Source organism: Branchiostoma belcheri, unplaced genomic scaffold, assembly GCF_001625305.1.
Source record: "Branchiostoma belcheri isolate BF01 breed outbred unplaced genomic scaffold, Haploidv18h27 scaffold37, whole genome shotgun sequence".
NCBI lineage: Eukaryota > Metazoa > Chordata > Leptocardii > Amphioxiformes > Branchiostomatidae > Branchiostoma > Branchiostoma belcheri.
In genome coordinates, this window is record NW_017803987.1 from 1,619,510 (window position 1) to 1,686,069 (window position 66,560).

The 66,560-nt window shown below is 41.4% G+C and overlaps 2 protein-coding genes across 2 annotated transcripts in view; one reads left to right on the forward strand and one right to left on the reverse strand.

Annotated features, from left to right (window-relative positions):
* LOC109476390 (lysine-specific histone demethylase 1B-like) overlaps window positions 1-8,843 on the reverse strand; it is a 9,472-nt gene extending 629 nt beyond the window's left edge. The window contains exons 1-17 of the mRNA XM_019777325.1: window positions 8,626-8,843; window positions 8,148-8,237; window positions 7,576-7,801; window positions 6,680-6,715; window positions 6,334-6,514; window positions 5,954-5,992; window positions 5,560-5,744; window positions 4,879-5,055; window positions 4,258-4,467; window positions 3,659-3,830; window positions 3,273-3,331; window positions 2,937-3,005; window positions 2,690-2,821; window positions 2,089-2,277; window positions 1,547-1,672; window positions 1,101-1,223; window positions 186-338 (exon numbers count right to left, since the gene is read on the reverse strand). Coding sequence (XP_019632884.1) covers window positions 186-338; window positions 1,101-1,223; window positions 1,547-1,672; window positions 2,089-2,277; window positions 2,690-2,821; window positions 2,937-3,005; window positions 3,273-3,331; window positions 3,659-3,830; window positions 4,258-4,467; window positions 4,879-5,055; window positions 5,560-5,744; window positions 5,954-5,992; window positions 6,334-6,514; window positions 6,680-6,715; window positions 7,576-7,801; window positions 8,148-8,237; window positions 8,626-8,825 — 2,367 coding nt within the window. The 5' untranslated portion in view covers window positions 8,826-8,843. The remainder of the gene's footprint in view (window positions 1-185; window positions 339-1,100; window positions 1,224-1,546; window positions 1,673-2,088; window positions 2,278-2,689; window positions 2,822-2,936; window positions 3,006-3,272; window positions 3,332-3,658; window positions 3,831-4,257; window positions 4,468-4,878; window positions 5,056-5,559; window positions 5,745-5,953; window positions 5,993-6,333; window positions 6,515-6,679; window positions 6,716-7,575; window positions 7,802-8,147; window positions 8,238-8,625) is intronic.
* A 1,626-nt stretch (window positions 8,844-10,469) lies between these two features.
* Window positions 10,470-60,693, forward strand: LOC109476378 (vacuolar protein sorting-associated protein 13B-like). Its single transcript, XM_019777312.1, has 52 exons — window positions 10,470-11,566; window positions 12,099-12,307; window positions 12,871-13,065; window positions 13,458-13,558; window positions 14,186-14,313; window positions 15,095-15,286; window positions 15,738-15,925; window positions 16,477-16,677; window positions 17,216-17,340; window positions 17,706-17,875; window positions 18,432-18,566; window positions 19,682-19,852; window positions 20,440-20,631; window positions 21,477-21,661; window positions 22,289-22,430; window positions 22,794-23,005; window positions 23,451-23,646; window positions 24,070-24,225; window positions 24,678-24,792; window positions 24,982-25,821; window positions 26,206-26,329; window positions 26,781-27,009; window positions 27,551-27,988; window positions 28,481-28,618; window positions 29,019-29,396; window positions 29,842-30,131; window positions 30,711-30,858; window positions 31,340-31,527; window positions 32,105-32,298; window positions 32,716-32,906; window positions 33,410-33,546; window positions 34,358-34,471; window positions 34,844-34,942; window positions 35,441-35,611; window positions 36,287-36,442; window positions 36,951-37,211; window positions 37,683-37,790; window positions 38,590-38,765; window positions 39,057-39,224; window positions 39,729-39,948; window positions 40,784-40,984; window positions 41,674-41,811; window positions 42,146-42,350; window positions 42,461-42,709; window positions 42,898-44,163; window positions 44,667-44,843; window positions 45,574-45,744; window positions 46,277-46,456; window positions 46,979-47,081; window positions 58,677-58,785; window positions 59,609-59,749; window positions 60,359-60,693. The coding sequence occupies exons 1-52, from the start codon at window positions 10,630-10,632 to the stop codon at window positions 60,587-60,589; spliced, it is 11,889 nt and encodes a 3,962-aa protein (XP_019632871.1). The 5' UTR covers window positions 10,470-10,629; the 3' UTR covers window positions 60,590-60,693.
* Window positions 60,694-66,560: the final 5,867 nt, after the last annotated feature.

Sequence of the window (66,560 nt, forward strand, 5' to 3'; positions counted from 1 at the left end):
ATTCATGCCCTGTAGTGAAAAAATGTAAATTTTGGATAAAAAATATTGTTTTTTTTAACTTTGTGAGATCTCTAGTGCAGCATCCCCCAAAAGTACATTTTACTGGGGAACGTTGCATCGGAAATCTCTTTAGTTTTTTTTCAATAATATTTGAGAACGTTTTTCAACGATATGTTAGAACTTACCTCGCCTGCGAAAAACACTTTCTGGTCGATATCCTCCGCGATAGTGTCGTACGCCTCGCCGGTTGAACCGACTTTCACGAAACTGTACGCCATCTGGGCGTGGGGGTGGGTCTTCCAATGACTGACAAAGTAACCAACGGGGTCTGGAACCTTCTGTTGGAAGAAAGAAAAATATCTCTGATTATCATGAAAGTTCATCTGTGTTGGTAGTCATGTATCAGTAAAGTCTCGTGTGAATAAGGTGACGTGTTTGTAAACCGTAACTCTCGCAAGATCACGTTGTGAAGTGATTGGTCATTAATTATCCCGATGAAGGTGACAGTGGTTGTTGAAAATTTGATCTCTCTGTAAACTGTGTGTTGACTTTTTACTAAAAATATCTCTTCTTAACCACTACAGCTGTGTACCTACATGTATTGTTGTATTTATTCAGGTACATGTACAGACTTGGACATCATTTTTAGCACTGAAGATTGGTAAATTGCATCTCAAAGATGACAAATTTGATAATTAAGCACTTGAAAAATCAGGAAATACATGTACTCTTAGAAAGTTCACCTGTGTTGGTAGTTGTTTTAAGTTCAAACTTTTGTTCCAACTCAAAGAATGGTTCACACCCAGAGCTTTTGACCAGTCACTCTGGTCTTCCTCTGTCAGTAGACTGACCCAGTGAGACTTGTCACTTGGCTTTTCTGAAGTGTGACGTCAACACTGGGTCAAAGGTATCTGGTATGCTTTGTGTTGGATCGAAAGTTTTAACTTAAAACAGGAAAAACTCCTTGTGCACCCCGCTATGAATTTTACAGCATTGAGCCTTCCTACTTTGGGCTCCTTAACTATAGAATTCCCCATAGGGGAAACTGTGTCCTGCCACCACTAATAGATAGATGTGAGTGTTGCAGCGGCACCCCCTACCTGTCCTGGGAACATGCCCCTGAGGGCCTTCATACACAGATCAATGACCTCTGTGTCCTTGAGGCTGGAGATCTGGTGTGCTGAGTCTCCACTAACCACCGTCATTAACACAGCTTCTTTGGACTGTAGGGGGAGGGGGAAGAAAAAAGGGGTTACAATGTAATTCTTGCATTGTCTTGTTCACCTTCGCAGAAGGGAAACATACAACTGTTTTTGCTCAGTTTCTTCTTCTTCCTCTTCTTCTCCAAACAAAGTCAATAACAGAACCACATGTCTGTCACCATGGTAACTGGTGCTGTAGCAGACACCCTGTGGTGTTACATTATGTAGCAAGGCAGAGCCCTTATAAGTGCCTTTCTAATTAACTGATGAATGTGTTTAAAGAAGTATAAACAGAGGAATACATGTAGTTTGTTAGGCAAATCAGATAAGAATGTGAAGTTTACCGAGGGAGTCATGTCGTAGAACACTCCAAACTGTCCCCGCTTGTCTTCTGTTGGTGGGATGTGTCCAAAGAAGTCTGCACCCTGAACACGGGCGTCCCAAAATCTACTCGGGAACTTCAGACCAACCTAGTCAAGAAAAGCAAGGACTAGCTTCAGTATTAGCAAAAAAGAATTCATATCTTGGAAGTTCATCTGCTCATGGAGTCACGTGTATTATCTGCATGACGTCACACTAGCAGTGGATTGCTCATTCCTTGACAAAGACTGGAGTTGAACTTGTACAGTCGAAAATTTGGGTGAGTCCAATTTCCTGTGTTGGGAATTGCAGTTCAAACTTGTTACATAAAAAAGAATTCAGAGATTCCAAACTTAACTCAGTCACCCAAAAGAATACTTCCATAAAACTAAAATAGATCAAATATCTGCATTTCTTTGTAGCTGTTATCAATGTTTTTCCTTCTATACTTTGATCAGTAAGTCTTAATGCTACTAAAAATAAAAAAAAAAAAACTTTGGCTTAAAAGTCTGTGGTTCTAGCTTACCTTCTCAATTAGTCCGGCTCCCAGGCTCTGGATAGCCTTAAGCTTTTTCTCAGGCAGTGGAGGCTTGAAGTCTACCACGTTCTTCTGTAAGACGGCTAGTGGCAAAGTTACCAGGACCTTACTGCCCTTAAACTCTCCTGACTTGGTTTTGACAACAACTTCCTCACCTGTGTAGTCTATATGTGTTACCTGTGAGGAAAGCAAGAACACTTTATTATTTTTGATTATCATTCACATAATACTGAGTCAGACAACAAGCTGCTAGGGGAACCAAACCCACACCACTTATTACTGACAGGAAGAGCTATCCACCACTCAAAAATCAAGACCATAGCATGCCCAGGACAAAAGATACAAAAACTGAAAGTTCTGCTGCAGTACCAAGGGCAGCCACCAGGAGGCCCAAAATCGACCTTGACCTTTGGCTACCCAACACCTACCCACATACCAAATATCAGTACAATCCATCCAAAGGTTCAAAAGTTATGCTGGCCGCAAATATCCGGAAAAACAAACACACACACACGCAGACAGACACGCCAAAAACAATACCTCCATTTTTCATGGAGGTAACAAACTTGAAAGATAGCGGCAACCACACCTCCTGGTTCAGCCTGATGTCTAGTCCTTCTGACAGTTTTTGTAGGATGATCCCGTAGCCATCTGCGAGCAGTGTGTGATCGCCCGCGAATTGGGCAAACATCTCATTCTGGTCCCAGTTTACCGACGACACCTGGAAAGGTCAAGGTCACGGTCACTTCACAGGGCTCGAAATTCATTTCAAATCAGAAAAATATGATCCGTGGCAACAAACTAAATTGGTGTGGCCTTACTGAAAAACTTCCTACCTGTTTTAGATCTGAGCCACAGGCATACTCCAAGTTTCCAATATGGAACTGCATCAGTCTGTTTTCAGCCTAAAGAAATGAAAACACAAAGTTTTATGTTTGATGTAAAAATGACCAGAATATCACTACAATATAAACAGAACTGCACCAAGAGTAACATATTATACTCAGTCACTTTTTGGCCATGTAGCGTTACACATGTGCATTGCATAGTTTTACACGTACACAGTTAATAAATAATATCTCATTTTTTCAAGTCAAAAGGATAGGAGTTCATAATTTACCTTGTACATGTATAAAGAAGACAAGAAAATACTAGATGTTTTATACACTTACCTCTGTGAATGTCAGGCAAGTTTCTTTCACAAAAGACTTGTGCATTTCAGCAAGCTTTGCTAAAGGAAAAAAAAACAACTTTTAAGTAAACAGGCATGAAAAAAAATACACACATCTCATAATCAGCACAATCATATATAATAAACTTAATGACCCATAATCATATGTGCTTGAGTAAGCTAGTGACATACCTATGATTTGAATTGTTTTCTTGGAAGTCAAAATGAAAACAGAGGAATGAAAGGAAAACTTATTTCTGACTAATATTCTTTTCATTTCCTGACCTCAGATCTTCCAAATTTAGCATTATTTATAAACTCTAATTCATTGCAGCTACGCCCCCTATCTGTGAGTGTCCATCATGACAATCTACTACAGATACTAACTTCCTAATGGCACATCCTGAGAGCTGTCCTGGTCTTTCCTCCACTCTGCAACTGCGTCCAACATGGCGTTGAAATGGAAGTCCGTCCGTTTGTCTACAGAAGATTCCGCCGCCTCCCCGCTTTCTTCAAACAGTTCACAGCGATCTGTCATCTTCCTCATTTTTAACCCAGCCTAGGGATGGTACAGGTACAAAATAGTTGGAGATATGATACATTACATAGCCTGTGTTGAAGTGTGTTCTATAGAATAAGGTGCGAGATGAATTTCTGACCAGTTTCTGACAAATTTCTGATGACTTTCTGACCAGTTTCTGACAAATTTCTGATGAATTTCTGACAAATTTCTGATGAATTTCTGACCAGTTTCTAACAAACTTCTGATGAATTTCTAACCAGTTTCAAACAAATTTCTGATGAATTTCTGACGAATTTTTAACAAATTTCTAACCAATTGCTGATTTCTAACCAATCTGACCGTTACCAGATGAAACTCTGACCAGGTTAATTCAATAAAATATACAAAGGATGGTACAGTACATGTACCTGTTCACACATGAGTGCTACAGGGTTGTTACATACTTGTTCTTGTACAGACTTACCTGTTCACACATGAGTGCTACAGGATTGTTGACACATCCATTGACGATCTGTGCACCTCTGCCGACACAGGAGCCCAGACTGTGGTCATCCCACACCCGACCTCCGACTCTGTCCTGGGCCTCCAGGACTACCACCTTGGTGCCAAAGTTGTGGAGTTGTCGAGCTGCAGCAAGGCCTGATGGTCCAGCTCCTATAACCACTACTGTGCCCTGGAGATACGAGTGAAGAAAGATAAACAAAAACTTCTTTGTGCCACAATGAACCAATCAATAGAAAGTCGGCAAGTACAAAACGTAACCGAAAGAGAAGGCAAAACTTTTGAAATCCTATCTACAAAGACTAATCCTAGAACATGAAAAAACAGGAAAAAAAATGCAAATATTTCATGGACATGGTGCCACTCTCAAACCACTAAATGCCATGCTCTCATTGGTTAAACTGCTAATTGTGATTGACAGCCAGGTTCAGTCTATTAATGATACCTACAGCATCAAAGTCTTGGTAGCAGAGCACCCCCTGGCAGATCCTTCACATTCTTATTTCTCATTGGTCAAACAAAAATTGATTCATTGTTCTCATTGGTTGACCTGCTAATTGTGATTGACAGCCAGGATACCTACAGCATCAAAGTCCTTAGGTAGCAGGGCGCCGCCCGGCGGGTCCTTCAGAAGTCCAGTGTTGATGAGACCTTTCCTGGTCAGGAAGCACACGATCCTCTCTAGTTCCTGTACGCAGCGTATCCTCACCAGACCGCGTACGATCACGTGGCCAGCACACTTCTTCGGGGTCAGAAATTCCTGCGGACAAAGACAACGTTTTATCACATTTTCATGCATAAATATCTTCACCACCCTAAATTTCATAATGGAATCTTCCACCAATGTTAGGTGCTAGTGCTAAGAGACAGAATAGGCTGGACCAAACCATTTGTTTAGGGGTTGCTAACCTTTAAGTTCATACATAAAATCTTACTGTTACTACCCCCTCTTCTTATACTGGACTCTTCCACAAATGATAGGAAAACTGAACACACTGGACCGTGCCATTTGGTTTAGGGGTTGCTGAAATTGACTTTCCATACAATTCTTATTTCTACTACCCCTATTTTTACAATGGAATCTTCCACAAGTGCTAGGTAGTGAAAAGACTGGACTGAACCATTTAGTTTTGGGGTTGCTAACCTTTATTAACTTTCCATACTTTCTCATTACTATCAGCCCTAAATATGAAATGGAATCTTCCACAAATGACAGGTAGACTGAAAAGATTAGACCGAACCATTTGGTTTAAGGGTTGCCAACCTTGCAGTTGAGAGTCCACAGTGCTATAGTTAGGTTCCTGAGTGCCAGATACAGAGTCTGTTCTCTCCCAAACTCTGGGAATTCCTGGACCTCGTCGTATTCCATCACATCAGGCCGGATACACAGGGCCTTCCCATTCTCATTGGGCTGGTAGAAGGGCTGGAAATACGGGCACAGACCTGGGACTGCACGGGACAACTACATGTCAGGATTCTGCTTCACGAGAAGATAGGCACAGACGCGGAAGTACAAAGGACACCAATGTGTTGAAATTTTGCTTCAATGTGAGGAATTAAGTCATCATGCACAAGAAAACAAAATATTAAATTATTATTATTTTATCCAAGATCAACATTGTACATTTACAAAAATTAAATGTATGGTGTGATCTTACTATTTGGGACATGATCTTCATCATCACTGTCTTCTGCACCTAGAAAAAACAAAATCAAAGGTTGTTGTGAATTTCTTGTTTTATTCATTATTTTGCGTTTTTCACTGATTCTGTCCATATTCCACTGTCACAGCCAACCATTTTGACTTTCAATTCAACCTCTCAGCCTTCTATGAAGCCATTTTGACCTCTAAAAAAAACTAATGTCCTCTTGTCTGTGGTTATATAATTTCCCCACTCACTTCCTGTGACTGACTACAAACACCCTGCAAACATAGAAAGGTAAAAAAAAAAGAAACTGATTCTCTTCAGCCAAAATTTTACAAACTTTGCATAAAGCAAAGGACTACAACAATATGAATTTTCAGAATGTGAGGTACCTTTAGCTCCGTTGACCTTGGACTTACCCCCCCTCTGTGTAGGAGGGGGGGCACTGGTGGGGCTGAGTCCGACCCCGTCTGGGTAGTACTCTGTGAGGAAGGGGGCTGCAGGACTCCTCTTCAGTAGGGGGGGTAGAATCAGGGTTTCCAGCCAGCGATACTCACGGGTTAACTCTACTCTCTGTTCATATAAGAATGACTGTTAGTAGTCAATAACAGATTTATATACAAACATATACCCAAGCATATGCTTTTTAAATTCATTCTATTGATAAAGTATCTTGTCAATTAATCAGTAAATCTTATCAGATCAGGTTTATAAATGATTTACTTTTCAAAAACTCACCGAATCCTCTGGTGTGCTGCATAAATCTTTTTCTGTCTGTGAAAAATAGACAACATTAATTTTATTAAATGCACAAGTGTATAAATTTAAAGACTGGCTATATATGGTTTGATTCCGGGATATCTTTTTGAGGCTGCCTAAAAAGGTCTATAAATGTAATATATTTGTACTTTGTTATGAGTCTAAAAAAGAATCTAATCACAAATTTTAAGTTTATCATTGTTTATCGCAGGAAAACATATTGTTTTTGCTCTGTTTCTTCTTCCTCTAATCCTCCAAACAAATAAGGTCAGTGACCTGAACCAGCCCGTCTGTCACCATGGTAACTGGTGTTGGATTACATCATGTTGCAATTTTATAGCAGGAGGGATTTAGACTCCTGTCACCAATTATGTATGAATGCATAGTTCTCACTAGGCTGTTTGAGCGTAGGTGCCCCCTACGCTGTGATTTTGACCCCCTACGCTGTGATTTAGCCCCCTACACTGTGTTTCAACCAGCGTAGGGGTGGTTTTGGGGGGCAGAAGCTTCATTAATCTTTAACAAAATGAAAATATAACTTAAGAATGAAGCTATAACAGAGGGAAAACAAAATCTGTCCCCCAATAAACAATAAATAGTGTCTTAAGTGGTTAATATGAGTTACAAAATTTTTTGGGGAGAATATCAGGCCCATGTTTTGGGCACTCGGTGCGTGACTCGCGGAACAGAAAGTTGCCCTTCTATACCTGACCCCTACGCTGTGAAAAAATCCTGGTGAGAACCCTGGAATGTGTTGGAGTAAGAACTAAAAGAGCAGACTATATTCCAAGGTAAACACTATGCATTTGCTTTGCACATGTTACCTTTCTAGATAGATTTTGGTTGTGCAGTTCAAACCCTGAAATAGTTTATACCTTCATCCCTGCAGCTGTCATCCCACACACATATTTCTGCTGCAGTTCTAAGGTGATATCCATGTCCTTGGACAGCTGTCTCCACTTGCCGCAGTTCGACCGCGTACACTGGACCCAGTACGGGATCTTCTGGTCCGCAATGAACGCCTTGATGCTGGCCTCGCTTTTCCCGTTGGACGTCCACTGTCGTTTCCAGTTGGTGTAGATGTCGTAACCATCTTTGTAACTGGAAATGGTGGTAAGAAAAACTTTAAGGCATCTATGTGATCCTATTCAATAACTAACATTTCCTTATAATATAATATAATAGACTGATCCTAACTGTCTCACAGTTAGTGAGTTAGCTTTTCAACCAATGAGAAAATGGCAATTAATTATTAGTTCAACCAATGAGATGATGGCAATTAGCGGTTCTACCAATGACAGAGTGGCTGTTATGTTCCACCAATGACAGTGGTTGTTGACATCCGATTGCAATAATCTAGCTCCAAATATTGTAAAATTATGTCACTACATAACACATATAGCCTTATAGGACTTAATATGTATTTTTCATATCACATAATGGGTACCTTCGGTAAAAATATTCAAAGCACTCGTTGCAGAAGTGCTCCCCCGCGGATAAGTGGTACCACCTGGATGTGTAGCCATTTCCTGCACACCTGCAAAGACACAAAACAACCAAACTCTTTTTAAATGTAGACAATTGATAATACAGTCAAACCTGTCCAAGGCGATCATCCAGGGGATCAGTCGTAGCCCAGTGTGGTACCTGAATTTTAAGAATGCCCCCCACCCACCCCCCAAATCATGCCCACTTGGCTTGCACCACTGTATCCGACAGATGCTTTTCAATTTTAGGTATTAATGGCTATTACTAGTATCAGTTAACTACAGGCTGTTAGAAATATGGTCAAAGGCTTATGTATGTAACATTACTTAATTTGAGGAAAGTAGTAACTTACAGGTGGGGCAACCTAAAATTCTGAAGGTTCCCACTGGGCAACCTGGTTCAAAAAGTATTTTGTACACTTTTAGCTCTAATCTCACCTGTCTGTAGCTGAAGCGAAACAGATGGGGTACGTCGCGGAGCATCCCGCCTTCTCGCACTTCCGGTATCGCTTCCCGTCCGGAGCGTCGCCGTCGTCCTGCGCCTTACGCTTGACCTGGCGTCCCGTGCGAGACGACGTGCCGACCTGCGGCGAGGAATCTCCCGCCGCATTCGACTTCCGACGCCCTCTACCCGACATCGCACCTGCAGCCAATCAGCACGCAGAATACAGAATGTCAAATTTGATATTAGAATAACAAATGAGATATTGATAAGTTCAATAAGGGGAACTAGTAGTAGAGCTATTTCAACACAAAAAAGAAGAAAGAGGGCCTGCTCTAAGCTAAATTTTGATAAGCAGCTACGTATAATACGGTGAATTCAAGAGGCCACCCCCTTACGTTTTACGATAAATTTCGGGTAGCACATTACGTAGGTTCAAAATGGCGAATTACGCTATAATAACGTTACGCAAAATGCACACTCTACGTTGAATTAGACTCGGTCGGTCTAAGCTCTACGTAGAATCAAAACGGCCAATTGCGCTCTACGGAAAGGGCATGTGGGCCCCATGAAAATCTAGCTCCATACTATTAAGTCTACTTACAGTATATTTGGAAACAAATTTCAATAAAATGCTCTTATAAAATTATGCAACTTTTCTGCCTAGTTTTTGTGATGCAATCTGCGTTTGCGATTTTATTAATATTGAACATTAGGAAATATCTTTTACCATAGTCATGCAATCATAAACTAAAACAATGTTGCATAAATGGCTGAGTTTATATTTCACATAATTTCATGTTGGCCCCCTACACGTGACGTCATACATTTTCACATGCATGAAAAACTCCTGGCATGAAAAAAATTCAACAAAAGACTCTTTCTTTGTCTTTTAAACTACTCTTTAATCTTTTCCTGAGCTACCACTACACCAACAGCCAATATTTTCTGGGTCAAAGAGCTCCTAACAGTCAACCTTGTACTAGAAAATTGACAGGTAAGTAGGAAAAGGTGTTTTTGAAGGTATTTTTTGGAGATAAATATTGGCTTTCTTTCATCTGCCGAAAGCATGGCCTCTACCACAAACATAAAACACAGCAAGCATGACCACGTTCTCAACACTTTTCTCCAACAAAAACAACTTCAATACACTTGACTTCTACTCACCCTAGTCGAAGACAACTTATTCTTGCTCTTTGCAAAGTTTCAAAACCGCTAGTTTTGTAGTTTTGGCGAATTTGAAAGATTTTTGTGGAAAAGTCGGAGCCTGATTTACCCCATTCACTGTAAATGAGTAGCCTCGCTTTCGGTACGATATCCCATCATGCACTTCGTTTCCAAGATGGCGGCCAAGGTGAGTAAAAAAAAATCGACTTCTGCTAAAAACTTGTGAATTTCTTAAATTTTTACTTCTTTTAACGCCTGAGGACTATAAAAAAACAATACGACAAAGTCAAAATAAACTTGAGATAATTTTTTAACTGAGATATGGGACACAAAAGGTTGGAAATGATCGTGGGAATGTCGGAAATTGAGCAGACGATGATGTCATAAGTACCTGGCCACGTTGGCTCAATGTTTGTAAACAAACCTTATTTATAAATATTTATTTATCGCCTCTCGAGGCTCTTCAATGATGTATATGACCTATTTGTTTGGAAAACAACACAGCTTGATAAAGCAAATTTATAGTAGTTACAAAACTGTTTTGGGGATCCAGGGAAGAGTTGAGGGGAGGGGCGGTGCCGATCTACGTAGCATTAAAGCGATAGTATGTAAGATTTTTGCGCCAAAACTGGAAATATAAACAATCAAAATGTTTCTTCTTTATAATAGGAGGGTCTCCCTAGTCTTGGACATCTCTGGAGTATTGACCCAAGATGATATTCACAGATCCTTAAAGGTGCAAAAATAAGACAATGGTGGCAAGACTGTAGCACAATGGAGTGAGATTCCACTGATTTATTTCTTCATCAAGAAATACCACAACACCAGCAGCCATGTTGGAGTCCTATATCGCGCCCATGTTGATGAGTTACGTCAACAAGTACATCAAGAACCTCAAGCCATCGGACCTCCAGCTTTCGTTGTGGGGAGGCGACGTTGTTCTTAATAACCTTGACCTTCGTTTAGACGTGCTAGAGCAGGAGTTGAAGCTACCGATAACGTTTTTAAGCGGACACATCCACGAGCTTCGCGTACACGTCCCGTGGGCCAGACTTGGCTACGAACCCGTCGTCATCACCATAAACACGATAGAATGCGTGCTGAAGCTCCGCGATGCCAGCCCGGCAGAGACCGAGAGCGCCAGCTCGAAGACTAGTAACGCCAGCTCGAGGGCAAGCAGCGTGGACAGGTCAAAGGTCAAACGCCAACTAACAGGCAGCGACGCGGACCTCCCGCCAGGCTACGTTCAAACGCTGATAAACAGAGTCGTAAACAATGTCTCTATCGTAGTCAACAACCTGATACTCAAGTACGTCGAAGACGACATTGTTCTATCGCTAAACATCAAGTCTGCGGAGTGCTACAGCGTGAACGAGTTTTGGGACAGTGCCTTCATCGACCTATCCGTCGAAGATCTCGTGCTTCGGAAACTGATCAAATTCTCGGACATGACGGTCTGCTTGGACAAGCGGACCGCCGCGGGCAAGATCGAGATGTACCAGGAGCCAATGATCTTCCGCTGTTCTTTTGAGACGCGGATTTTCATGATCTACGAGAGCCTGAACGCGAAGCTCCCCTATGCGACCAAGATTAACACGTTCTGTGAAGAAGTGAACATTTCCATCAGTGATATCCAGCTGCCCATGTACCTAAGACTCATACAGCTCTGTACAGCGCTGTACTATGGTGACATTGACCTTCCAGAGGGACAGCCACAACAAGACGAACATGAACCTGGATCTCAGCAGGAGTTAGCAGCAGGAAATACAGGTATTTATTTATACATGAAAATGATTTTTTCAAAGAGCTGGTTCCTAAGCCAGCATTTTGGTGACCAGGGCTCGAAATTCATTTTTGGGAATAGGTGCACCAATGCACCCAACCTAAAAAATTAGGTGCACAAAAAATTTTTGGGGTGCACCATATGAAACAATACCTAATAACAGATCTAACTGCTCCTCTTCTAAGCTTAAATCTGAAACGAGAGCTAACTTCAAAATCTTAAACAAGTACTACAACAAAGATTTTTTTATATTTTTTGGATGCTCAAATGCCAAGAATGTCCTGCATACTACTATATAATATGTACAAAAATACTTGGGAGAAAAATATTTGGGAGAAAAAAATTGGGTGCACAGCTCCAATTTTGGGTGCACTGACTAAGTCTAAGGTGCACATGTCCCCAGTATTTTGAGCCCTGTACGTATACATCATATGAATGAAATGTAGGTATAGCCTTTAGTTTCTTAGGTTGTACACTGTAATTTGCAAAGAACTTTGTCAACCTGGACACTATTTACAGGAGCAGTGGACGACAGTGACCAGCTGCAGGACTACAGTGACCAGCAGGGCTGGGGGTCCTGGATGTGGTCACTCGTACCAGAACTGGTGACGTTTGAAGAGGAAGAGTTAGAGGGGGAGGGGGGCGTCAGGGGCAGGAACACTGCCAAACCTGCAGAACCCATCCTGGCTTTCAGCGCGTATGTCAAGAAGGCAGTGGTCACATTTAAGGTAGGACATGGTTTAACAATAGAAATGTCTTAATTTCAAATTTAATATGTCATACATTGTACCTAGGCTGCAATAACAGGTTTTCATGGGTGGGTATATATAGATAAAATACAACACAGTGTTTTTCACATTGCCTTTGGTTCCAGCCTTTGGCCGTCATGAGTATAGAACTTTGAGGCATGCAGTACTCTCATTGGTTGAATTATTAAATGCCTTGCTATCATTGATTGAACTCCTAATTGCCTTGCTATCATTGGTTGAACTGCTAATTGAGATTGACAGCCAGAATCAGTCAATGAGTGTAGAACTTTGTGGTACATTCAGCCACTCTCTCATTGGTTGAACCGCTAATTGCCTTGCTATCATTGGTTGAACTCCTAATTGTGATGGACAGTCAGGATCAGTCGATGAGTGTAAATTTTTGGATCTCTCTCATTGGTCAAACTGCTACTTGTAATTGCCTTGCTATCATTGGTCAACTTGCTAATTGCCTTGCTGGCATTGGTTGAACTGCTAATTGTGATGGACAGCCTTGGCTCATGTGTGTTCCATGCCTCCCACAGTTGACAGAGCTAACCCAGGAGAACATGTTCTACGGACCACAGAAGTTGATCTTTAAGCCATATCTAAGACTGGAACAGGATGGTTCAGCGCTGGAGATACTCATGAGAGGGGAGACCTTCTTTGACGCTCAGATCGGATTCACCAAGTTCCAACTGACTTGTATGGACGAGGAGGAAACAACCACTAGAGAAATGGTGGGTGGGAAAATATAAGTACAGTGTATTATAATTCTTGCTACAAAGATTTGGTGCAATGGCCAAGTGGGTAATATATATACTAGTAGAGTGCTCACCCTGCATTCCATAGGTCGTGAGTTCGAACCCCGGCCAAGTCATACCAAAGACTTTAAAAATAGTACCTACATGTACTACATGCTTTCTCTGCTTAGCACTCAGCACTTGGGAAAGAGTATGGGGACTAGCCCCCTGCTGTAGTGACTGGGCCACAACAAAATAGTGAGTCACAGTGAAATGGTAGAAAGTATGAAGACAGTTTTCTTGTGGCACAACCTACATGTAAAGGCAAATAAACTATTCTGCAAATTATAACTTAAGTAATGATTTTTAAAATCATTCTCTCCCCACAGGATCCATGTTTTCTTCAGTCAGGAGAGCCAGTGGAAAACAAGACCAGCAGCCATTTCTTCTCACTGTCTTTGTTTGATGAGAGAAGTCCTGAAAACAACAGGTCAGCACGTACATTTCTTATCATGTTTAAAGTTAAAACTTTTGGTCCAACACAAGAAGTTCTCTCACCTAGAGCTTTCGACCAGTCACTCTGGTCTTCCTCAGTAGACTGACCCAGTGAGCCTCACTGGGTCAGTCTACTGAGGAAGACCAGAGTGACTGGTCGAAAGCTCTAGGTGAAAGAATTTTAGTGTTGGACCAAAAGTTTTAACTTTGAACATGTAACTACCAACACAGATGAGCTTTCATGATAACATTTCTTATCATATTTTCATGTCAAATCCTCATTGAAATGATATTATAATAGATTTAGGTGTCTCATTAATAGATTTCACTTTGTAGTATACTCTCCAAGCAAAGGTTTGGGCTTCAACTTATTTTTCTGTGCGTTTTGGTGGGGCTCTTTTTTTTTTGACTGGTATCTTTCTTTACACACTTTGGGTGGCAAACAATAACTGCCTGGCGAATGGCCAACGAAAGATCTGCTTGGAGATTACTACTTGTATTCCTGCATGCATCTTTATAACTTATTACTACATAAATACATAAATGGATTGTCGTTTTTCCTTTTGATAAATAACGATCATTGTTCATTAATAATGATAGTCATGTGTCCTTTTTTCTGCAGGGTTCCCCCTGACTTTGTACTTGATGTAGAGATGCACCAAAGATTGTACAATGAGACGGCCATGTTACAGAGATATGGGGCCTTTTGGATGGACTATCTGTACACCATGGAGATAGAGGACAGGATTGGTCAGATATAAAATGTTTTATATTATAGCACATACTACTGTCAAACCTGTGTGGGGTCATGTGGTGTAGCGGTAGCGTGTTCGGCCTTGAACCAAGAGGTTCCGGGTTCGAATCCTACCTTGTCACCGATCTTGTGCCCTTGGGAAAGGCACTTAACACAACTTTCCTCACTTCACTCAGGTGAAATTGAGTACCTAGCTTTGGATAGGGACCTTTGCAGATCTAAAAACGTATTGCTTCTGCTCTGTCTCCTCTTCCTCTTCTTCTTCTTCTCCAAACAAATACTAGTAAGGTCAATGACCTGAACCAGCCCGTCTGTCACCATGGTAACTACATGTAGTGTTGGGCTACATCATGTTGCAATTTATAGCAGAAAGGATTTAGACTCCTGTCACCATATATAAGAATGTGCTTGACTGAGAATTAACAAAGTAGACTATTTGCAAAGTAAACATTTCACAGTTTGCTTAGTTTGCAAATGTTACCTTAAAGTTTCTAGTAATAGGTTTACCGAAGGAAAACATTTGTTTTTGCTCTGTTTCTTCCTCTTCTTCTTCTCCAAACAGTGACCTCTGACCTGACCAATGACATGATTTGTTGACGTCTGTCACCATGGTGACTGGTGTTGGGTTACATAATGTTGTAATTTCATGGTCTGCTCTGCTCCCGTGCTTACATTATATATATATAATATGTGAAATGTGTTTGAGTGAGAATTAACAAAGGGGACCATGTCCGAAGGTACATTTTGTAAGAAAGCATTTTCTTTTTCCCCATGCAGTCTCAGAGAGTGGTTCAGATGCTGGTTCCCACAGTAGTCAGGACATGTCTACCGTCAGGGAGTCCTCATCCAAAAGGTTCCTGTTTGCCCCCGGCCAGGCTACCGTCACCAGCGAGGTCATACAGAAACTGCTCAAGTTCCAAGAGTGTGCCAACAACCACGAATATGAACCCTACAGCCAGCCCAAACCTGGTCGGTTATCACAATTAATGTCATACACCTAGGCCATGATAACGTTTGACACAGGTGTTCCGGCCCATGTGATAACTTATTTTTATGTCATACCTGGACCGCCATTATGTTCGATACTGGTGTTCCGGCCCGTGTGATAACTAGCGGTACAACCCGGGGGGTTTTAACGCGTACAGCCTGGGCTTCCAAATGTTCCATAGAACGATTTGAACGTGTTTCCCCCTAACTGCGTGCACCGCTTTCGAAAATTCGAAGCCCGTGTGATAACCATTAGTACCCATGTGATACGGCTTAGTTATCACATGCCCTGGAACACCTGTATGGAATTATATTATAATTAGAGCAATTTAGTTTACTTTGATGTCTAACCTTCATCGATATACAAACAAATAAGACGTCAGAGACTCTAAATATTTAACAGAGGTATGATGTCTTCGAACTCTTGTTGCAGTGGTTGTTGATGAGAGTCGACCGCGCCCGACTCAGGAGGAGGTTGCAGCCATGGAGGAGTTCATTCCCACACGGTCCATGCACGTGACCTTCCTGTCAATCACTGCGTACGTGTGCGGGGCCGAGAGACTGGAGACGGCATCACCTGATGTACAGGAACCCAGGAAAGGGAGGAGAGTCTCCAGACAGGTTAGGGGTGGTACATTTTTGGCAACGTCTCAGGGGCGGAGGCTTTGGAATTATTACTCTGATTGAGTTGAAAATATTCTAAGAATTCTACTAATGCATTCCCTATGGAATCAAATATTGTCAACAAGATAACTCAAGAACGGCTCGATGGATTGGTTTCATACTTAGTGGGTTGGTAAGGTGTGACTAAATCTAGACATGATGAGATTTTGGGCCCCGTAGTGGCTTCCCTTGGTACTGCAACGGAACTTCTGGTCTTGATATCTCACGATCTGGACATGCTAGGGTCATGAATTTTGGATGGTAAGTAGCTCTTGTGCTTGAAAAGAAGTCACACGAGTAAAGGCCCCCCAGCAGCTTGTTATGGAACTGCAGGATGATTTCTTTAAAGAATATTCAAGAGAGGATAACTAAAAAACTGGTGGACCCAGTGCAAAAATATTTCAAAACAGAATTAGCAAGAAATTTAAGATAAATTCACAGAAGCAAAAATATTTCACAGAGGTATGACATCTTGATGTCTTTTTTATGATGTCATTGTTTTCCAACAGGATTCCAAACAGAAGTTGTTGGAGCCCCCAAAACAACGGGACCAAGTGTTCCCCCTCCCCACTGTAGTGTTCCAGGCTGACAGGATAGACATACAGAACACTGTACCCATGTACAGGTACAACCTGGTACCAGCTGTCAGCTGTCTGCTACAACCCTCCGGCAACCTACTACATCACTGTTACTCACACATATATGTCAAGGTAAGAATGTCTGTTACAACCTACACTACATCACTGATAAATATGTCTGTTACAACCTACTACATCACTGTTACTCACACATATATGTCAAGGTAAGAATGTCTGTTACAACCTACACTACATCACTGATAAATATGTCTGTTACAACCTACTACATCACTGTTACTCACACATACATGTCAAGGTAAGGATGTCTGTTACAACCTACTACAACACTTTACATGTGTCTGTTACAACCTACATGCACTACAACACCATTACACATGTCTGTTACAACCTACTAACTGTACACTGTTACACATGTCTGTTACAACCTACTACAACACCATTACACATGTCTGTTACAACAAGGAGGTTAAATACTTGGTTACAACCTACTACAACACTGTTAAACGTCTGTTACAACCTACATTGTACTACAACACTGTTACACATATAATATTATGTCAAGGTAAGGCTGCACCTACATGTACATGTACCCGGTATTTTTGAAATCAAAATTTTTGTGTTTTGCTAATCTAGATTTTTTTTTCTGCAGGTATTTGGGTTTCAGGTTGGGTTGACCACCATGGATCCTTCCAACCCATCACCTGCACCACTGACAGTACTGCCCCCTTGCAGCACTGCTGTGTACTACAAGACACTCTTGCTTCCCATGTATTGGTAAGAACCAGTTACCAATTTACAATATACATAGTACTTAATAAATGAGAGTTTATGTTTAAATACGTATTTAAGATATGTCTGTTTCTTCCTTCCGTCAAGAGAATTTTGATACATTTAAGTTGTTTGTATAATAGTGTCTGGTTGGTTCCATGACAAAACGTCAAAACAAAACGTACTTCGTAAATATTAACAAAATTTAATTTTTTATGTACTTACAGCATTTTAGCTCTGGGAAACAGAAACATTGGTTTTGTTTTTCTCTTTTATTCCAAAATGAATTTTTATTTCATTCTAATGTACAGGATAGAATTTTGCAAAATGGTCACACTTGTCCAATTAACAACAAACTGGTGTCTGTGCAGGAGAGACCCCTTGCAGTCTCAGACAGAAGTGCTACTGGAGCTTCCAGGTGTCGTCTGCACCCTGACCCAGCCGCAGCTGCAGCTGCTGCACCTGATACAGCTGAGCTGGGCCGGCCAGCCGGGAGGGTTCCACAGGACAAGTCTGGTGGAAGATGTCTTTAATCCATCTGGTGTGTGTTGTTACGTGTACTTGATGTTTTTTATGTCTGTTTGTTTGCTTGTGTGTCCATGGTTATTTTGAATAAAGTAGCATCAGAGGAAGTGAGGGGCTGACAGGCTGTTTTTGGGGTCAAATGGTCTCCACAAGGTTGGAGGAAGTAAGTATACAAGGAGGGGAAATGCCATAACCGCAGACTGACAGGAAATTTAGAATGGGGGTCAAAACAGTTCCCTCAGACTGGAAGGAAGTGAACTGTATGTTATCATCATCATCATCTGATAAAGTTACTCCAATACACCCTGTCCTTCATGGTGCACACTAGAGCAGACCCTAGAGACAAGTGTAGAGTATGGTAAAGAAACATATTAAGGCTTTCCTGACCAAGAGGGAGTAAACAGTAGTGGTAGAGGGGAAGCCGTCGGCTCCGGTTAAAGTAGCATCTGGGGTCCCACAAGGAATCGGCCTGGGACCATTGCTCTTCCTCTTTAAATAAAACAGGAAATTCACAGCTTCTCTAAGTATTTTATCAAGGTGTGAAATGTTTAATATTTTGTTTTGTCTTACAGCTAAGGCGTTCCCAGCAGGCCAGCCAATGGTGGAAGTGTCCCTGACTGGTCTGGAGTGGAAGTTAGTGGAGACCTCCAGTCTCAGAGCTGTGTCAGGAACTGTGGGGGGGCTGAAGGTCAACGTCCACTCTATCGGTAGGTTTGGAACCCTGTTGTGCATCATTCATTGCAGGGTTCTCACCAGGACTTTTTCACAGCATAGGGGTCAGGCTCAGAGGGACAACTTTTGTGGTGCAAGTCGTACAATGAGCGAAAATATGTGAAACTCATAACCCCCTGAGACACTATTTCTCACTTATTGAGGGACAGATTTTGTGAAGTTAATGTTTTCCCTATGCTATAGCTTCATTCTAAAGTTATATTTTCATTTTTTTATAAGATTTATGAAGGTTCTCCCTCAAAAAACACCCCTATGCTGGTTGAGAGGCAGCATAGAAGTCCAAATCACAGCATATAATTACATAGGGGGTCCAAATCACTGCATAGGGGGCCCCTATGCTCAAAAGGCCTGCCGAGAACACTGCATTGCAGAAACTTTATTTCTGACCCTTTTTACATGTTTAAAATGTTTTTCACTTAAAATGTTTTAAATGTGGGTGTTCTTGTTGTTTGTTAACTTAGAATCCAAAGGTTCTGGGTTTAAATCCCGAGCAGTTTCCATGGCCAATGTTGTGCAATTTGGAAAGGCCCTTTACACATAAACAAGAATATGTCATCTTTTGTAAAATCATGTGAATCATAAATATTTCATATTATTAATATTAAGTGTAGCTAATATTAAGGTTAGTGTGAACACCAATCAGCACCAAGGACAGGTACCTAGTTGTGACAATTTAAGAGATTTTCTCATTGGTTAGTGTGAACACCAATCAGCACCAAGGACAGGAACCTAGTTGTGACAATTTAAGAGATTTTCTCATTGGTTAGTGTGAACACCAATCAGCACCAAGGACAGGTACTTAGTTGTGATAATTTAAGAGATTTTCTCATTGGTTAGTGTGAACACCAATCAGCACCAAGGACAGGTACCTAGTTGTGACAATTTAAGAGATTTTCTCATTGGTTAGTGTGAACACCAATCAGCTCCAAGGACAGGTACCTAGTTGTGACAATAGGTTAGTGTGAACACCAATCAGCACCAAGGACAGGTACCTAGTTGTGACAATTTAAGGGATTTTCTCATAGAATGCATGATGTCTGTTCCAAGCCAAAGTTTGTGTTTGCATACATTTGTCTATCTTGGTTTTCAGAGAATGGCAGAGAAGCTATCACCCCCATTGTGGAAGGGCCAGTGGACTCTTCCCAGGTCCACAACACAAAGTTCTTCACCATGGTAACAGAGGAGGCCACGCCTGGCAACCTGACCTCTGACCTCCTGACTCTCACCCTGCAAATAGGAAAGGATGATAGTTTAAAGCCAGGTACACAACATTGTGACTCATGCATTTTCTAAGTCCATATTTGTTTGAACTATATTATTATTATAATATTATACTAGTTTTTGAATCCTTAGTCATATGAACAAATGAATGGCATTCAATGAAATTTCAGGGTAGCAAAACAAACAATATTCTGGATAAGGAAATCTGTCTGACATTTCCTGCCATTTCTTAGCACATTTTTGTCATCATTTCAAACTTGAGGATTTTGAAATAATACAAAAGCAAGCTACGTGAGGAGTCCCTTAGTTTGTTTTTTGGTACCACCAATAAATAGCTAGAACCAGCCTAGGGCATGGAAAGTGCAAACATTTTTGTCAGCAACATAATGTATTTTTGCCTCACAGTCAGATATCAGTATGCTATGGGATAGGGTTGATTCAGCTTACTACATTGGAAAAATTACCATGATATTGAGTTATTGTAATAGGCTTTGCTTATGAAAGAAGAGGTCTTGGTCTGTTTGTGTACAAACCTCTAAATACATGCATTAAATGAAATAAATCTCTATAATAAATCAAATCTGAATACAACAATTAAAATGATATATCAATGGTCATCTCTTCCAGGACATAGCCTGGTTCTGCTGGATATCCAGGGTGTGTCGTGCTGTTTAGATCCTGTACTGCTGACATGGCTGTCGTACCGCCCGCAGCCGGTATGGTGTAAGGCCAGCAGTCCTCACCAGACACACAGACAGTCATCTGTCATCACTACTGTCTCCACACAGTCTGCTAACAGGCACAGACACTCTTCTCAAGGTGGGTCCTTGTTGTCATGTTTACCAAAGGAAAACTAGATAAGTAACATTTTGCATTTAGCAAATGCATAATGTTTACCTTCAGACATGGTCTGCTCTGTTAATTCTTACTCATACACATTCACATACATGTACTACTAGTATATGGTGACAGGAGCAGAGCAGACCATGAAATTGCAACATTATGTAACCCAACACCAGTCACCATGGTGACAGATGTAAACAAATCATGTCATTGGTCAGGTCAGAGGTCACTGTTTGGAGAAGAAGAAGAGGAAGACATTGAGCAAAAACAATATTGTTTTCCTTCGGGAAACATTAAAAAAATGATATTTGCTCAGTTTCCTTTTCCTCTTCTTCTGCTCCAAACACTAACCTCTGACCTGGCCAATGACCTGATTTGCTGACTTTGTTAAATGTTGCATTGTAGCTGGTGTTGGGTTACATAATGTTGCAATTTTATAGTGGAAGGGATTTAAACTCCTGTCATATACATGTATGAATGAATGAATGACTGTTTATTTTCGTGCCATTGCGATCAAATGTCGCCCAGCCCATATGGGCTTATAAGGCACCGACAAAATACAAAATCAAGACAACTCAAAAGGTACAGAGAATCAGATGTAACATAAATTATAACTTAACATAATATATAATAAATACAGGAAATTACAGGAATACATGTATGTGAATGTGTTTATTAACTAAGAATTAAAAGAGCAGACCATATGTGAAGGCAAACATTATGCCTTTGCTTTGCAAATGTTAGTACAGTAGTTTTTTTTTAGTTTTACTTTTTAGAACTGCTGATTTTGAACTTCTGGTGCTATTTCTGGTTTATTTCAGGATCGGGGAAATCTGAGTCGAAGCAGCGGTCGCGTACACGTACCAGCAGCCAGCCAATCCCCATAGCCCAGCAGACCTCGCCACAGGAGCCTCCCAAAGCGGAGGAGAGGAAACCAGACGGCACTCTGGTCATCAAGAAATGGTTACACGATGTGTTTCCTGTTGTCAGGCAACTTCAAGTTCAGGTCAGAAAAATACTTGTCAATGAATGTTTATAATCAAACCAGTCTCTTGTGGTCACTCAAGGGACAGAGCAAAGTTGACCACCATGGACAGGGGATTAGTATCTTTTTTCATTGGTGTCACATTTTTAAAGCGTTCGACTGTAAGTCAGCAGACAACCATTGGGAGTAAGTCAGCAGTGTTCGGGAGTTAAATTTTACTCAAATTTTAGAGATAGATTTGATCTGCTCACATCTGGAAGGACCCCCACTCTTATTGATAAGAGTATAGTTCATCTTTGTTGTTACATGTTTAAAGTTAATTTACTTTTGGTCCAACTTTCCTCAGTAGACTGACCCAGTGAAGCTTGTGTTTGTATTGTTGGTTCTTAAAGTCCCTGATAGTGGCTATCCTCTTGTTTAGTGTCCCATTCAAAAGACTGCAACTCCTTTCAGCAGCATAAGCATTGGATGAGCAACTGTTACTGTTAACTACAGCTTCTAAAATTCAATTGTTACGGTAACTTAGTAAAATAAAGCAAGATTTGATATCTCTTACAGGTGGACCTCCAGCCTTTAACCATTTTCTTCCCAACGGACCACATCAGCACGATGCCACAGTCTTCTGGCAGTCTCCTCTCCCGTCTGCAGATGTATTACACCACAGCTGACAAACCCCACTCCATGCTGGCTGTGTGCCTGCCCAGAATAGGGGTCTGCAGTACCGGGCACAAACACATGGAGGCGCTGCAGGATGTACCCTACAGTCCCGATAGGCCGTTTTTGGAAACAGGTGCAGTACAAGGATTTTTGGCTCCATGGTGGGGGTTTTGTTTTTGGTGTGTTTGTCTGTTTGTTTGTATGTCCAGAGTCATTTGAATAGAGTTATTTGAGTTACAGGAATTGGGGGGGAATGATGTGTCCATAGATTGACAGGAAGGTTAGGCAGTGGGGGAAAATTCATGTAAATTAAAACAATCTGAATTTTAGAAATTCACAATAATTATTATATTGAATAAAACCTTAAGTTTATTAAATGAAGAAATTTCCTAACTAATCTTTTTTACTGTTGGAATATTCTGGACGTAAGTCTCCATTATTTCTGAAAACACTTAAGGAAAACAATAGCCTTAACTTGTTTTTCCTTTTGTTTTAGACCTTCTTCCATGGAACATTAGCCTTGAGAAGTGCAGTATCTACTCAGTACACGACTCCCAGGGGGTGTACTACCTACTGGAACCAACAGCTGTGACTTCAGTGCTGGCCGTTACGTGTTCTGGCAGCCCTCCCTCTGGAGGTTACACATCCCTGGGCATCTGTTTCCACACAGATTTGCAGCCAGTGGCTCTGAACTGTTCTAAACAACAGGTAGGATAGGCTAGTTACCTCCATGAAAAATGGAGGTATTGTTTTTGGTGTGTCTGACAGTGTGCGTGCGTGTGTGTGTGTTTCCACACATCTGTAGTCAGCACAAATTCAGAACGCCTTTGTGGATTGTGATGATATTTGGTAGGTCATAAGAAGACAAAGGTCAAGGTCAAATACGTGCCCGCACCAACTTTGATGTGAGATAACGTCCAAACGGCTTGTGCTAGGGCCACCAAACTGGTGACTTTTCCTAACATATTGTTGCCAACAATTTCATAGCAATAGGTTAACTTATTAATTTTTCGTGTTGCCATGGCAATGGGTTTCTGACAGGCATTTTTTGCAAAAATCAGTAATTTTTACTTAAACAATAAAATTTTCATGCTTTAATAACATCTTGTATAATTTCATGTAATTTTTATCAATTATTATGCATAATTTACAGGTACAGTTACTGTCTTCGCTTGCTGAGGTGGGGCTGAACGTCCTTGAAGATCTCCAGTCAAGGTCAGCCAACACAGGACCTTCTGCCGCTGGGGTCAAACCACCAGAGACAGTGTCCACTGCCATGTCCAGTCCCAGCCGCTCTCCTACTAAACACCTACAGAGCATCAGTGATTCCAGTGAGCTAGAGGACTTAGGTACATGTATGTTCTCATGTCTTCATACTAAGGCCACACCAATTTGATTTGTTGTTTCTCAGATTTTTTCATAAAAAATATGAAGCAACAGGGCGAAAAAATAAAAAAACAGTTAGACATCCTATGAATCTTAAACCTCTTAATCTTAAAGCTCTCCTTACTAAAATAAAGACAATTAAATGTATAATAATTCCACTTGGATTCTGAAAAATTGAACTTCAAGGTAAGAATGGTAAAATGCATCTGCCAAGCACACAATTTAGCTGTACATGAAGACATATGATCATACAATTTAAAGACTTATTCTATGCAGACATGGATACAGTACACGCATGATTTTATACACTGTACAGTTGCCTATGGCTCTTCCAAATGTTTTATCTCTCACTGAAGTTTGGTTCAAATTCCAATTTCCTTATACAGGCAGTGGTACGTCTACTGATGAGACTGTAATTTCTGCTAAAGACGGGGAGGCCAGTCAGGAGTCTAACGTAGGGAAGGTCTCCCTCTGGTTACAATGGGCTCTTCCAAAAGTCAAGGTGACGCTCTATGGACAGGACCATCTCAATATCAAACAAGGTGACGTGTGATAAAAGTATTATTTTATGATTACCTATGGTATATAGAAGGAATGTTTCCTTTAGTAGCTAAGTTGGCTTTTTTAGATGAATAATTAATAAAACATTGAACATCCAAGGTAGCCTGAGATTCCCAGCTTCCTGAATTCCCCCATATCATCCACTTATTCCCAATTGCTGCCAGCCCGATTCTGAAACCCTACTTCCTGTGTCTGACCTTTTGATCTGTCATTCTGCCTGTCAATCTCCCCCACCCACATGTTGTCAATATATGCTATCTGGACAAACAGAATCCACAGCTTATTAACCACCCAAAATAGTAATTCTGTACCCAAAAGTAAAAATCATACCACAAACATTTTTGATGTTTTCAAAAAGGATTTGATGTTTGAAAGTGAGTAATTATCTTACAATGGAAGTAACGGATCTCTTGAACTTGATGTTTTGTCCTAGATGTGAAGATTTGCACAGAAGTGGAAGATCTCAGTGCCTCCATTGATGTACAAGAGGTCTACACCAAGGTCAAATGCAAGGTCGGAAGTCTCAATGTCAACCACAAGGTCAAAAAGTAAGGGTAATTGTTGTGGCCTTAAATCTATGCTTTTATAACACCAGCAAGTGAAATAAAGTAAACAACATAAATGTCCCATGATTCTGTATTGTTATAATTATAATTAGTTTTCAATCCTGCTATTTATTAGTATATTCAGGCAAGGATAACTTACAATTTTTAAAAAAATTTTCCTCCCTTCCTCAGACCTCAGACGTATGACTGGGCACCAGGTCCCTTCAACGGTATCGTCCTCTCGTGTTCCGAGAAGCTTTCCAACCTTACCCAGCTGCCGGCCTTCCAGTCCCGCGAGACCAGAACCAACCCGTTCTTCCCCGAGTTCGCCAAGCTCGCCGAGACCGCCAAGCCCCACGGCTTCCTGAGCATCACGTTTACTCGCGCTCTCACCACCTGCGTACGCAAGAAGATCGCAAAACGAGAACGCGGCGAGAAAGCGTCCAAGGAAAAGAGCTGGGAAACTGACACGCAGTACATGAACGAAATATGCCTCACGGTCGAGCCTTGCGACGTCATCTTCTGGTGTCCTCTTGTTGCGTCCGCGCTGAAAATATTTCAGCTTGAGAACTGCGGAAGCCAAATTGAGAAACCTAAAGCCAGCGTTGTCGGCACGAAGTCGACGCATGCGCTGATGATTGCAACAAGCAGTCTACCGTTGTTGCATTTCAACTGTAGCAACTTCAGGTTGTTCATTCCAGTGGATGAAAGTCCGAAGGGCAAGCCGCTACAATCTGACTTGATGTTGCTTCACGTTAACTCAGTTTCCCTCACCCCTCAAGCTGACAACCCTCTCCCCAGGCTGGTGGTTAGGAAAGACATGTACAGGAGAGCTGTGCATGCTGGGAAAATGCAGACACCGGGGTCTGAGGTGGAGGACAGGCAGTACCAGCTGGATGTGAATGGGCTGGGCCTCTGCTCGGCATTGTGGGAGGAAGTGGCGAGAAGCATGGAACAGGGTAGACAGGTGGAGACAGAGGAGGAGCTGCTGATATCCCAGAATCCTGCAGTGGAGTGGAATAGAGCTGACAAGTAGGTATCATCACAGAAAAATGTGCAACAGTTACGATTTTCTGACATGAGCTTACAGAATTTTTGACTTGAGTCCTCTGCTCTTTTTAATTAAGTCTGACGTGAGACAATGTGTTGGTCAAAGGTGGTTGGAAGCTGATACCATCCCCCTTTTATGATGTAAAGTTTTGTGTTTGTGTCATAACTAATAATATAATTGAATCAATGATCTGATTAAAAATTTAACCTAAAACTAGACTAAGTTATTAAATATTCACTATCTACCCTTCAGCATGAGTTTAAACTTAAGATAGTTATTACCCAACAATATACCGTTTTCAGCAATTCATATTTTTTTAAAAAGGACAATAAATGACTAACTATTGTAATCATTTTAACCCCCAGACAGCCCCACCATCAAGAGCCAGTCCACCTGACTCCTATTGTGATGGACTACGACATGAGAGTGGTCGTGGCTCCTGCCGTCATTGTCAACAGGCACTCAGCACAGGACAGCCATGCGAGACAGGTGGGCCTCGCCTTATATGGTGTCTAATGGTCATCTATTAACAGGTGTAAGAGAGTAGCATGTGGAGGAATTCAGGAAGTGGTGAAATAACCCCCGGCCATGCAGTCCCCGGCCCACTGCATTCCCCATACATCGGTCTTCGAAAATCCACTCAACACTTCCTAGAGGTCTGTGAGCTTGAAGGTCACAAAAACCCAAAATACGTCTTGGAAATCTAAAATCTTTGATTTTTTGTGTCATATTGAATCAATTTTTCATTTCACTTCATTTTTAATTCCACATTCTTTGTTAAATTGTGATTATTATTCCCAATCCAATTCACAGAGGTCTGTTAGCTTAAAAGTCACAAAAACCCAAAATATTACTTCTTGGAAGTCTGAAATCTCTGATATCTTGTGACTGTCATGATTTTTAAACATTTTTTGTTAAATCGTGTTGATGGTTTCCACAGCCTGTGATAGTGTGTGGGCACTCCCTGGAAGTGAACGTGACCTCTGACCTGGATTTCTACGTCAGTACGGAGCAGGTGCAGCTCCTGCACCACTTGATTGACAGGAACCTGTCGGCCATGTTGGGAGGGGCGGGGCCAGAGGGGCCCAAGAGTCGCAGCAACAGTGACGAGTCAAGCAGAGGTGCGGGGGCTGGGACCAGACCACCTGCGTCAGAAGACAGTGGCATTGGTAGGACTACACTAGTTTTACACAATACATCTAGTAACCATTATGACATTGTCAATCTAGTATTTTAGCCCTATATGTTGCCCTCGCGGGAGGAAAACGTATTGTTTTTGCTCAGCTTCTTCCTCTTCTTTTCCAAACACATAAGGTCAATGACCTGGACCAGATGGGTATTACCATGGTACTAGGTGCTGTAGCAGGCACCCTGTGGTGTTGGAATACATTGTGTAGCAAGGGGCTGGTCCTCATGTGTTTCGCAATAAACAGAGCAGTAGTTTTGTCAATAATTTGTATCAGAATTTTGCCTGTTGCAGGGGATACATGTATCTTCTTCAACACTGTGACAACATTAGATGGGATGTCATCTTTTTATACATGAAATGAGACATTCTGACAAATTTGTGCTGTGCTCATGATATACATTACAATGCACATACATAGGGTCTGTCTTTTCTGTCATAACCAATGGAAGATTAGCATTTTGTAAGCTAAACTGGTTTAGGGTCACTCTCTCTTAAACTTTCTTTATTTCATTAATTTTCAGGGAGCGACAGCACCTTGATTCCTATCTCAGCCACTATAGAGAGGCAGTCGGCCGAGTTACACCCCAGTCTGTTGGAGAAACAAACCAAAACCTTGGAACGTTCCACAGAAATCATGCCCATGGACATCCTCCTTACAGCCGGCAAAATCTCCTTAATGTTGTACTCAAGTTCCTTAAAGAAAGAAGACTCCTCCTCAAGTCAAGTTTCGCAGCCTACGAAACTGGTTTCACCTTTCGTACCGATGGGTCTTTCTGCCATCTTCCCATCATCCTTTGTACAAGAGAGCATGCTGGGAAAGAGGGTGTTGAAGCCATTTGTGCATGCGGTGTTCTCTCAGCCATCGACTATCATTAATGTCCAATCAACAAGTCAGAAGCTTGAGGTGTCATGCTATGATGTCAGTCTAAAAGGGGTACCGGTGGACTTAACAATCACAGGTATGAACAAAGTATGATTACTATGAAATATTATATTTAGTAAAAGTTATGTATTGGGCTAAAATTAAACACTCACTGTTACAGTTTCTTCCTCTAGTAATGTTAGTAGAAAGATTTTGATAAGTTGTCACTGCTCTTTGATTGGTCAATTAATTGAATTATGAACATACTGTGATTGCTGTGTGGTTACATGTACTTTCATTCATTGAATGCTGGCCATATTGTTTCTGCTCTGTTTCTTCTTCCATTCCAAACACTGACCCCTGACTTAGTCAATAACCTGAACCAAACTGTCTCTCACCATGATAGTAACTGGTGTTGGGTTACATAATGTTGCAATTTTATTGCAGGAGGGATTTAGACTCCTGTCACCATATTATAGTGAATGTGTTTGAGTAATTAACAGAGCAGACCATATGCGAAGGTAAACATTATGCATTTGCTTTTGCAAATGTTACCTTTCCAGTTAATTTGTTCTTGATTTTTTTAAAGATGGCTCCAAGTTGCTGCCAGTAGCGGGTGATTTCAGTGTGCCGTGGGTCCAGACAGCCATGGGAGAGCCTGACCCTCGCAGTGGGGTTCCTCCTGCTGTATACACCTTCACTGTCACTGACTTCCTCTCTGAACAAGGTAAGGCCGCACCAATTTGATTTGTCGGTTCTCAGATTTTTCAGAAAAAGATGAAGCAAAAGGGAAGAAAAAACAAGCTTAGGCATCATATTATAGCCCTAGATGTTAAAATAAATATAAATTATAGGAGCCATGAAATCAGCACACCAGGCTGGTTTATAATTCAGACAATAAATTAAAATTTTAATCCAACCACTGCGTTGGCAGATGGAAAAAATGTTGTAACATTGTTGTAACAGTTGTTTTTTTGGTTACTTGGACGATTTTCACCACAAAACAAGGCTCATTATTTAGTACATTTTTTGGGTTACAGCACTGGCTGTGAAGACAGATGTTGAAAATTTGGTCAGTCTACATGATTGTATTTCCTATTGACACACACTAAACTTACTGTTCACAGCAAATATCTGCCTGGATGTCGGCAGACCGATCAAGGTCAACTTCAGCATCACCAAGGTCAAACAAGCCATGGGTCTCCTGAAACTGCTCACTCCTACCAAACAGTACGAAATCCAAGGCAAAATTTCCCCAACTATTCCTCGAAAAGACTCCACGAGTCTTGAAACAACAACAACGACAGCATCAAAGATAGAGAAAACAACATCGATGGCGTCAACTGAGTTGTCAGCTTTGTTGACAAGGCTGCGGTCTGCCAGCCTCGCCATTGGTCAGGTGGTTGTTGCCATGGAGACAGTGCCACACCCACAGAACCCCAAAACAGTGTTGTCCCTGACTGGCATTAACAGTAAAGTGGAGATCACACTTGCAGAAAATCATAGTAAGACGTGATTCAATATTTATATTTAATAGTTTACAGTCAGTATTTCTGAAATTCATATCGTTACGATAATAATTGTAGTTCTAATTGCTGTTATTACAACTATCATGTTCAAAAACAAGACCAAGAAACATTTATTAAAATTTTGTCGTGCTGATAATTAAAAATATGACTTGTTTTTCACCACGTTATGATGGCATGATTGTTATGCTTGACTTCATAGCAAGAAAACATATTGTTTTAGGTTAATTTCTTCTTCTGAATCAATTATAATAATTTATAGCAAGAGGGCTTTAGGCTTGTTGAATTCAATGTGTTTGAGTACGAATAAACAGGGTTTTGTTACTATTTCTATTCAGATATATTCTTGGGATAAAGCATGTATTACTAAATGTTTGTACTCTGTATAAAACATTTAAGAAAAGTGTTTTTTTGATTCCTTTAGGTGACTTGTCAGCAATTACATGTAACACAACCATCAAAGACTTCTTGGTGAAAACCTCCCTACACGACAAAATGCGACCTTTGCTTGGACCTCTGACCTCTGAACTGTCCCTGGTCTGTGATTGGTCGATCCACAGCGGCAGCCAAAGCGATCCTCATCTTCCCAAAGTGAATGCTGGGATACATCTGGGCATTGTGAGGGTTTTTGTTGGACAAGAACATCTGAACTGTGCCCAGTTAATGGCAGAACATATGCAGGAGTTTATAAGTGAGATGACAGGAAAAACCAAGGTAAGGCTTCTAGAAAGTTCTACACTCTCAATCCTGCCTGTCCATCCCAATTGGCAGATCAACCAATGAGAGAATGCCAATTAGCATTTCAACCAATGACAGAGTGGCTGTATGTCCAAAAGTTTTCACTGAGTCTCATAGACCTATCTTGACAGTCCATCAAACTTAGCAGTTCATTGAATGATAGCATGGCAATTAACTGTTCAACCAATAATAGCATGGCAGTTAGCAGTTCAACCAATCACAGCATGCCAATTAGTAGTTCGACCAATGACAGAATGTCTACATGTCCCAAAGTTCTATCCTGACTGTCCATCTCAATTAGTAGTTCAACCAATGATAGCATGGCAGTTATCAGTTCGACCAATGACAGAATGTCTACATGTCCCAAAGTTCTCTACTCCTAGACCAACATCCTGACTGTCCATTTCAAATAACAGGTCAGCCAATGATAGCATGGCAATTATGAATTCAATGGGAGCTGCATGTGACCAAACAGTTACTGTTAATCATGGCAAACAGATAATAACAAATGAGTACCGATGTTAAGGAAAGCTCTAATGCAATTTTTTGGTCCAGGACTCAAAGAGACCTGAGCCAGATGCATCGCCAGCGACAATGCAGACTGACAATCCTCCAGTTGCCAAAGATACCATCTCCATGGAAACTGTCATCAGTTCAAGAGATGACCTCAGAGTAGGAACATTCCAGTACATCTCTAACAGAGGTATGGGAAGATTTTTGGCGACGCCTCAGAGGCGAATGCATTTAGTAGTTCAATTCTTACTGAAGTCAGTGAAAATATTTCAAATATTGTACTTGAATGGATGCTTTGTACTAGGATACATGTACTTAGATTTCAAATTGGCTTCCTTTAAAATAGTGTTAACTGGTCAAACTGGTGCAATGACCAAGTTGCCTTGCATTCGGTAGATCATGAGTTCGATCCCCGGCCAAGTCATACCAAAGACTTACATGTAAAAATGGTACATACTGCTTTCTCTGCTTAGCACCCAGCCTTTTGAAAAGAGTATGGGAGTTGAGCACACACCACTACAACATGTATACTAGTGGACTTGCCCCCTGCTGTAGTGATGGCTTTGCTGTGTGGCCCAGGGCAACTGAAACGGAGATGGGCGCCGCCCTATGCGTCACTTGATGTGGGAAGGAAGTTATTAACTAAAAATTAAAATTGTCCTGTTCTGTAGATGGTGGTGAGAGACTGCCCAGCCCTGGTCAGATTGTGTTTACGAAGGAGAGAGGAGGCCAGCCCGGCACCATGGCGTGGTGTTACCACAAGCCCCGCGTCCTGACGTACATCCACGTGACTCCCGTTCCCTTCCACACCATGGACGATCCTGATATCAGCTTCACAGAGCTGGAGGAATTCGTAGAGGTCAGTCCATAGATTTTGTCTTAGTTTTGAGGTTATTGAGGGTATCTGATACCATGTATTGAAATCACAGAAGAATTTTGTTGAATTTTAGCTGGTTTACCGGATTTGGTGATTTAGAGATAATTCTAATTCAAGATGTTGCTCTTCTTAAATACTAGCCTGGTATCCAGCCTTGTTAGCTTTAGTCCGCGGGGAGCGGATCTTGGGTAGCGGACTAAAGCTAACAAGGCTGGATACCAGGCTACTTAAACACAGGACCTACATTTAACGTCCTATCTGCCTTTCCCAAGGGCACAAGATCATAGCTTCTTGAGTCATGCTGTACATATACAAACTGCAAAGTGCATAAAAAGCCAACTGCAGTACCGTTAGAAAACACCAGGTGAACCATGTTCGAACTTGACCTTCGTTTCCACATCACTTTACTCACCTATCAAATATCATGAAGCTTCTCGAGTTATGCTGTCGACATTCACACAGACCCTCACCACAGCCACTCCACCATGGCCAAAGTGAAAACATAGTAGTTACCCTTCCGGCAAAGGCAATCAATAGAATTATTAATGATTATTTTCAGGTGCCATGTTCTCTCCAATACTGGGATGAAGTGAGAAAGGCCTTTGTCCTGTTCCACAAGTTCAAACTGTCAGCTAGCAGGTCCTACCATGTCAGGTTTGCTGACATTGCCATGGCAACAGCCAATCAGGTGGTGGCAGCCCAACTGTGGCAGGTGGTGGTGCATTCTGGGACAGAAGTTCAGGGGGAGACAGAGTAAGTAGAGTTTTTTGGTTGTTTGTTTTTTTGTTTCTGCATATAACTTGTGAACAACCTCCAAACATAAGACACCAGTTTTGTTCAGTAAGTAATTGAACCTGATTTTTCACAAAAGTTGTGTGCATGTTACTGTTTAGCAATGATGAGTCTTTGACGTTTTTTGCTAATAATGATAATAATCTTGCAGTTTTAGCTTCAGTTGTTAATTGCTGCTTTAACCTTCTTACTACTACATGTAGTACTACGCCTAACACATAATCAATGGAGAATCAGTAACAGTATGCTAAAGTTTAACTTTAAGTTAGTAGCATTTTCTAATGGAATATCCCCTGCTGTATTGCTGTATAATTGCTGGCTGTGTGGCTAAACCTTCCCATCATCCCTCCATGCAAGCTTTGTGTTTGTTTCTGGAAGTGGCGACGCCGGTACCAGTCCGACCGATCGCGAGGAGGAAAGTGACCCGCTCCTGTCTCCGATGGCGTTGGCCGCCTGCATGCGCGTGGACTCATGTTTCGCGCCCAAGTTTGTACCGGCCGTGTCGACATCGCTGTCAGCAAATGGAGTGCAAATCAGCATCAGTAACCATATGGAGCATCTTGGGAAAGGTAAGAATCTAATAAAACCTCTTTTTTAGGCGTTGTGTAAATTGTGAAATTCGTGGATGCTATTCTCCTGTTTATCCCATCAGTTTTGTTTTTAAAAAATATTTTTTCTGCCATGTTTACAAACTTTAAGATGAAATTTTGAAGGTTTTGTATATTTTTAATACAAACCACAATACATGTAAAAGAAAACTATTATATTTATTCAGGTATTTTAACTACTAAAATTTCTCAATGATACAATTTCATCATATATTTTGACTTCGATTCAGCCTCTTGGTTGCCATTGTTGAACAGTGTTCCTCAAAAACAGTATTGATAATATACATGCATATGATTGTATACAATTAAGTAAAATTCAAAACAGCTTAATATCAACTTGACATGCCATGTATATTGCTGGGACTATTCTGAACTTTTTCATGATCTCCATTTTGTATACATTTTGTACTCTGATGAATGGTGGACATCCAGTTTAATAACTTGATACTTGTTTTTTTCCACAGGTGGTATTGGAAAGTTGAAGCCTTTTACGTTTGATGACTCCATGCCGAATGATCAGGAGTTTCTGGTTGTGTCTATGGAGAAACCACTTCTACACTTCAAACACTGGCATGGGGACAGGGACTGGTCCTCTGTGCAGGTCAGTTATATACATGGCATGTATTATAGGGCTTAGCCTTTAATGGAAACTACAACTACATTGTATTCAGCACCATGGAAACAACCAATTGGGGCTAACTGGGATACCTACACATGCAGGGCTCGAAATACTAGGTACATGTGCACCTTAGTGCACCCAAAATTGGAGCTGTGCACCCAATTCTTTTCTGTGGGTGCACTGGTGCACCCAAATTTTTTTGTAGGTATTTTTGTACATATTAAATAATAGTATGCAGGATATTCTTGGCATCTAAGCATCAGAAAAAATAATAAAATCTTTGTCGTAGTTCTTGTGTAAGATTTTGAAGTTAGCTCCCATTTCATATTCAAACTTAGAAGAGGAGCAGTAAGATGTGTAATTAGGTTTTGTTTTATAATGAATGAAGACCTTTATTGTACATTTTGCCCCACTGGGCTAAAGACAGGTCACATATTGACAAAGTACATCATCAATGTTGATAATAAAACTGCTATAGTACACAAGTACTTTCAACTTCCTCTCGCTTACTGGTAATCTTATAAATGTAGTTGGCAGTATGAGTAGTTAGAGCTGGTTTGTTAAAGGCTACAAGGAATATAAATTTCTCTATACTATTCAAATACTTTATATGTTGCACCCAAAAAAATTTTTGTGCACCTAATTTTTTAGCTTGGGTGCACCAGTGCACCTATTCCCAAAAATGAATTTCGAGCCCTGGAACGGCTTTTGGTACTGTAGCCATTCAAGAACTGAACAGCAGACATCCTTGAAAATATCATGTGTTGCCTCCCTCTTCTATCCCAAACTATAGATGGAAGGGTCCATCGGTACAGATGTATTGGAGTACAGGAACTTGACTATGCAGCCTTTGGTCGAACCATTCAAGCTACAGGGGGAGGTCATGTACAGGAAAGAAGCTGGTGTGGTGGGTATTGTTTCCCAAACTTTGCTCTAAAGTAAATCCTACAGTTTCACATAGGAAGTGAAAATATGCTTTAGGTCGTATAATAGATTTATGTTAGAATGTATAAGAATGACATTTAGATAAATATTATTATATAATAAGTAGATGGCCTAGTTCTTTTCTTATTAAGTGTAAAAGACTGGAATTTCACTTGGTTATACATGTATGAATTTTGGTTTACACATGTTTCAACGATAACCTTGTACTACATTTTTTTAATAGTTTTTAGTTTAGTGAGAACTTTAAGTTTAATAAGAATCCCAAGTGAAATTAATAAATAAAGATTTCAAATGTCTGCAGTGGTCTTTTTTAAGTCTGTTGCTTTTATTTCAGACACATGTGGACACTCGAGTTTCTACAGATTCAATCCAGCTACGAGTTGCCCAGGGCACAGTCCACACACTAACCATGGCTCAGAGACTATGGGCACAGGTAGCTTTATGTCTGCTATAAATTTTGGGCCAAAATTCAGGGATAAAGTCAGATTGAAATTTTTCCTACCAACCTTTGTTTTCATGTTGTACTTTTGTTGTTTACTAAGGCCACACCAATTTGATTTGATGGCTCTGATTTTTTCAGAAATAGTATGAAGCAACAGGGTGGAAAAAAACAATAAATAAAAACAGACCTACTAGTAGGCATCCTATGATAGCCATAAATGCTATGATTACATATAGGAGCCATGAAGTCAACATACCAGACTGGTTTGTAATTCAAACAATGAATTTCTGCTATATAATTTTGCATTCATCTTGATAGATAGAAAAACTGTAACAACACTCTGAAGAGAAGGCTGAATAATTTTTTGGTGTTTTTGCAAATCACAAAAAAATGAAGTGGGCAAATCCATGAACCAACAAATTAACTTGGTGTGGCCTAACTAATAGTATACAATACAAACAAAAACGAATTTCCTATTCTTTCTTCCAGAATTTTTCCCCCACAAAGATAGAGGATGAACAGCTCCTCCTCAACTACTTTGTGATCTGTAATGACACCCAGGAGACAATCCGGTTTGGACAGGTGGACACGGATGAGAACATCCTCCTGTGCAGCCGGCGCATGCACGGCTACAGCTGGCGCACACACAAACAAGTTCAGGTTGGCAGGGTTTGTATCTGTCTGTAAACATCAGGTGGGAGGAGGTGGAAGTAGCAAAATGTCTCAGTTAGAGCTGTGAACCAGTACACAGTACCGGTTCTGTACCAGAAGAAAGGATGATTAGGCACAGGTCCAAAATACCTAATCCACAAGTACCAGACGTACAGTACCTAAATTTGTGACCAAAAGGCTTAAATAGCTGGTCCCCCATGGGTCCCAAAGTAAGGACAGCATGATAAACTTTGTGTTACAGACTGACAGTGTTAACTAGTACTCTGAAAGATCTGTTGCATCTTAGTTATGCTCCCTCTAGATGTCACTTTGGTCAGGTCTGTGTTGCACGAAGCCACTTTTATAGAGTAGGAGATTAGAACTGAAACATAAGTTTTTTGCCCATAAAATGTACATGTATTTAAGACTTTTCCATAGACAACTTAACTGTCAAGTTTTTTATCATGTTTCTGTCATGATTATAGAAAGAGTTCAGAAGAACATGTTAATTTCTCAAAATGTTCAGGTACAGTTTCAGGTCTGGACCTGTACCTAAACCTGTGCCTAGAATTCATTTAGTATCCTACAAATACGGTAGAAGTAATTTTACTCATAAGTAGGCAACAGTTAGCTATAATAGACAAAACACAAATTCTGCAAATCTTAATGTTTGACCCCTTCCAGATGCTGCATGCGTGTTTTGAGGGGTGGGGAAACTGGCGCTGGTCGGAGCCGTTTAACATCGACACCCCGGGGTCGTTTGTACGAACCATCCAACATCAGGGACACGCAACATCACTGATCGTCAAGGTGCAACCAATCACACCACTACAGAAACAGGTAACGGATGTACATGTAGTAGTATAGACTGGTTTACTAGATGTAGTTTGAAACTTGCGAAGGTTTTAGAATCCCAACCAACCTTGTCCAATTTGTTTCAAATCAATGTTTCTATGTTGACTTAAGTTATGTGTCCTATCTTTATAATTATAGAAAGTTGTAGGAAACAAAAGTCTTCTACATGTAAACTGTCATGCAAGAAATGATCAAATTTGACATTCAACGAGTAGAAATTCCAGGAAAGCTTTGTTTTAAATCTAATGTTAATGTTGACTTGAATACAGTGTATGTCTCCTATCTTAAAAAGAAACTGTCACTGTGACAGTAGCATATTCAAGTCCTCTATGTAAACTGTTGTGCAAGAAATGATCAAATTTGAGATACAACAAGCATAAATTCTGCTGCAATATCAAGGAAAGTCACCAGGGGGTGATAACGTTAAATCTATCAAGTTCTTTGATTGGCCAAGACCTAATCACTCATCAAAAATCATCTTAATTTTCCGTAGATCATTTTATGTGGTCGACAAGTCTTCACCAACCACTTGTCCAAGGACCTCCTTCTGGAGATTGTCCAAGTGCGGAAATCCCAGCCTGCCTTGCCTCGAGACTTGACCTGTGACCTCCCCGCCAGAACCACGCTGCCGTCCTTCGTTCTGGAGGACGACATGATTCGCGGGATCCGACTCAGGGCGAGGGGAGAATTCACCGTTTGGTCAGGGGAGGTGGACGTGGGGTCACGCAAACAGAAGGAAACATCTCATGTACAGGTGAAAACTGGTGTTTGTTCGTTTGTTTTGAATAACTGGTAAACACATTTAGATCTGACACAACAGTTTTTTTACAGTAGGTTCAGGCTACGTAAGGGCAGTCCGTAAGGTTTAAAGGCATCCAATGCAGTTTGTAAGGCTTTGAAACAAGATATTTCAAAGTCAACATTCTAGTCACTTATCTACATACTGAGTTGAAAGAACAGTGACTATATACATGTACATCCCTGGACCAATGTATATTGACATTCATGGAACAGAAAGACCGAAAATTCTGATCAGCTTCGCAGGCACGCGGCACAGTGGCAGCTGGCTACAATTCACATCAAACGACATGTTACACCTAACCCTTGAACATCTAACATTGTTTAAAGCTATGTAATAATAATGCCCTACTGTACTTGGTAACAGCGGTTTCCACTCTGCGATGATACTTATAATTGTACAATTTGAATGTTATTCCCCATGCAGATCTCGTGTGAGGATGGCAGTGTGTTACAGGTCCTGTGTACCGTCTACAACCTCCAACCCTCAACCCCACAACACATGCCGGCATGGGCACTGCCTGGACAGAGGGTGGTCAGTATCACGCTTGTTTGTTTGTGTGCATATGTGTGTCATCCTCCCATGGCAGGGGCAGCGGCTCCGAATTCCTTCTCCACCCCTACCCCTGCCGTATAACATGGCATCTTCTACTCTGCGACCCGATTCCAGGGACACGCTCTCAGCCAATCACGTATCACAGAGAAAATCTTCAACGCACTTTACATTAATATTTATGAGATGCGCTAGCTATCGGAACCAATCATGTCGGCTATTCAGTGACAAATAAAAACAAACATGGCGTCGTCTCGGGAAGAGAACTTTTGCGATGCAGGCCGCTGCGGGCGTCGGCGGGGCGCTAGCGTGTGCTGGAGGCTGCGCGCGGATCCCGCCGAGCACGGGGAAGGTGTTAATTCGGTGACTTTGCCCCGCACGGCCTCCCCAACGCGTTAACGGGCTCGTCACCGGGCGGCGGCGGAGTCGCCGGCGGGGAGGGTGACGTCCCTTCGCCGCCCAAGTCAGAAATGGGGTCATGCCAAATAAGGCAAGCTCATGAATATTAATATTCCTTGGTTCGTAGAGTAGAAGATGCCATGTTATACGGCAGGGGTAGGGGTGGAGAAGGAATTCGGAGCCGCTGCCCCTGCCATGGGAGGATGATGTGTGTGTGTGTATGTGTTTGGGTTTGCATGTGTGTGTGTGTGTGCGTGTGTGTGTGTGTGTGTGTGTGTACATATGTGTATGTGTGTGTGTATGTGTGTGTGTGTTTGTGTGTACATTTGTACATGACATGATTGTGTGCATGTGTGTTCCCATTCCGTGTCCATGTCCCCAGATTGTGCTGAGCCCAGTGTTTGTAGTTCGGAGCTGGATCCCCGGCCCACTGCTCATGAACCTGGAGACACGCAACCTGGGTGAGAGGCACCAGTACCAGGTCATGGGGAAGGGCAAAGGTCATGACCTCTACAACATCGAACCTGAACTCTCACATCATGTCACCTTCCAGTTTGGGTGAGTAGCCTCCCGGATTATCGATGAAAATGTTTTAGGAAGACTTTTCCTCAGTAGACTGTCCCAGTGAGGCTTAACTTGTCACGTGGCTTCTTTGAAGTGTGATGTCAACACTGGGTCAAAGGTACATGTATCTGGTAAACGATGTCGGCCTCCATTGCGGTTCAGTGAAGGGTGGTGGGCCCTGATGTATATTAGCCTCCTTCACCCCTCTCAAGAAATAGTCTTGTTCAGTGTCCAAAATCGTTTGTACATGTACTCTATTATGATTGTATTATTTTCTCCATGTAGGAAGACTGGTGAGCCGTCCAGCCCCACCATCCGTCTGAACTCTGACCTGATCGGTGATGTGGACAGGAAACCCTCCCTGCCTACAGTGGAGAAACTCTGCAGCATGGCAGAGGGGAGGGACAGGGACATGGGAGAAGCCTGGCCCTTCTCTGGCCATGCTACAAAAGAGTAAGATTTGCAGTAACTGCCATGCAGCATCATTGTAGAATGTTAAAAATATGTTACATACAGCAACGTTAGGGAGTGTATCCTTGCAGGTGTGGACCTGTTAGACAGAGATGCTTCACAACTACTGTGTTCAAAAGCTGGAAAAACAGATGTCATCCATGATTGTTTACATTCTGGTACATGTAGTTTGAGGTGGCACAACAAACTGAGTGTGCCTTGTGTGGGCTGGTTTATAAAAATTAGCGCCAACCATAAATGTAAGAAATATGAGATAAATGCACAACTATGTGAATTTAGTAAATGACAATCACACAAAGATTTTTCATTCAAAATTTGGTGCCAAAATGTAAGTTACATAATGCCCTGTAAAATTGGGAAATAGAATGATGCATAAAATTATGTTATACAATGTAGCTACGTACCTTGTCAATTGCAAGGTTTGGGAGACTGTAACAGATTTTGATCTTTTTTTTATATTTAACTGAATACTTGTTTCATAAACAGTGACTCGGATGCACACCAGGACGTGGTGGTGTTCCAGCCAACCACAGAGCTGAAGGTGACCTTCGCAGAACACTCGCCGTACGTCGACACCCTCCTGCTGAACGTCGCACCCTGGTGCCTGCTGGGAAACGACACGTCCATCCACCTGGCCCTGGTGTTGGCTGGTGGGGAGACCTTGGATCTGCCTGCGGGCCAGGCTATTGCTCCACCAAAATTTAGGGTAAGAACAGGTCCAGACAAGACTGGCAATGAAAACATACATTGCCATGGCGACGGTGGTTGCTGTTAGGGTTATTGTTTGCATGGCACTGCCTCATTTCATGATTTTGAGGAAGACTTGGTACGTACCTGTTAAGTCTAGACAGATACAGTGTACTCCTCCCCTGAGTGTATACAAAAATGTAGTGAACGAGCCCCAGGGTCACAGAAAGTAGGGCCCGGGGCAGAGAGGTCTTCCCAAGGGTTTCCAGGAATGTGGGCATAGATGTGGGTCAGAGACATGCCTGTGGACATTCTGCATTCCTGTGGACAAAATGCCTGTACCATCCTAGAATTTTTGCAAACTGCACACAATACTGTACCATTAGGCTCCTCCCTGAGACGTCGCCAAAAAAGCCACTAGTGAAGACCCCACGGCTTGTAATACTTTTTCTGCATCTGGTGCAGGTAGTATTAAAACTGACCCGGATCATACTTAAAACTGTTCATAAACCATTTATTGATAGATAGTCAATACAACTAAATTGGATAAAAATCCACGTTCACCTACATTTGTGTGTAAACCCCACACATAGACATAAGGTCAATGACCAGGACCAGATGTCTGTCTCCATGGTAACTAGTGATGTACATGTAGCAGACACCCTGTGGGATACATTATGTAGCAAGTTGCAGGACAGAACCATAGGGGCAGGTCACTATATACATTGTACATAATAAAATCATTATGTTTGAGTAAGAATAAACAGTGATGTACAGTGTGGGACTAGACAATGTGTTATACATATTCTTTGGAAATGTTACATTCTAGTTCAAAATATGAATTCTCTTTGCAGGGAGAGTTCTGTATCAGTGTGAAGCTGCCTTGTTCAGCTGAAGACAACACGTCGAGTCTGCCCCAGTCCCTCCCCATCCTACTGGAGACAGAAGACCTGTTGTCTGTTGCTAAGTATGGAGAACGACTGGTCATGCCACGGGAGGGACTAGGGCTGCTCAACATTGTCATACCACCACAGCAGATAGGGGGCGCCACTAAGGTGGGACTGACTATGACTTTGTAGCACTCTTCATGAACTAAGATGTACAGGCTAATATATATAATTTTTAAAGAAAAGTCATAGTATGTATTATGTATAAGGTCCTGAAATCACTGTGGGAAAACAAGCCAATATCACGAAGGACAGGTATATTGTTTATTTTGATGAATTATCATATACAGGTTCTTGAAATCATTACTGTAACAAACAAATGTGAAAATTGATGCATATGAAAGCAAATGTCCTCCTCTTTCCCAATACTAGTATTTTTCCAATTATCGATAGTCATCATGTCTTTATCAGAATGCAATGCACTCTGCTACTGCTAGGGGGCATTGAGGTAAGAATGTAGTCCTCAACATTGCAAATTCAGCTACAATGTACTTGAATTCTAGTAAAATGTTAAACTTTATTCCAACACACAGTTTACAGAGAGATCAAATTTTCAGAGACCACTGTCGCCTTCATCAGGATCATAATGAATGACCAATCACTTCACAAACCGTAACTCTCGCGAGATCACGTTGTGAAGTGATTGGTCATTAATTATCCTGATGAAGGCAACAGTGGTCACTGAAAATTTGATCTCTCTGTAGACTGTGTGTTGGAATAGAGTTTAACATTTTACTATAATTACTACCAACACAGATGAACTTTTAAGATGGCACTTGAATTGTGTCTTCCTGTAGGTGTGTTCCCTATGTGTGTCCTCTAGTGTACAACATGGCATACAGATCCTGCGACTTCAGGAGAGAGTGTTCCTCACTAACCTGAGCTCACGGCCTCTCAGAGTACAGGCTATCACTGCTGATACAGACAGCAGGAAGGTCAGTACAAACATGTGTTTTAGACATGATAGTAAAAGGTGGTCTTGTGGTTGGGATTGTTGACTTAGAATCTGAAGGTCCTGGGTTCAAATCCCTAGCACGTTTCAATGTTGTGTCCTTGGGAAAGGCACTTACATGCAGCTATTTCTTTACTCAACTCACTTCAGGTAAAAATGAGTTACGTATTGTAAATAGCTTTTATTAGGGACATTCTCAAACAAAGGTTAAAGATATCCAACACTGTATGCTTAATGTCATCAACAAAATTTTGAATTTTTTGCCAGTAGAGTACAATAAGATCATAATGATAATCCAATTTTTCGAATTGTTTTAGGGGGGTCTCCAGGACTATGAACTCCAAAGCATTGAGGTTACCATGGCAACATCTAAGAACAAGGACACCATGACACCCATAGCATTATGGGATGCCATCGGAGCTGACCAATCAGAAAGCAGTAAGGATGCCAGGTGGTTTGACAGAGGTGTGCAGTACATCAGGTTCTCTCTGGCCAATCAGGAGGGTGCTTCCACTCCAGAAGGTGAGTTTGGCAGCTGTTACACTCAGTCTGATTGGTCACTTTTTGGTCATTGGTCATGTTTTATTCATAGGTATGAATGTACAATAAAGGTTATCATGATTATTATCCAGGAAATTCCAAAAAGGAGACTTGGAGCCCTGCCTACAGACTTGGTTCTCACCTGAGATACTCGCTGTCTGTCCCTGACTGGGCTCCTGATGGGACCTGCCAGTCTGTTGCCATGGTAACCACCGTGAACGAGTCACAGGGCCAGCTGTACGTGGTGCTAGATGAGGACCCCAGTCCCAGGTTCATCCTCCATAATAACTGCACCTGGATGCTGCACTTTGGAGAAGAAGCTACAGAAGAACAGAAACTAGGTGACTATCATAGTGTACTAACCAATTTTCTTATTATAATAAACAAAAAGTATATTTTCTAAAAATTCAACAACAGGAAAATTGCAGAAAACTAATAATGTGCCCAAAAATTGTTATTCATAATTGTTTATAACTTTGGTCTATACCTGTGTCTATAATTTATCATCAACTGTGTTTTTATCTTTTAGATGGTATTCCAGTCAAAGAAGAGCTACTTCTGTCAGGAGTTCCCACAATTCCTCCAAACAGCAACACCTGCTATTACCCAGAGACCCTTGCAGCATCATTCCCAGAATTCACCGAGGCATCAAACCTGAGCAGCCATGTTCGCATCCGTCTGGCCGGAGAGTACTACGGAGCAGAGTGGAGCGAAGACGAGGGGTTTCTATTCGAAGGTCTTCTCTGGACCCAAGCCATCGACATCTGTGAGAAAAAGGAGCACCAGATTGGGCTCCCAGGATTCGGGGAGGTGAGAGTTCGAATCAGCAGCGTGGGAATGTGCAGACATGTTTACATCGACCCAGTGAAGAGAGAAGAGATTGGCAGCGACTTGGAGTTTGTAGAGTTCGATGACGTATCAGAGGAGGTTAAAGAGGGAAAGAACGGTAAAGCACCATCCAAACACACAGTTTCCCTGAGCGCCAAGCAAGGAAATTCCTCAGAAGCAAACAAAACCCCTCCCTCAAGCAAGCTTGCCTTGCAGTGTGCCGTTTTCCTTTCAGAAGCGTGTTTGATTCTCGTTGACGAAGTGTCGAACCCTTCTCTAGCCACAGAGCTGTTGAGGATAACAGCCGACAAGTGCTACGTTGCCTACCATCCCATCAGCGCAGATACAGAAATGTCAGAGGAGCTTCTTCAAGTGAGTGCTTGGAGATTGCAGGTAGATAATCAGATTTTTCACAGGGGGAACTATGACTTCGCAGTCTTGTTATGTTCAGAGAACCAAGAGGACGAAGGGCTTCAACACAGGAGAATGTGGTCCATCGAAAAGACCGCCGACTTCTGGGCGTACCATAGCATGGTCGTCGCCAAAGTCGGTTTGAACAGAACGTTGTCCGACAACAAAATGGCGGTCGGGTTTGTGAAGCTTACGCAGCGACCGGTGACGGTTTACATCGAGGACACCTTCATCTATGACATCCTCAACCTGATTGGTTCCTTTTCCATCCCTGCCGCATCCGACAGCACAAATCAACCAATGAGGACGCAGGTACTACCACGAGAAGTGAAGGAAGCAGCGGCATCTCTGATTGGCCCAGTGAGCATCCCAGAACTGACGATAGAAGAGATGACGATGCTTGTAAGCGTCCATGCCTCGATGAAAGTGTTCATTTCCTCAGACCACACGCGTCTGACGTTCAAACACTTCTCCCGCACTCCTGTCTTTACTGTATCCAGGAACCTGGTTCAAGATCTGGCCTTGCACTACGGCTCTGGAGCTCTTTTCAGGGCAGGTAATACTCTTTTAGCCAGTTATTAAATTAAAAGAAACTCAACAAATAAGTTTTACCGCACAGATTTCACACCATTTGGCAATAATTTCCTGATTATGTCAACTTCGAATTCCTTAAACTCATCATTTTCCTGATAAACAGAATCATACAAATACATGTAAGTCAATTGATACAATTTTGCATTTCTGTGTAGTAGTAGACACAATATAGTGCAGCTCATATCTCTCACTTTAATTGTAATCACTCAAAATGGTCAGAGTAGACAGGTAGCCATTATAGTAAACATGATTCATAATGTCAAAAGAAAAAATAATCTGACATCAGAGACTACCAGAAAGTTGTTGCAATGGTAAGGTAGTCCTTATAATATACATATATATGTACCAGTAATATATAATAATGTGGCTCCTACAAATGCATACACAATTTACCTAAGACTCTAGATTTGACTGTATCCTATAGCTAAGAGATTTGAAAAGAAATTCCTCACTGTCACCTTTCAGGTTGGGTGCTTGGTTCCCTGGACATCCTGGGCAGTCCTGCCAGTTTACTGGGCAGTATCAGCAGTGGGATATCTGACTTCTTCCGCCTGCCGTATGAAGGGCTGACCAGGGGACCCGGGGCTTTTGTGTCAGGGGTCACCAAAGGTGCCTCCTCACTGGTCAGACATGTGTCAGCAGGTAAGGTACTCAACGACACTGTATGTATCATGAAAGTTCATCTGTGTTGGTAGTTAAAATGTTTAAAGGTAAAACTTTTGGTCCAACACAAAAAATTCTCTCACCTAGAGCTTTCGACCAGTCACTCTGGTCTTCCTCAGAAGACTGACCCGGTGAAGCTTGTCATGTTATAACAAGACTATTCCTTGAGAGGGGTGAAGGAAGCCATATACATCAGGGCCCATCATCCTTCATTGAACCACGATGGCCGCGGGGGCCGACATCGTCTACCAGATACCTTTGACCCAGTGTTGACATCACACTTCAAGGAAGCCACCTGACAAGTCTCACTGGGTCAGTCTACTGAGGAAAAAGACCAGAGTGACTGGTCGAAAGCTCTAGGTGAGAGAATTCTTTGTGTTGGACCAAAAGTTTTAAGTGCAGCCATAACACTGTAAGGTTTGTACCACTCTTAACATTACTTTTTTCGATAAGTATGGTGGGTTCGTAAATGTTGTGTGACCTCCAGTTAATGTCCTATTCGAATGACGTCCCTAAATGAAACTGGGTACTCGTTTTCACCTGAGTAAAGTGAGGAAAATTGTGTAAAGTGCCTTTCCCAAGGCCACAAGATTGGTGAAATGGTAGGATTCGAACCTGGGATGTCTTAGTTCTGAGCCAAACCCCCTGACGTTAACACGGCCCTTCACAATTATAACAACAAGAATCATGTGTATGTCTTCTCCCCCAGGTACGCTGACGTCCATCGTGAACCTGGCCAATAGCATCTCCCGTAACATGGACCGGTTGTCGCTGGACCAGGACCACGCCCACCGTAACCAGGAGTGGCGGCGGCGGCTGCCGGCTGGGGTCACCACCGGCCTGGTGCAGGGGCTGTCTGGGCTGGGACTCAGTCTGCTGGGTGAGGAAGAACACAGCTGCTTAAAGATACACAATCTCATTTGCTTATGAAGCAAGTTTAAACTGTGATTGCTGACACAAATAAAAATAGACTTATCAAAAGTTTATCTTGAAAGTTCATCTCGGTTTGTAGAACTTGTGAGGCAAGTTTGAACACTCAGTAATTTCCAACACAATCAATATTGTGTAACTCCAGTCCCTATAAAGGAGCAATTCACTGCTTTTGCGACATCACATTATGCACATGACACGTGACTCAGGAGCATATATAGGTTGCAGGAACTCTGTTGTGCTCCCATCTTTGTTGAGGGATTGTTGTGATGCCCTGAGGTACATGTAGATGGCCCCTTTGATACCTAATGAGACCAAATGCTCAGCCGATTCTATTATATGTTGAAAATTTGGGTCCAACTTCTTGTGTAGGGAAAAGATTTGCTTCAAAATGACTTAGTAATACAGATGAAACTTTCAAGATAAAATCTTCAAGTTGGTTTTTGACGAAAATTTGCTATTTTCCCATCCGCCCTGTTTAGGTGCGATCGCAGGTGTAGTGGACCAGCCCATCCAGAGTATCCAGTATGCCATGGACAGCTCGGAGCAGACCGTGACCCAGCGAGCCACAGGGGTCATCTCAGGGGTCGGGAAGGGCTTAGTGGGCGTGGTGGCCAAACCCATCGGAGGGGCGGCCGAGTTCGTGGCTCAGACTGGACAAGGTAAGATTTGCAATGTTCACTGTTGACTATATTATACAAAAATTAATGTATGTCTTTAAGACATTAAAGATATTACATTTGAACAAGTCATTCTATGTAATGTAGCTAGCTGCTGCCGCACCACGTGCTTGCAAAGCTGGTGTGTTGTGCCATAGGGCGGTTATAACCGCTATACAGATACAGACACAGAAAAATATGAACATTTAAAAAAGCTTCGATAGCGAGACAGGGATTGTCTATGAATAATTGGGAATGAGGCAGAGAGATATTCTGCTGTGCTTAATTTCTTCATTTGTTTTAAAGGCGTGTAACAGGTCACCTTTTGGGTAAGTTGTTGACTAAATAATCTAAAGGTTCTGGGTTCAAATCCCTAGCTGGTCCCTATGTTGTGCCCTTTCATGGGAAAAGCCCTTTTACCTTTTTCTTCATTCGACTCAGGTGAAAATGAGTGCCTGGCTTCAGGTGAAGTGCAGATCTTATGTTTGGATACAAATTTTAACCTTTTTATTGGTTTATCTGCAGGTATTCTCCAGGGAGCAGGTCTGACCCACCTCCCCAGACCCAGATGTACCCCCACCATACAGGAGGCTTGTGATGCTGAGAACGGACAAGTCAAGTACACATGGTAACATGGGACTTTTATACCTACATTGTATTGCAAGGAGAAGATGAACCATTTTTTTTTCTGGGGGCCTACAAGGCCTGGGTGCCATCTTCCATAGTTTCTGCCAGCTCCTAAGCCGTACAGTACAGATCGCGGGATAAGCATCATCGGGATTCGGGATTTTGCGGGATATCCCGCGGGAGTTTGCGGGATATCCCGCGGGAGATTGCGGGATATCCCGCGGGAGTTTGCGGGAGATCACGCGGGAGTTTGCGGGAGATCACGCGGGATTCTTTCGGGACGCCTTCGTGTCCCGCATACCGCGGAGCAGAGAGAACTTGGTGCGAGACACTGTGGGTCCTGGACACCGCCGGTGCGGCGTCGTGCCACATTTTTTTTTCGTCATGTCCGGCGCTCAGCCTGTCGATGTAGCCCCCTGACGCAGATTTGCCACACCCGCGCACGAAAGTAACGTTATCTGTACTTTCTACAATTTTTACGAAGCTGTTGTGCAGCATGAAGGACGCAATTATCATCCCACTGCGCTGCACTTGCGCTGTATTGTCGGGCACTGCTGCGATCCATTGTTTTGTTTTCGCCCTACGGCGCGCCATTTCCATTGTAGCAGGCGTGGACGGCCCGCATGCAAATGAGCCAGATCGTGACGTCATGCGCCCCCGACGCTGGCCGAGAAAGGCCGAGAACAAACCGAGTTACCAGCAGTTCCGCAGATTTCCATATATGGGACGGCGCTATCGACGAAAGGAAGGAAGATGGCGGACATTTTGATAACAACAGCATTTCGGCGATGTGCGACAAAGATGGATTTACAGGCATTTTATGAATATGTATTACTACCTGTTTTTCCGCTTCCTAAATATTAAAAAAATATTCACCACGGCACTGGCTCGCCGGACACTGCGGTAATCCATTAAATCATCGTTTTGTTTTCGCCAAATTTGTAGCAAGCAGGCGCCTGCATGCAAATGAGCCAGATCGTGACGCCATGTGCCCCCGACGCTGGCCGAGAAAGGCCGAGAACAAACCGAGTTACCAGCGGTTCCGCAGATTTCCATATATGGGACGGCGCTATCGACGAAAGGAAGCGGTGAAGGAAGGAAGATGGCGGACATTTTGATAACAACAGCATTTCGGCGATGTGCGACAAAGATGAGTTTACAGGAATTTTATGAATATGTACTTATTTTTCCGCGCCCTAAATATGAAAAATATTCACTAACGGATGTATCTATAGCAGCTTTATAACGTTTTTGTCCGGAAAAATCATACATTTTTCCTCGATAGTACAGCAGAATTTTGTCGTTGTTGATCAGCCTTGCTGTTCTCGACGCATGGATTTTGGACATTTTTTTTTATTTGTCGGTGTCTCCGTGGTTGTCTTTGACAGTTATGGGAAGTGATATTCATAAGAAGGATATCTTTAGCATTCAAGTTGAAGCTACCTGATAGATACGTAAGTCTTCTTAGTCATTATTTAAATGCTATAACGAAACTGCATATTTCTGCTTTTACCGATGTACAAGTTATAACAGTAAGTACATGCGTTGTGGACCAAGCAGATGTAATGAGAGTATGTTTTTGTTACATAAATTTGCATTTCGAGTAGTGCATTGTTTCTCTAAGTTTAATGCCGACTTTCAAGAAATTTGTAAGCAAACCCTTGATGCTTCGTAACTATAATGACTCTTTAGTTTAGCTAATGATAACATATGTTTGAAACGAGCATAGATCTGTAAAATATCTTTTTTGGGGGGACTTTTATTAATAAGATGATGATACTGATTTATAAGACAGGCTACTTTAATTAGACCTACCTTTATTTCGAGTACCTCACAGTTTTCTGGGGGTTTTTCCAACCAATGTTTTAAATGCTCAATAAGTAACTCATGCTAATAACTACATGCAATCACAAAGACTCACATAATGATTTCAAACCAACTTTATTTGTACATCCCATTTGGATTTCAACACTGAACTGTCATAGATACACAAATACACATACCATTAAGATAGAGGGACACAGTAACATATCACAGTAACATATCGTACCTGCAAGTTTTATCTGAAACACTCAGACTTTGAGAACTATGGATCCAACTGTTTAGAAATCACTGCCATTATTTTGTTTATACTTCATATATGGTAACAAAGAAAAATTCAACATACACCCACAAGGGTATGTAAACAAGTGCAGGTCAGTACAGGTAGACATCAGAAATACAATTATCTTGCTCTAGTCTAACTAAGGTGCATATATATGCAGCATCCCAGATAAAGGATTGCACATCCAAATTTATAAACAAGGCAAAACTTAACAGAGCTGTATCAGTGACATTGCAGCATGCAAAGTGTAAATTTAAGCAATGGGCATGTTTTCTTTTGCCTGGAGTGCCTTGCTTCCCCTCTTCTTCAGGTACCTTCCCCATTCATCAATCTGTTTCACGCATTGTTTCCATTCGACTTCCATGGCTTTGTCGGATAGATGGAAGTACATCTGTGTTGCTTCCCTGATCCGTCCTAGCTTTTCTTTATCATGAGCACCCTTTCCCTTTGTGCCAGAACAATTTTTTGAAAGGAACTCTTCAGGTGTGATAACCATTTTTGAAAGCTTTTGTGCAAACTGTTGAGAATAGTGACAGCGCATTCTGAGGTCCTGTAGGTCTGTGCCAAAGTATGTATCCATGTTAGATCTCCCAAGAGAAGAAGAAGCAGTAGAGAAAGAAGAAGAAGCAGTAGAGAGAGAAGAAGATGCAGTAGAGAGAGAAGGGGAAGCAGCAGGGAGAGAAGAGGAAGCAGCAAGGAGAGAAGATGCAGTAGAGAAAGAAGAAGAAGCAGTAGAGAGAGAAGAAGATGCAGTAGAGAGAGAAGAGGAAGCAGCAGGGAGAGAAGAGGAAGCAGCAGGGCGAGAAGGCTCAGTCCAAGAAGAAGAAGAAGAAGAGGATAGATTGGAAGAATTGGAAGATTGTGTGGTGATGTTGCGTGTCTTTGTGATCAGAGACAGAAGCAGGTCGACCTTTTTCTCAAGGCCGAGCAGCCGGTCGACCTTGCTTCTCATCTCTGACATGTCGTGCTGAAGTGCGTCAAGTCTGTCGCTGTTCATAGTGTCCATGACATCTGTGAATAGTATGTCTTCGAGGTCTGTTGTATTTTGCAGAATTGGTGATGCTGGTGCATGTTTGTCGATGTCCTCCTCACCATCACGACGCACTGGACTGGATGCCATGAAGTTAAGTCGGAGAGGGGATTGTGTGGGAGGTAGGTGGGGAGGGGTACTGTGTACTGAGGTTGGTGTCTCTTTGCTGTTGTTGTTTGTTGGTGGTGTGGAAGCATGAACATCATGTGTGTGTTTATAATTACTTGTGGTTTCTGTTGTCGTGTTGACAGTCTGCTTTGTTGTTTCTGTTGTCGCGTTGACAGTCCCTTCTGTAGGTTGTGTTGTCGCGTTGACAGTCCCTTCTGTAGGTTGTGTTGTCGCGTTGACAGTCCCTTCTGTAGGTTGTGTTGTCGCGTTGACAGTCCCTTCTGTAGGTTGTGTTGTCGCGTTGACAGTCCCTTCTGTAGGTTGTGTTGTCGCGTTGACAGTCCCTTCTGTAGGTTGTGTTGCCGGGGTGGATTGTGGCCGAGGAGCAGCGGGAGCCCGAGACACCACAGTGAATGACTGTAGGAAAGAAAACAATGGTTGAGTACATTGGCAGATTTTTTTTAAAAAATGAGTGTGTTTAAAACATAATGACCGTTTATGGGCTATGAGTGCATACCTCAAGCTATTTTGATAGATTTTCTGCTGACAACAATTGTGTAGTACTCTATATATTACAGTGCATTTTCCCCAAGAATACTAGAAATACATGTATAACCAGCCATGTGTGATTCTTAGATACTTGATGATTATGATTACAGTTTTGTTTCTTACTTTATAAAGGTACTAGTATTACTTTTTGAACGACCATTATACATGTAAGTGGTGATATTTCTTACTTCTTTTTCTTTCTTCTTAGCAAAGGCATCGATGTCCGGCACCTCTTCGTCATTGCAGTCCAGATTAAATACCTGAGCTGTCTCCTCTGAGCCTGTTTGATGACAGAAAGAGTAAAGCAGCTCAGTCAAGCATTTATTCATACACACATTAGATTTAGCTCCAAGATGACGTCATTAACTAATTATCGATAAAAATACTAATCCTAATTATTACACATGAATAAAGGAAATTTTTGTTCATGGGAAATACGATTTTACAGGAAACATTTCATGTTATCAGAGTAAAGAATGATAGTTCCATGTCCACTCGATAGCTAACCTTGCTATTCATTGACTCAACAACAAACAATTGCTCTAGTTGAGTTACATACAACAGATAAAATCATGATGATGATCATAGACAATTGACTTACGTCCAATCTTCATGAGACGCCCATCCACCATTCGTTTGGCATACGTCGCGGTGACAAGGTCTCCCTCTTCTGCCGTCTTCCATCCGGCGACGTCCGCGGCCAGTACTTGAATCATCCGCCCTCCCACACTGATGATGGCCTTTTTAGGGGACTGAAAGAAATGGGATCAGCAACTGATTGTCACCAAGCTTGTGCCGAAGAATTATAGATTATAGTTTTGCGCCTGATTTCGAAACTAAACAGGCTGTAAAATATCTGTAAGTTACACCAGCTGATTGGGGACATGCAGATCAGCCGGGTGAATATAAAAATAAAACATGCCTATGTAAAAGAACAAGATGTCAGGTTAACTTAATGTTGAAAACAATGTAGAAAATGTAATGTAGAAAACAACGTACCGGTGCCACCTCTCCCTCTGTTGGCTGTTGTTTCGGTTGCCTCTTTCTCTTCTTTCTCGGTTCGTTTTCTTGTGTGTGTTGTGATTCATTGTGGTTGTTCCTTTCCTGGTGCGTCTCTGCTTCCCACTCTCCTTCCCAGAATTTCTGCCCTGGCGTATACTCTGTTGGTAGTCTTTCGCAGTCAACGTTGTCCAGGATCTTTGTTACCGCCGGTCGCGAGGCTAAGGAAAAAATTGATGGCCCAACGTTACTAATGATGTTTCTAATCTACGACCCACCGTATTGTCTGCCTGTGAAAATCACTCCCCCAACCCCTCCGCTATTCAATCATCACGGGCATTTTTGCGGGCTATCCCAAATGTATGTAGGGGTGCTTCTGAAACATTACATTGACCACGAAAACGGCTACGGTAAAAATAATACGTGCATCATCACAAGCCTGCTTGCAGACAACGTATAAAATTACATGCCGATTAAACAAATGGAACCCTGTGTTTTAGCTGCGAACGCGAAAAAACGACTAATCACAATACTCCTAGTCATACAGGAGGGACATATCCTTCACGGAGTAATGAGTAACTATACGTAGCGATATAAAGTGCCAAGATGTTAGCCTACACCGCGGTACCGGGCTTCGGCAGGAAAGGGTAGAAGATATTGTCCAAATAGATAACATGCCAGGCGTCCGGTCCGCTCAAGAGTACATTTCAGTAAATTACTAAATGTATAAAATCAACCTCACCTCCTAATGCCAGGATTAATCCTGGAACATCTTCGCCATCCCAGTTGACAGTTACCCACTGTTTAATGGACAGCGGACCGTCGTCCCGGACGACTTTTTTGGTTTCTCCAACTCCAGTTTGACGGTCTCCAGGGAACCAGAAAAGGCACACGTTGGGTCTGAGGACATGGCGCGAGGGCTGAGTCCGTGTAGGGCGCCGATTAGAAGACGTGGGCGTCTCTTCTGGCGAGCCGGACATGGTTCGGTTTGACGTGAAGTCAGGGACAGAACGACTGATTTTCTCCGCAGTTCCTAGAGTACCTTTTATGCCCAAAGCCCCGCCCATACGTGGATCGGCGCGTTTCTCAAGTTCGGAGACTGTTGGGTAGCATTGTTCGCGATTTGATTGAAGAACAACAGGAACCTGGCCTCCCCTGGTTGAGAAACTTTTTTTTTTTTGCTGACAAAAAAGGCGGACAAAGACTCGCTTCACACCTGCAATAGAGTCACGCTGGAAAATAACTCGTCGAGCGAGGCGCGGGAGAGTACTGAACTTCAAAGACTGTTGTTATAGCATTGTTCACGATTTGATTGAAGAAAAATAGGACCTTGGTCTCCCCTGGCTGGGAAACTTTTTTTTTGCTGACAAACAAATAAGTAGCTTCTCACCTTGTACCCACAGTAAGAGTCACCCTGGAAAAAAGGCGGGGTGTTGGAATAGCACATTGTTCACGATTTGGTTGAAGTAGGGTTTGTCCCCGGGTGCATTATAAATCACGGAGGCGATCAATTACAATAGTTTTATATATATAAGTAAAGTGCCGGAGAGATATTAATCGAACGATGAAACGACTTCCAGATTTGTCGATTCATCGCATTGTGACACTCCGTAAGCAGGGTATGAGACCTGGGGCAATAGCTAAAACACTAGCTAATGAGGGACTGCCTGGATGTCGCACAGCGGTGGAAAAACATGTCCGTAATCTGGATAAGGGCATGCCCATCATCTATCGCCCACCGAAGGTCCGAGGACTGGTCAAGATGACAGTGGAGCATGATAAATTCATCCATGCACAGCTCTGTGAGAACGGCGAGCTTACGTCAGTCGACCTTCAGAGAATGTTACATGACACGTGAGTAGTAATTGCACAAATATCGTCATCAAAATAATGTCGGTTGTATATGTCTTTTAGGGCAAAACGCAACGGTTGAGACTGTAGAAAGATTTGGAATTTATTGCATTTGTCAGGTATGGCTTCTCTTGGTACTCTGCTTTTTATCTACTAGTATTTTTTTCGTTATGTTCGTGTTTCTATGCATAGCTAAACTGTCCGCCAAGTAACAATACAAGTAGGCTTGTTTCTGTTTATATTAATACCCGACAAAAGTACTAGTACCCTCCCCACCAGGCCTCACTGCAAATTTGTGTGGAGTACCAACTCAAGATAAATATAATAAGTAGTGACGATTTCTCTACCAGCCTAAACAGTTTATAAAAAAAAAAGAACAAATCGAAAGCTAAGAAGAAATGGTTTTCGGAGACTTGTCAAACTGATGGGCGAAACCTTAGTCAGCTAGGTAAGCTGCTGTCCAAAAATCCCTGAGATCCTTTTATTAGAGGACAATATTTCAAATATAAAAAAGAATATACAAGATTGAATCGAGAAACTAAACTAGACCACAAAAACATTTTTCAACAATCTAGGCCTGGGTAGTCCATGGTGGTTAGCGACAAAACTCTGGCTGCCGAAGCTCCAAGACCCAAGAACTCAGTACACTCGTACGTCGAGTGCAGATTCAAAAATTCCGCAAAAAGCCAGCATGTGCCGGCTTGTCGTATACGTCGCTATATACTGCTTCAAATTCACAATACCAGCTTTGCATTTCTGTGGTTAAGTTGCATTTCATTTTTGGCCGGAATTTTTTTTTATTCGCCCGCGCGCACTAGTTTGGGGGTCTTCAGAGGATGTCATCCATAAAATTAAGTCGCTGTTTTTCCTGTATTAGTGAACGTTTTTCCTTGAATGTACGGACCCTTTTGTTTACATTCCTGATCTTATCTAGTCCGTGTCTGTTTGTATTTTTTTGCAAAAAAAAGAAGCTTGGCACGTTGTGTTTGTTTCTTGGGGCTTCAGTTTAAAACACAGTAAATTATATCGAACACCCGCTCGCGCTAGTGTGTAACGATACATTCAAGCAAAGGTCACTCAAAATCACTCCAAACTTGCTCCAAACAATGTGCCCGTCGCCCGGTCGCGGCATCGTAAATTTTGTAACAATAGCGGGGGCCGCTCGCGGGCGCTCTGTATTTATGTAAATCAAGGGGTAATCGGCATATAGCTTATATGTGTCAATTGTTTTTTCACACGAGTCGAACGTTGCTGAATAATGTCCTTGCTCTATGCAAATGATGTCGTAATTTTCTCGGAAACAGAGAAAGGACTTCAATGTGCCATTGACTAAAACACTTTCTGTGCAAAATGGAAATCCCAAGTTAACCTGAAAAACACCGAAGTTGTATTTTTTAACAAAACAGGGCGCATATACAGAAATACAAGATTTTATAGACATCTGAAACCAAGGAGGTTGCTGAAACCTGTATACACAATGGAACGTTATTCACTTTCGCAGCCTACAAAAAACTGCATTTCGGCGATTTCATACTCCACTGCACACGGAAATCAAAGTTAGCAATAACTACAAATTTATATCTAAAGTAGCATGTGCATTACTTATTATCTAGTAATAGGGCCGGACAAACCCCTCGGGCTCAACTCCCCCGTAGCGGTAATTTAGATAGGCGGGGGAAGGGTTCTTGGCTGCCGAGGGAAAACGGCTAACGGCCCAATACTAGTTTGGCATCCATGGTATTTTAGGTTAGGCGTGGTTGAACAAAAGCTACTGGATTCGATAAGCTATTGAATGATATATTCTGATATATTCTTTTCGTATTTCTGTAGGTTCGAGTTGGACGTCAGCCTATCGGTGATTAAGAAGCACCGATATGCCCTTGGCTGGGTTAAATCTGGGCCTCGGTACTGTCAGGCTATTCGCGAAGACAACAAGGGTATACGGCTTGAGTGGTGTAAATCGATGAGAGATAGCGGCGATACATTTGATGACGTAATCTTTACAGGTCAGTATGCGTTTTGTCCTTCGTTCTGGGCATGCTAACAGTTTTCTGATGAAATAGTTCGTTCCCTATTGCAATTTTGTACTACAAGTTCATTTGCAAGGGTGATTGGCATTTTGCGACTATAATTCGTAAAGGTGGAAGACAATTATCACCTCTCGCCTGTTTATTGAAGTGCCACTTTTCACACGTCTTTATTCAAATGCTACCTTGCCGAAAAGATTTATATTTTTTTTCTTCTTTCTTTCTATTTTGTTCAGATGAGTCTCTAATCATGTTGGATACCCACGCGAGGCTTTGCTTCCGGAACAGATGGCACAAGGTGCTGAAGGACGAATTGAAGCCAAGAGTTAAGCATCCAGTGAAGGTACATATATTTCGTTACAGTTTACTTTCGCACCACCGTGTTGGCGTATTTTAGCTTACTCTCTTAGTCTCTATAGACATAAGTTGTTCACGATTTGATTGAAGAATAATAGGCACCCACAGTAATCGCTTTACGGCGGCCGGCCCCTGCCGGGAGGGGCAACTACAGGCCGAGGACGGCAGAGTTTGCGTTACACAGACTATCAATTCGCCTGCTCTCCTTTCATTTCTTTCGCAGGAAAGCAAACATATGATGTATTTTTTCTTTCTTTTTCTAGATCGAAAATCTTTGGCATGAGTTAAAACACAACCTGCGGAAGTATGTGAAACCCAGGAACCGGGCACAGCTGGTCGAAGGGATTGAGCAGTTCTGGTCGCGTGTTGACGTGGAGAAGTGCCAGCGATACATCCGCCACATACATAAAGTGATACCTAGAGTAATAGAGATGGATGGAGGAGCTTCTGGATTCTAAGGCTACTAGCTGACAAGACAAACCTATCTTCTGAATCACTTCGATGACTGCTATAAGTAGTAAAAAGCATTCACAGATTAAATTGAGAGCAAAATGTGCACATGAAGTTAATGACGCCAATATCTACTAGTTAATTAGATGTGTTGTGGCGGGGCGCTCGAAAGGGGGCATTCCTGATTTTTAGGAACGACAAACAAAAGCATGAAATAACAGGGCGATAGTTAAAAGTAATGTTTATTAGTTACGACAATATTTTCTAGGCATGGCGAGTACGCTTGATTCTCTACAATTTCCACAAAAAATATTACGGCCCCGCGCGGTCCTGAAGCCCCTTGATTGCAAATGAGATTTAGTACGCATAGATTTGGTAATGTTGTGGGCGAGAAGACGAAGGGCGCAGAGTTTAAAGTATAAAGTACTAGTATTCATTTGTTTGACAAACATCACTAGATGACAAATAAAAATTGGTAGAAATGAGGAAATGTGTACATTGTGTTAGTGCATATATCTGAATTAGAATGAATTCTTTGACGCTATGACATGGCTGTCACCGATTCGGCAACGTAAACATCGTAAACATGGCATTGTCATTTAATGATTAATTGCACGGGCACACACTTTTGCTAATGTACGATTGTCGAGCAATGAAGTTCATTTATTTATGTTATACTTTTGAAAATAAAACACTCTAAAACTGCAAAACCAATGTTCTTGACATGAATGAATGTATTATATGATACAGTCTACAACCAAGCTCCTTGCTACAACAGACCCTTCCCCTCTGCAGAAAAAAAGAACATTTATAGAACTAGCTAAATATTGATCTGCAGACGACAGCTGGATTCTACTATAGTTTTGTTTTGGCGCGTTATCCATTTAATATTCAATAGCCAGAGAAGTTGGTGGGGGTAGCGACAAAACAAACGACCATATATAAAAAGCTAACGATCATTCCCCCACAACCTCTGCATGGAGAGTAGATAAAAGCACTACATTGTGCCGACAGATCGACGAGTCTCGGGAACGGAGTACTAGCAGTATCACGTGCAGTATCACAGTGTAGCAGTATCAAGCTTTCAAATCTTGTCGTGGGCGGGTTCCCGTCTGTGCGCTATGATTGGCGAGCCGCGGCGTGCCGACACATGTAGCTGCCTGTCTGCTGCCTTCGTGTCGTTGCCATGGGAACCACCCAACAGCGTGGCAGGCGAAGCCTATCAAATTCCTGATCGGCATAAACAAAGGCCCAGGGCCGCGGCGTAAAGAACTGTTGCTTTGCAACGTTCTCTTATCTGTATTATATAGTTGATCTCTCTTCGTGCGTCACCCGTGGTTACATGGAGAAAAAAAAAGAAGAAGAACATCTCGAGTGGTGACACGGCCACGGCACCGACAACATCAAAAGCAGCAGCGGCCGGTCGGGCTCCGCACGGTCGGACACAAAGCATTGTCGTAACAAGGTTATATTATTTTTCTGTTGTTGAATTTGCTCTAAAATTAAGCCACCAAATTTTCCGATATCCATAAATATTTGTTCTACTACTAGTATATTTTCACGCAATAGAATCGAACACGTGCCGCTTCGCCGGTTCGTAAAAAAAAAAAAAACAAGAAGGCGCCAGCGCTTTCCCGGATCGATAAACCGCCCGCGTAAGACTTCAGTCTCACACCGAAGTTTGGGTTGCGGGAGACGATCAACGTACCGTAGAAAGCCTGCGGGATCTCCCGCAAACTCCCGCGGGACATCCCGCAAACTCCCGCGTGATCTCCCGCAAACTCCCGCGTGATCTCCCGCAAACTCCCGCGTGATCTCCCGCAAACTCCCGCGTGATTTCCCGCGGGACTTGATGCTTATCCCGAGATCTGTACTGTAGTTTTCTTGTTTTCTGTCTTATCGCCATGCTTTTTGTATATTATTAATAATAAGAAGACCACTTGTCTAAGACTACTTTTCCTTAGTCCCATGGGTCTTAAACAAGTTTGACTGACAGTGTGTAGGTTGATATTTTGTAGTTACTGTAACAGTTACAGTAGTGATGTTTCAATTGTGTTTGAACCAATCATCTTGTCAGGAGTACTACAAATTTTGACGTTGAATTTCTCTTCTGTGTTCCAGGAAAATGCTGCAGGCATTGTCTCTTCCTGACATCTACCTGCACCTGCCAGGCTCCATGGTGACACCTGCGGGACAGCTGCACCCGGTCGTGCTGCTCCTCACACCGCTGGTGAGAGCTGCTAGTCATTGCTTTCCTCAAGTCAATCCTAACTGTCCATCACAATTAGCAGTTCAACCAAATTTATTTATCTATTTCATCATAAGACGGCTGGGTAGCCCCATTCAGCTTGCATTACCTGTTTTCCAGAGGCCCCAGCAAAATTACACTACAAGACATTGTTACATACAGTAAGACAAGAGTGGACAACATACAGTAAACATAAAAGTCTGATGCGTCAAAACAGAGGCATAGTCCTATACTCAAAGTCCTAGCCGTTCAAAGGTCAAAAACACGGAATGGATCCGGAGGTCAGAGGTCAGGTTTCATGCGACATACAATGTACGTTTCAAGCCAGCTTTAAACTGAGATAGAGTTAGTACATGTCTTAGGTCTGCTGGAAATATACAGGCAATTAGTGGATGAATGAAAGAAAGAGTGTGTTGGTAAATGTTAGACATCCAGGTAATAAGATACGCCAAAAATCAGTTACTCAAGCAACTGGATATATTTCCAAAATCATTATCCAGTTGCTTGAGTAAATGCTTTTTTGGTGAGAGTGGCTACATTTCCATCAAAAATTTGCTTTTTGTATGTTTTTATTTTTTGTATTATTTTCTACAATTTGGTGGGCAGGGCTATATGGGATCAGTCTATTTGGCAAGAAGATTATGTTCCACAGTCATGCAATTCATTGTCCAATTCACTGGCAGACATACTAGCTTAGAACACTGCTGTAAACCCTTTTCCATCGACCTTATAGCAAGGACAAAGTTTTAACATCAGTTTTTTTCTGAAACAATGACGTTAAAGACTTGGTTTGTTTCCTTTCCAGGTGCTGTTTGTTGTGAGTGTCGCTGACGACACCCAACAACAGGCTTTGTCCATCCTGGACATCGAGGTCAAAAGGTCATCACATGACCCGGGGTCAATCAAGGTCAAGGTCAGCCCACAGAAGGCACCAACTGCCAGAGAGGTCAGTCTTTACTTAACAGTTGCTGTTACAGATATCAGTCCTCCTTCACAAAATTTACTGGCAAGTTTCTACCAACTTGCAAGAAGGAAAAAATAATTATAACTTTTTTTAATTCTAAAATATCATGCTTTCATTATAGTATGGAAATATCATAAGATAAACCATTTTAGTCTTAGGAAGATGTGAAAGAGTTCTTGGTTTTTTGAATTATTAAATGTTAACTTGAATGTTCATTTGGTTCAGAATGAACATCTTACATCAACATGGGTTGCCCTATTTTAGTTGCAATCATTTTGAACCTTTATCCTAGAATTGTGAATGGCAGAAGTATTAAATGTGTAATACTGATCCTTTAGCCTCTACTGGGCTTTGGGAGGTGGCTGGAAAGAGTAGAAACTGACCAAGTAGAGAGATAACATACCAGGGGAGTTGATCTGCTTGAGAGTACAGTTTTTTTTTGGGGGGGGGGGGGCGGCAAACTGTACTCTCTGTCTTGTTATCTCTCTATTTGGCCAATTTCTACTTCTTGCCTTCCAAAGCCTGGTAGAGGCTACATTTGTACTGATCCCAAGCATTTGAACATTTTCTCACTAAATGACTTTTCTACAGAAAGAAGAACAAAAGGAGAGAGTTTCAGAGTTCATCGACATGACACTGGGCCTCCCTAACCCCAGCCCTAGCAACGCCGAATCAGACACACCTAGCGACGTGTCTGCCATGCCCACTCCTGACTTCCCTACAACCTGCTACAAGTTTGAACTGAGGGAACAGTACAGGGACCTGTTTGTGTCCATGTTTCAACAGGCCAAGAAAAAGGCTCAAAGGAAGGGCTTCTACTGAAAACTTTTTTTTTTCATGCTAAGCTTTGTGTACAATCTTGCAGTTTGAAAGGGAAAACATTTCAGAAACATGAGATTTTTTGTGACAAAAGATTAAAAACTAGAGAACAGTATACAGGGACCTGTTTGTGTCCCTGTTCCAACAGGCCAAGAAAAAGGCTCAAAGGAAGGGCTTCTACTGAAAACTTTTTTTTTTCATGCTAAGCTTTGTGTACAATCTTGCAGTTTGAAAGGGAAAACATTTCAGAAACATGAGATTTTTTGTGACAAAAGATTAAAAACTAGAGAACAGTACAGGGACCTGTTTGTGTCCATGTTCCAACAGGCCAAGAAAAAGGCTCAAAGGAAGGGCTTCTACTGAAAACGTTTTTTTCTTGCTTTGTGAGAATAAAAGAAACCATCAACTTTGAAAGGGAAAAATATCTGTCAGAAACATAATTATATAAGATTTCTTGTTTGAAAGAAAATGATTCATTTTGCATAGTCACCATAGTCTTCCTTGAAGTTTTATAATTCTGATGCAATACAAATGCTTGCCTGAAACAAGTGACTGGCCTGTTCCTATAACTGTCAAATAAACCACCGAGTGAGTGAAGTGAAACAGGAGGTTTATGAGCTGGTTAGTGAATGTAATATATTGAATTTCTGCATTTCATGTACATTGTATGTCTGCTACTTTCTAGGACAGATTATGTGTACAAGGTGGGTGGTTATGTCCAATATTGATAGATTACTAGTATCTTTGGAGATGGAAGGATATACTACAATAGATGAATATTATGCCACACGTGCATGTGTCAGAATGTGCATTGTACATCAAGGTAAATATTTTTACTATTAGAAGGTTTAATACAAACATTGTAATTGAGATATGTGCACTGAACATCTGCTTTATAAATTGATGTAAAATATTTTGTCCCATGTCTAGCTTAATATTTAAACCCTGTATAAAAAGCCATGACTATCAAAAGCTGCACAATACTTGTCAAATAGACATTTAGAAGCTACTTGCACAGATATTAACTACAATACAGTAACTGTTGTATTTACATGTATGATTCGTTAAGATGTGATACAAAATTTAAAGAGTGAATCATTCTCAAAGAAATATTTAGTGGTTGCTCTAGATGATCGACATGTGCATACTGTTAAATTTCTATTGAAAAGTCGACATGAATGACTTGCAATAGTACTGTATATTACATACAAAGAGACGTATTTAACATATTGCCAAGAGACCAAAGTGCCTTAATATATGTATTCTTGCTATTTGTAAGAACTGATGTCTGTGCTATATAATAAAAAATTGTCGGTAAAAAAGTGACTCTGTGCTCTCTTGTAAGGGTAAATTGACTGTAAATCCTGCCTTTATATAAATGTTATGTTATATCATGTTATATATATATATATATATATATATATATATATATATATATATATATATATATATGTGTGTGTGTGTGTGTGTGTGTATTTATAAATATGTATATATACATATGTATATACTATAGATATATGTACTTATAAATATATACATATATCTCTATATATGTACATATGTATATATGTACAAATATATAGATATATGTACATATATATGCATATATGTGTGTGTGTTTACATATATATATGTATATACGTATACATATAAATGTATATACGTAAACATATACGTATATACGTATAGGTATATACGTAAACATGTTAATACGTAAACGTATACGTATATACATATACGTATATACATATATACGTATATACATATATACATATACGTTTATACGTGTATACATATACGTATATACGTATACGTATATTTTTATGTACGTATATGTATGTGTACGTATACGTATTGGTATATGTACGTATACGTATTTACGAATACGTATACGTAGATACGTATACGTATAAGCGTGTATACGTATACATATCTACGTATATGTATATACGTATACATATATATATGTATATACGTTAACGTATACGTATATGTATATACGTGTACGTATACGTATACGTACATATACGTATACCTACATATACATATACGCACATATGTATATACGTATATGTATAAACATATGCGGATACGCATATGTACGTATACGTATATGTACATAATTTACGTATATAGATAAACGTATGTACGTGTATACATATACGTATACGTATATGTTGGTTAGTATCCTTCGTAATAAGATAATAAAATCGTTCTTCTTCTACACATATAAGTGCCTGGCACCGAAACGGGCCGTCATTGGTCGTCATAATTAGATTTTCAACTTCACATTAGTTATGTACGGCAGTTCTGCGCACCTGTGTAAAAACACAGTTTGGTATGGTCCCTTCAAAATGGCGATTTCGTACGACGGGAATACTCTGGGCTGATTTTTTCACAACTTTCTAGGTACTTTTAGACATTTTCGTTGATAGAATGTCTTCGTAAGTGTGCAGCAGAATGTCTGGGAGTTTGTGCTGTGGATTTGTGCCGTTCTGTTGATGTTTTGAGGAGAACATGCGGATTTCGTGACCTGGCGAATTTTGGAGAAGACAAAAATGGCGAGACATTTGGGAAGAGTAAGGTTAGCGTGGTATGGAGATGACTTCACTTATTGTTGCAGGTAAACCAGTACATTGTTTGGCTGACATTATTCCTTAGCAACTAGTACGAACATGTCAACATATTCCGTAAGAAATTAACTATTTCTGTATTAGGCAGCGACCGTTCTTAATTTTACAAAGACTTAGAAAAGTCCCTCGAATTGCCGCGTTTTCAACAACATTTTCAATGTGTGGTGCGCTTATAAAGTGTTCAATGTATGTGCATGCATATGTCTCTTTAGTCAGTTGTTCAGCGTTTTAAGGTTATATTTGTTGAAAGAAATTGTGTATCGACCAAACATTTTTCTTTATCTCCACGTGGTTCAAAACACCTGTTGGAATGTGGTCGTGTACATAATCAGTTATTTTTCCCGCTAAGAATTTGCGTAAACAAGATGGGGGCCTCAAAGCTTCAGGACGCCGAAATGAATACGATACAAAACGGTTAAAAACTAGTTATGTCGAGGTGACCATACTTTCGTTCTTTATTATCCTTTGCAATGTATTATGTATAATTTAAAAGCTTGTTCGTTTCCAGTTTAGAGCAATTCAGTAAATAGTAATGACCAAGCCCAAGTATTTCTGGCGCAAACACTACAGTTGATTATGCTTGAAGGTAGCAATTCCTGATTTCAAAACATTTTGCGCCGAGTGTTTTCGTATTCCCCATAAAGCATATTCCACTAACCTACAGTGGGTGTCACTGGAAGACAGAAGAAAAATGTTAAGATAGACTATGCATGATGTACAAAATGACTAATAAACTGGAAATAACGTTAACCATGCCTTCAAGTACCAGAGTTATCAACCAAGGATCGAGGTGTTCAAGAATTCATTCTTTCCTGGAACTATCGCAGAGTGGAATTCGCTGTCACCAAGTACAGTAGGGGCATTGTCATTAGATAGCTTTAAACAATGTCTAGAGTTAGATGTTCAAGGGTTAGGTGTAACAAGTCAGTCGGTGTAATGTAGCCAGCTGCCGCCGCGTCGCGTGCCTGCGAAGCTGGTGTGTCACGCCGAAAGGCGGTTATACCGGCTATACAGATACAGATTATGTACAGTTTTCGTCGAGGTATGTGCTTGTATTAAGAAAAAAGTAAAGATATTATATATAAATTTAAGGTGTGTGTGTGCTTTGCTAGTTTTTAATTTGAGAGAAGTGTTCAACTTATAATGTATGTATAGTTAGATGATGGCTGATGCAGTAGTGCTAACTTTTGTCTGAACCTGACAAGACAGATTGGACCAATAATTTGAAGACCGAAGAGGAATATCAGGTGAGAAAAATCTGAATTGTGCATTTTACCTACAGTTAATTTGAGTTGAGACAAGTGTGTAACTTCAAATGTCTGCCTATAGTTAGGTGATGACTGATGCAGTAGTGAGGATTTACACTGTCTGAACCTGACGAGGCAGATTGGACCAGATCAGATGATTTGAAGACTCAAGAGGAATATCAGGTGAGAAAAATTCCAATTCTTCATTTTACCCACTATTTACTTGGTATTATTTGAAACAAGTGTAAAACGTTTAATGTCTGCATAGTTAGATGGCTACCGACTTATATGAGTGAGGACTACTGTCTGAACCTGACGAGAGAAGATTGGATCACATGATTTAAAGACCCAAGAGGAATATCAGGTAAGAAAAATCACAATTCTGCATTTTACCTACAGCTATTTGATGTTATTTGAGACAAGTGTGTAACTTCTAATGTCCGTATAGTTAGGTGGCTGCTGACTGATGCAGTAGTGGTGAATTCCTCGTAAACCTGGCAAGTTTAGACCAGACCAGGTGATTTGAAGACCGACGATGGGTCTCAGGTAAGAAAAATCTGAATTTTGCATTCAACCTACTATTTACTTTGTTATTTGAGACGCTGTATTGAAGACTACTGTCTGGACCTGACAAGAGAAGATTGGACCAGATCGGGTGATTTAGAGACACAAGAGCAAGATGACAACAACAACATTCACAGGTGAGATAATGATTACTTTTGAAGATCTGTTTGACTCTAGCACTCTCTCTTATGTCTTACACTTCATAAAAATAACTCACATGTAGCAAAACATCTTTCACATTAATTTTGTATTGCCTTTAACTTGAATAAATGACTAGTATATTTAGACTTCTTGAGCCCTTCTCAACATTTCTAGGAAGAGGCAAAGTAAAAGGTCGCATACAAGAGTTCATCTTTACCTGGTCGCTAGTTAGTCATTCACATACGATAGCCATTACCTGGCATCAATTGTTCTTTTATAATTATATAGGTATACTAGGGTCAGCAGTCCTGATGTTCCTGTCCAAATCAGGCTAGATGAGACAGCTGACTTTGAAGTTGAAGACAAAGTGAAGAGTTTGTACAGGTGAGACAATGCTTTCCAACTTTATATTTTTTCTGTGTGTTAAGAACTGAGAGGCAATAAGAAGCTACTTTTAACACTTTGTACATATCTAAGCAATCAATCAACCGCAAGCATCATCTAAACATTGAGATAGTTAAAGTGCAGGGTTTTATCATTATCTTTCTTAGTCACCTAGTTGCCTGGAAATTTTTGGGGGAGCATCACACATCACACTAATTATTTATTATATTAGTTAGGTGTGTCCTGACGTTCCTGTCCTGAATGGGAAAAAACTGCGATGAAGGCTGAGCAAACCAGTTGACCTGAAGATGCAGAAGGAAACGAAGACAGCAAAGCAGTGAGAGAAGACAGTGGGCACATGCAGTTGTAACTTGTAAGTATAGTTTATTTATTCAGCAACACACCCAGGCTAATAAATGTCAATACTATAATCCAATGATCCGGTCACTAAAGCTTTCACTGCTTTTAATGCATAGTATGTCACACTTTTCTAGACTCCTTTTCACATCTTCAAACAATTAGTCTGACAAAAGAGGTTACATTGTATAATCTGTCCAGTATAACCTCCTTGGTCCCACATTGCACTTTTAGTCATTTGAGATATAGCACATCACCCTTTTTGCACTGTGCATTGGACCTTTACAGGCAGCATTTAGCTCCATTCTTACTGCCATAAACTTGCATGTTGTGTGACATAATATCTTGAATTAGTTAGGCCAATTGCTGTTGTCAATACAATGACTTTTGTTTCTCTGTCTTCAAGATGCGGACCCGGACACTGGACTGCAGCAGGAGGAAGAACCAGACTTTTGTAGGCAGGGCTGCGTGGAAGAAGATGGGGAGGAGTGAGTATGGTTTCTTTAACACGAGACAACACTCCACATGCACACACCTGCACTCACATTTCTCTTTTTTCATTTAACGTTTATTGTAGCCGGCGACTTCAATTTCATGTTAAGCAACACTGAAAAATTCTTCATATTGTATGGTTGAATGCCAAATTGC

Excerpts from the sequence above, each read along its gene's own strand:
- LOC109476378 (XM_019777312.1), top strand. The coding sequence starts at position 10,630 with ATGTTGGAGTCCTATATCGCGCCCATGTTGATGAGTTACGTCAACAAG. Across the intron at positions 19,853-20,439 it reads GGATGATAGTTTAAAGCCAG|GACATAGCCTGGTTCTGCTG; the intron begins GTACACAACATT and ends CATCTCTTCCAG. Across the intron at positions 26,330-26,780 it reads AGGACAGCCATGCGAGACAG|CCTGTGATAGTGTGTGGGCA; the intron begins GTGGGCCTCGCC and ends TGGTTTCCACAG.